Raw genomic sequence first — 72,089 nt, 5'->3', positions numbered from 1 at the left:
CTTACCAAGAACAGAAACATCTGACATAAAAATACTATAGGAGTATTTTAGGTAGAGCCAAATTCAGTATACAGATTCATTCCAAGTGTTGATACCACTTTCTTCTTAAGCGATAACTTACTTGCGTTAGTAACCTTTCTGTGCTTATCACTCGGTAGTATACTTTTATAATCAGGATGAGATATATCTTGTTTTATATATCTCGAGGACTTACCATCCTCTTCTTCGTGATTGTTTCTAGAACAAGATGCTTCCCCGACCAAGACCCATCAGAAGAAACAACGACACTCCACCACCACCACCACCCCCTCAGTTCGACCTCGTCATGTTCCAGGCAGCAGTTACCGCTGCCATAACCGCAGCGATGACACAAGTGAACTCTGGTGGGGCTGGAGGTGGAACCGACCCCCAACGGCAAGACGGAAGTCAAGGACATCAAAAGAAGTGTTTGTACAAGGACTTTATGACCGCAAAACCCAAGTCCTTCAACGGAAACGGAGGCGTTATCGCCCTGAGTCGATGGTTTGAGAAGATCGAATCCACCTTCGAAATTTGCTCCTATTCTGAAGCCAACAAAGTGAAGTTCGCCGCCTGCACCTTCACCGACAGATCTTTGACTTGGTGGAATGGTCGAGTCAAAACCCTGACCCCGCCAGTGGCTAATGCCATGGGTTGGGAAAGGATGAAGGAACTCATGCTTGCGGAATACTGCCCGAGGGGCGAGGTGCAAAAGTTGGAGCACAAACTCTGGAATTTGAAGATGAAGGGTTCCGACATCGCTACCTACACCACTAGATTCTGTGATCTGGCTCTCCTCTATCCGGGAATGGTCACCCCGGAAAGCAAGACAATCGAGAGGTACATCTGGGGACTAACACAACCAACCAAAGGAAATGTCATGGCTGCTAGACCGACTACATTCGAAAGCGCCAAGGATCTGGCGCAGAATCTGATCGATCATGGAGTCGATCTGGATGAGGCAGCAGCGGTCGCCGAGCCAAAAAAGGAGAGTGGCGGGAAGAAGAAATTTTGGAACAAACTCAAGGGCTAGTCTTCTCAGGAGCCCTCCAAGAAACAACAAACAGTGGCAATCCACGCTGCTACTACTCCTGCAGCAGTTCCCGTTACTCCAACGAACCCCAGTCGCTATGCTGGAAAACTACCTCTATGCAACAAGTGCAACTACCATCATCAGGGACAGTGCTGGGAAATGTCGTGCACCAGCTGTGGCAAGAAGGGACACACAGCTCGATTCTGCAAAGGACCAGTCCAACCAACCAATCAGGCTCCTGGAGCGGGTGTTGGTCAAGCCTGTTATGGCTATGGAGATGTTGGGCACTTCAAAAGAGATTGTCCCAAGGCAACAACTGGTGGAAATGCAGGAAGGGTTCTGGCGATAGGCCAGGAGGAAGCAGTCGCTGATCCTACCGTTGTTACAGGTACGTTCCTCCTTGACAACTCTTATGCATGCATTCTTTTCGATTCTGGTGCGGAGAGGAGTTTTGTTAGTCATGCATTCAAACATCTAATCAAATGTAAATCCCAACCTCTAACCGAAACATTTACCGTCGAGATGGCTAACGGAAAGAAGGAGAGCACTAACGATATATTCATAGGCTCTACTCTTACCCTAGACGGTCATTCCTTTCCCATCGACCTTATGCCTGTATCCATTAACAACTTCGATATCATCATCGGCATGGACTGGTTGAGCCCCAATCGTGCTGATATCCTTTGCTACAAGAAGGCTATCCGTCTCAATCTTCCCTCTGGCGAAGACCTCACTATTTTCTATGATAAACTCAGTTCAAGCCTTCGTATCATTTCATGTATCAAGGCCCAGAAGTATCTGCGGAAGGAGTGCCATGCATTCCTAGCTCATGTTGTCGACGAGACGCAAAAAGTTAAAGACCTCAAGAGCATCCCCAAAGTCTGTAACATTCCTGATGTCTTCCTCGAAGATCTTCCAGGAATTCCTCCCGAGCGTCAAGTCGAGTTTCGCATCGAATTAACCTCCGGAGCTACTCCCGTAGCTAAATCTCCTTATTGCTTAGCGCCGGAAGAAATGCAAGAGTTATCCAGCCAACTCAATGAGCTGATCAGCAAAGGATTCATAAGACCGAGTTCCTCACCCTGGGGAGCCCCGATTTTATTCGTAAAGAAGAAAGATGGATCTTTCCGGATGTGCATCAACTACCGTGAGCTGAACAAGCTTACCATCAAGAACCGTTATCCCCTACCCAGAATCGACGACCTCTTTGATCAACTTCAGGGAGCCAGTTACTTTTCGAAGATAGATCTAAGATCAGGGTACCATCAGTTGCGAGTTCACGAGAATGATGTGCCCAAGACAGCATTCCGAACTCGCTACGGACACTACGAGTTTGTAGTAATGCCCTTTGGTCTAACCAACGCACCGACAGTATAAATGGACCTGATGAATCGGGTGTGCCGCCCTTTCCTAGACAAGTTCGTGATCGTGTTCATCGACGACAACTTGTCTATTCGCGGAGCGAGGATGATCATAAACAACACTTGAGGCAGGTACTCGAAACACTAAGGGCGGAGAAACTATATGCAAAATTCTCAAAGTGTGAGTTTTCGATCAGGAAGGTAACTTTCCTTGGTCACGTGGTTAGCAAGGAAGGCATACACGTGGACCCTTCCAAAATCAAAGCGATCGAGAATTGGTCTGCACCAAAGACACCCACAGAAATCCGGCAATTCTTGGGACTCGCAGGCTATTATCGCAGGTTCATCCAGAGCTTCTCCAAAATCGCTAAGCCTTTAACTACCCTGACGCACAAAGGTGTAACCTTTAGTTGGGGAGTCAAGCAAGACACTGCGTTTTAAACATTGAAGCAGGCCCTGTGCAGCGCACCTATCTTGTCCCTGCCCGAAGGGACGGAAGACTTCATTGTCTACTGTGATGCATCCAATCAAGGCTTAGGCTGTGTGCTCATGCAATGAGGAAAGGTTATCGCATATGCCTCGAGGCAGCTGAAAACACACGAGGTCAATTACACAACTCACGATCTAGAGTTGGGAGCAGTGGTCTTTGCATTAAAGATCTGGAGACACTATCTCTACGGAACCAAGTGCACTATCTTCACTGACCGTAAGAGCCTGCAGCACATCTTTTATCAGAAGGAGTTAAACATGAGACAGCGGCGATGGGTTGAGCTACTCAGTGACTACGAGTGCGACATTCGCTACCATCCCGGCAAGGCCAATGTGGTAGCAGATGCCCTCATCTGAAAGGAGTACTCAGGGCGAAAGGTGAAAGCATTAACAATGACCATTCATTCCCATCTATCCGTGCAAATCAGAGAGGCTCATCTAGAAGCCTTAAAACCAGAGAAAGTGGCGGATGAAGCATTGCGGGGAATGGATAAGAACTTAGAGGTCAAGGGAGACGGAGTGTACTATTTCATGAACCGGATCTGGACTCCAAAGATCGGCGGGTACAAAGAGGTTGTCGTGAATGAGGCTCACAAGACGAAATACTCCGTTCATCCAGGTTCAGATAAGATGTACCTGGATCTCAAACAACTCTACTGGTGGCCAAACATGAAAGTGGAAATTGCAACCTTCGAGGGCAAGTGTTTGACTTGCGCCAAAGGTGAAGGTGGAATATCAAAAGCCCTCAGGTTTACTTCAGCAGCCAGAAATACCTGAGTGGAAGTGGGAAAGGATAAAAATGGATTTTATCACTAAGTTACCCAGATCTCCGATTGGGCACGACGTCATTTGGGTAATTGTCGATCGACTGACTAAATCCGCCCACTTACTGCCAATCAAAGAAAATTTCAAGATGGAGAGACTCACGCGAATTTACATTCGAGAGATAGTCCGCCTTCATGGGGTACTTGTATCCATTATCTCCGACCGAGATAGCAGGTTCACCTCGAGATTTTGGCAATCGCTACAGAAGGCACTTGGAACTAAGCTGGATATGAGCACGACTTATCATCCACAGACAGATGGACAGAGTGAGAGAACAATTCAAACATTGGAAGATATGTTGAGAGCCTGTGTTATAGATTTCGGCATGTCATGGGACATCCATTTACCCTTGGTTGAATTTTCCTACAACAACAGCTACCATACCAGCATCAAGGCTGCACCATTTGAAGCCCTAATGGTCGTAAGTGCAGATTCCCTCTGTGCTGGGCTGAAGTGGGTGACACGCAGCTAGCCAAGGGTCAAGTCCCTGACAGCACTCTCACTGGTCCTGAGATCATCCGAGAGACGACTGAAAAGATCGTACAAATCCGAGAACGACTAAAACCTTCAAGAGATAGACAAAAGAGCTACGCTGATAAGAGACAAAAACCCTTGGAATTCTAGGTTGGTGACCGTATTCTTTTGAAGGTCTCACCCTGGAAAGGCATGATACGCTTCGGAAAGCGTGGAAAGCTGAATCCAAGATACATCGGACCATTCGAGATCCTCGCTAGGATCAGTGCCGTAGCATACAAACTCTAGTTACCTCGAGAACTTAGCAACGTACATCCTGTCTTTCACGCCTCGAACCTAAAGAAGTGTCTGTCCAACGAGACACTTGTGATTCCCCTCGATGAGATCGAGCTAGACGAGAACTTACAATTCGTAGAGGAACCGGTCGAAATCATGGACAGAGAGATCAAACGAACGAAACAAAGTCGCATCCCGATAGTGAAGGTTCGCTGGAATGCCAAGCGGGGACCTGAAATCACTTCGGAGCGCGAAGATCAGATGAAACAGAATTATCTGCATATCTTTCCAAATCCATGATTTGTGTTCTACGTTCGAATTTCGGGACGAAATTCCCTCTAACGAGGGGGATGATGTGACAACCCGAAACCTTTTCCGTTATCTTTACCCGATTTACGTTAATAAAATTTGGGTTTTATTAAATTCCGTCAAATTTCTTGGTTTGGGAAAGACGTTACGTTTTAATCAACAATATGTACTTTATACAAGTCGGAATAAACAGGAAATCACGCGAAAAACTCGAAACTTCACTCGAAAACACCAAGTTCACGGCCAGAATGAGTTTACGGCCGTAAATTCGTTTACGACCATAAACCCGTTTACGGTTGGTGCCAGGTGGACCCCACCCACCGATCACAAAACCCCTATAAATATGAGACCCCCACCCTCATTTGAACACTGTTGGCCGAAAACTCTCTTTTTCTCTCTCTAAAACTCTTGACCGTAAACACTCAAAAACACCTTCAACCTTCGGGAAAACATCGAGAAACACCATTTGGAGTCATTTTGGGACGTCTGGAGCACGTTTTTCTTCGAAATCAACACCTTTGTTCTTGACCTTACGGCCCATCTTCAAACGTCGTAAACCCTGTTCTTAAGTTTACGACCGTAAACTCATCAGATCTTCAAAGGCCGTAAACCTCAGTTCACGGCCGTAAACTCTGTTCACGGTCGTAAACTGTCTGTCGGCCGTAAACCCTTGTTCACGGCCATACACGCTCCTTGAGCTGTGAAAAACTCGTTTTCCCGATTCAACCAAGTCCCGGTAACATTCCTTAACTGCGCACAAGAGTTCTTCTAACACTTTATCTAACGAAATCACTAATTTAGATACATATATGTATTTATTGATATTAGGATTCCATTAAGCGCCACGTGCATCGACTCAAGGATTTTCCAGTTCAGTCCTTTGCATCCAACCAACTGTGAGTTCATACCCCTACGCTTTTATGAGTTTTTATGTTTTCAGGGGGAGAATACAAGCAAAAGTACAAGGAAACTTGTGCTCAAAATATATTATTTTGTTTAAGATAATTATATTTCTAGTACGTTTTTAACATGGAAAACAGTTTTTACCAAACGATTAAGAAATCAACTCGTAGAAACAGTTTTCAAAACTAGGGTAACGAACTTGTGAATCATGTCGTAAAATGTATCATTTTATAAAGGATTCCTGCAAACCATAAAAAGGATTTTCCATGTTATTACTTGTAAATTTGTTAGTCTAGTTGGAGACAAGTCCTTGGTAACACTCACCACCGAAACAGAGTGTAGGACTAGCACTTATGACCAAAATCTCTTGTAGGGAGAGCGTGACTGTTGTGTATAGATCTATACGGGAGTGACTATCCCGCACCTCGCTGCTAGCTACAGTGGGACCGGCAGGTCTACGGGTGACAAAGTCATAAAGGATACTGGCCCCGATACGTGCCATATCAAGTTAATGTATGGTTATAAAACTCACAATGTAGATACCAGAGATTTACTTTTGTAATAATGAATCAAGTGAACTAACCTCAAGTAATAACCGATTTGATTACTGGAGGGTATTAACCACACCTTCAGGATTTAGTTCATCACGTTTTCTTTTCATTAGTTTTATTTATGTAATAAGGCTAATACACCTCACTGGGAGTAACCAGGGATTTTAAAAGAAAACTACGTTTATCGATATAAGTATGGTAGATACTTGTACACCTCAGTTTAGAACGGATAACCAACCATCAACTTTTAGGAAAAATATAGGATTTTCCCGGGATAACTCGACTTTTCATAAACGGATTGTTAACAAGTAACCAACGGATATTCATATTCATTCCACGACACCTTGGATTGTACATATATTGTACGAATCTGGAAGTCATGGAAAGAACAGACTTTCGAACACGCTTTTCATAAGAAAATATAGGATTTTCTTGAGAAACACTTTCCAAAAGGATTCAAGAACATTTTTCCACCAAAATTGAATGCTTATGAACTCACCAGCTTTATGCTGATATTTTTTCAAACTGCTTGTATTCTCAGGAAATCAGTAGACAGGTACTTCTTGGATTCAGAGAAGCCGAAGCAATAAGTGTCATGTTCTTTATAATTTACATACTTTTGATGTAATTAAGACAAGTTTCAAACTGATGTAAACATTTTATGTATCCAATGTACTGGTTGTGTTGCTATGTTTCCTATTATTCATTGGTTGTGATGCTAAACATGACGTCCTCCACCCCAGAACGTTTCCGCCATCCAGGTTTTGGGGTGTGACATTGGGTCCTTGATACAGGTTGTGGAATTCACATTTGTTCTGATTTGTAGGGACTAAAAAGAAGTAAGGATGTGGAGCACGAGAAGATAAATGGGGAATAGGAAGGTTTCACCTGTCACCAAGATTGGGGTTTATTCTTTATTGCTGAGTAGTGGGTTAGAATTAGATTTGTATAATTGTTGCTACTCATCTGAAATGACGAAAAATGTTATTACCTTTCATGGCTTGTACAAACAAGGTTTTAGTTTTTCATTTGATAATGAAATTGGTGCTATTAATGCTTATTATAATGGTGTGTTTTATTTTAAAGCATTGCCTTGTAATGGTGTATATGAAACTGTGATGGTTGTAGACAACTTAGGAAATGATGTGTTGCACATTGATTCTTCCAATGAATTAGACAAGGCATGCTTGTGGCATTGTCGTCTTGGACATGTCAGCAAGAAGCACATATGCCAACTCCAAAAGGCTGATGTTTTGGAGTCATTCGACTTAAGGACGGATGACACTTGCGAATCTTGCTTACTTGCAAAGATGACCAAGTCACCCTTCACTGGTACTTGTGAAAGGGGTGAAGGTTTGTTGGATCTCATACACACTGATGTGTGTGGGCCCTTCAGAACCGCTACAAGGAATGCTAACCGCTTCTATGTGACTTTTTTTGATGATTAAAGTAGATATGGCTATGTCTACTTAATCAAACATATGTCAGAAACCTTTGAAAGATTCAAAGAGTTTAAGCAAGAAGTGGAGAATCAGCTGGGCAGGAAGATAAAGATGCTCCGATCCGATCGGGGTGGTGAGTATCTTGGTATTGAGTTCCTAGACTATCTTAAGGAATGTGGGATTGTTTCGCAATTGATTCCACCTAGGACACCACAGCTTAATGGTGTGGCTGAGAGGCGCAATCGAACCTTGTTGGACATGGTTCGTTCCATGATGAGTCGAGCTTCGTTACCTATCTCATTTTGGGGGTATGCCTTAGAGACTTTCGCCCATATCCTTAATCTAGTCTCAACTAAGAAGGTTGACAAAACAACTCACGAGATGTGGACAGGGAAGGTTCCCTCGTTAGCACACATCAAGGTTTGGGGTTGCGAGGCTTTCGTGAGGCGTAAATACTCAGCTATAAAGGAGCCTATGGAGATTTTTTGTGACAGCGAGAGTGTTGTTGCCTTAGCCAAGGAACCAAGGGATCATGGCAGATCCAGGAACATTGACAGAAAATATCACTTCATAAGACATCAAATAGAAGAAGGACTCCTCGTAGCAAATAGGGTATCGTCAGAGGAGAACCCAGCAGATCCCCTCACGAAGGGACTGGGTAGGGTTAAGCACTTACAGCATGCGAGGCGTATCGGGCTGAAGGACGATATTAGTTTTAATGATTAGATAGTTTTGAAACTTGTAATAGCTGAAATGTAGTTGACATTTGATGATTAAATAAAAGTTGTTTTTTTTATTTATAAGTAATGTTACAATCTTGTGTCAATCATTTACTATTGTTCATTTTGCATGTTTTGACTTCCAGAATACTTATATTATTCAAACTGTCCACAGTCGATCACTTTGGAAGTAGGTATTGAGGCAAGACTGTCATGAATTTGGCTTGTAGATTGTCTGAAGTGTATTAGACATAGTAAAGTTTGCTACAACATTCATGAGTGCTCATAAGGTCTGAGTATTGGATTCAACCCACGCTCACTTGTATCACTTCATGGAATTTATCTCGAGTGGCTGTGAGATGATAATATCATATAAGTCTTCAAACCAAGATATATGAGTTGTTGACTATGAGTTGGTTGTACATTGATAGTGCGAAACCGCATTAGTAACTTGATGTTATAAAACGCACTATTGTGTATGATTTAACAAATAGTTAGTACAAGCATATATTGTCGAAGTTTATCTGTTCCTTTTAGTCCTTGGAGGATTAAAACCGATATCTTGGGCCCCTCGATGATTTTTTTGACTTATGTGTCGGGCCCAGTCAGAACTCAATTGATGTGTTCGATTAACATCTATGTTAAACAAATCGGAAATCGGGAAACAAACCGCTGGAAAATAAGTATGACATTGTTCCATGTATTTGTTCGGCTGATATCTTGAGAACAAATGATTATATGATCACTTATCCAAAATGGCACGTCATAGTTCGACAATGGATTTTAAGAGCTATGATTGCTAGTTGGATCCTGAAGTCATACATGCAGCTATAGTTATTAGACTTATCCAAGTGGGAGACTGTTGGATAAGGTTTCTAAGTCCATAACTATAATTGGTATGTACTTGACCCGAGAGTAGCATGGTCCATTTGGGTTGCATGGCACCAGAACAATCTGTAGGATGGACATTTGAGAAGAGGTTATTTATGATTTATTAATATATTATAAGTTCTAATATATTAATATGAAATCATATTATTTAATTAGTATTGATCAAGAATTAATTTGGAATTAATTTAGTGATCAAAAGAGACTAATTAAGTATATGGGGATTGATTGTGTAAATCATTGATTCTTATAATATGGGCCAATAATCCATAATTCTTTAGGTTGGGCTAAACCAATGTGACAACCCCCGGATAATCCATGGAGGTTTAAACCCATGGAGCCTAAGGAATATGGAAGGTCATGCACATTAAGGTTTACATGGTGTAACCCTAGTTTTGCCACACTATATAAGAATACCCCAAGCTCCTAAAATCAGCACCTAAGTAATCTTTGGAAGAGCTATACCCGAATTTGGTGCAAGCCATTCTCTCTCAAGTCCTCCATTGTTGGTGGTGTTGTGTGAATCATTTGAGGCATCACATTTGGGGTGTTAGGCTTTTAAAGGTCCAAGGAATCAAGCTACAAGAAAAGGTATGTCATCCAACTAGTTTTTGTTATACAATTACCCATGTTTGTATGCTAGTTAGGCTAATGATTTGGAAAATAAAATTGCATGTATACTTAGATAAAACATAGATCCAAAGCATTTAAGGTTGTATGTACACCTTAAGGTTGTTAGGATGCTCAAAACCCATCAACAGTAAGAGAGCCTAGATCAAGAGTCCTCAGTCTATCCTACGTGACTATACATAGTCCCTATGGCATCCCTCCACTAACAGATAACCAAAAACTAGTGGGTCAGCATTGGTGCCTTCGACCCATGGTACAATGAGGTGGAACTCACCTTAAATGAAGAATCCAAGAATATCGCGATCTGATCCCCGCTACACTGCTTGCTCCCGCGTATTCCCTAACATCAAAACCATATAAAATCTCAATCACCAATCCAACCCTCAAGTTTGAACTAAATACAAACTTGGTCAAAATTTAATGCGATCAATGAAAGTCAAAGTCCAAGGTCAAACTGGTCAAAATCCATAACCCAACCGACTTAACCCAGCCGACTCAACCCAGTGAACGTACGCGGGGTGTACTCTGGAGTTAGGTTGGGCGTACTCCTCCGTTGACCAAAATCGAGTTGTTGACTACATACGCTGGGCGTACTCCCAGGTATGCGGGGCATAACTTCCAGACGTCATTTATTCCCATAAAGTGCTTAATATAACGACTTAATACGCCGAAATGCATATCCAATGTCAAAATGACCTTGCATGCCCAATAAGTGCTTAATCCATAAAAACCCAACATCTTAATGCCTTAAGACTCTCCATAACATGCATGGGACAAAACCATCCATTGGGACTCCATTTTTATGACTTAAGACCTCTACTAAGGTTTGAAATACAACTTAGACAAAATTGCAAAAATGGTCCCTGTGGTATGTATTTTTTTTGGAGTTTTAGTCCAAACCACGACTTTTTTGGATTGATGGTCCTTTTGAGGTAGTTTCGTTGCATTTTTGGTCCCTCGGTAAAGTGAAATGACTGTAATACCCTTGGGACATTTATTTTACATTTTTCTTTCAATTTTTTAAATCTAATAGTGATTTTAATAATTAAAAAAAAAAGAGGCCCACCTCTCTCTCTCTCTCTCGTATACCCACCTGTGGAGACCATGGATTCCCATTTCTCTATTCTTTAATGTTCAAACATGCTCGATTGATACACACACTCGATTAGGGTTCAATTGCTAGATTCGATACACACACTTGATTGGGGTTTAATACACACATTGGAAATTTGAAAAACACACACTCACATACAGTGAAGAACACGAAAAGGGTGTGAAACCCATTTTATTGGGATGGAGACGACGATTTTAAAGTGGCTCATCCATCGACAAGAACTGAAACAACAGGAGATGTATGTGAAGCAGCTTCATGTGCGCTTTCCCAACATGGACTGTCGAACCCGATTACAAACCCATTAATACCAGATCTATACAGGATTGTGATTGGACGAACAAAAAATTAGATATGATACCTGCATGAGAAAGAGAAAAAGAGTGCAACCCCTTCTTGTCCTGGTTCCTAATTTCTCATCGGCGATTGAAGAAGGGGTTCGATTTTCCTGTTTCTATGATGTGCGAGACATACAAGCATAGAGATGGGATATGCGATCATAATGAAAGAAGAAATAAGAGAAATCGATCTATTGCAAGAGAAGGAGGGGTGTGATTTTGCTGGAGTGAAAATGGTCTCTTCTGTAACAAGTTTCTTGCACAAGTTTGTTTCTTAATCTGAATCAACCATCTGAAAATGGTCTCTTCCCCAATCTTCCCCAAAATGGTCTCTTTTGTAACAAGTTTCTTGCACAAGTTTCTTGATTCTTCATGATTTGGACAGAAAGAAATTGAAGGTAATCATTTGGGGTTGAGTGGTTTTAGTAATCGTGTGGACCGATGTATATGTTTTTAATTGCATGTTATCGGTATGCTTAAAGGTTGAAGGATGAAGAAACTCATGTGTAGAGAGCGAGAGAGGGAGAGAGAGAGAGGTGGGCCTCTTTTTTTTAATTATTAAAATAACTATTAGATTTAAAAAATTGAAAGAAAAATGTAAAATAAATGTCTCAAGGGTATTACAGTCATTTCACTTTACCGAGGGATCAAAAACGCAACGAAACTACCTCAAAAGGACCATCAATCCAAAAAAGTCGTGGTTTGGACTAAAACTCCAAAAAAATGCATACCATAGGGACCATTTTTGCAATTTTGTCTACAACTTAATGAATCAAGAACTTGCCAAGTTCAAGATCTAACATTTTGGGACCAAAAAGCATCATTAAAACACCCATTTCTAGATCTATATGATTAGGGGTAAAGTTGCAAGATTTATACCTTCAAGAGGTTGCAAAATGAGGTAGAAATCCCAGATCCAAAGTGCTTTACTCCTCCAAGATGAGCTTGTGACAACCCGTTATTTTCATTATTGTAAAAGTCGAACTAAAGTCAAACTTCTTATTTTGATCTATCTTCATTAAATTGATTTAAATTCTAGTTTGGTTTAAAACCTTTAATTAGAAGTGTTGCTTGAATTAGAAGTGAATTACATGGAACCGAGAACCTTCATCTGTGACAACCCGAAAATTTTTATCTGGTAAAGCCAATCAATCCAATCAAAGGTCAGCCTTGTTTCTGTTTCCTTTTAGCCTTGTTAAGGGTCATTCTAATGAGTTCTAAGCCTATTACACTTAAGGATTGAGTGTTAGGAAGTATTAGCTCGAGATTAGAAGGTTGCACCCGAACCAGAGAACCAAACACTTGAGGTTCACAGCCGCAAACCTAGTTCACGGCCGCAAACTCTCTTCTGGCTGTGATCTTTCCTTATTATATATATATCTCCCTTATTTCTTAATCGTTCTTCACAATCCCAACTCAAGAACTTCCATTCTCTCTCAAGTATCATCAAGAATTACTTCCATTTCTCGTCCAAGTTGTAAGTGATTCTTCCATTTGTTCCTTGATATCCTTCTTGATCTAGTACAACCCTATGATTTCATCCATGAATTCACCACTTTTGTCTAGATCTTGAAGATCATCTTCTTTCACCAAGAACACCAAGAACACACACTTGTTCTTGGTGGCCGTGAACTCCCAAGGGATCCCATATTGTAAGTGTTTCATCATTTATCTTGTTATACTTAAAAGACTACTAGATCCAAGCTTTGATTTCCTCAAAATTCATCACCATCTTCATAAGCTCGAGGTGTTCACAGCCGTGAACCCTTCATAAGGTCATGAACACTTCGTGAGTTCATACATGGCCATGAACCATTCATCCATTTGGGACGTGAACACTTTCCTTTAGCCGTAAACTCCCTTTAATCAATCACATGTGATTGTAACACTTCATTCCAAGTGTTTCCTTGTCCCTAAGGTTGTTTCCTTGCATGTTAGTTGTTCTAAACACTAATTACATGCACATATATGCCATTATATGTCATTTAGGACTCGTTTGTGTTTCGGGAATTCATTCGTGGAATTTCTAATCCGTACGCGAATCTTCAATTGAATCACCCACATAAGGTGAGTTCATACCCCTATAATCAATCTTTTAATTTTTTAAATGCTTTTAGGGGGGGGGGGGGGGGATACAAGTTGAACACAATGATAATTGAGTAAATGTTTTGTGATAAACATCATTTTAAAGGATTGCTTATGTTTATAAGTGATCAAATCATTTCAAAACGCTTTTAAAGTTATGTTACTTTATAGTTTATAAAACTCCGTTTTTAAGGTACAATCATAACACAGTAGATAAATGAGTCTTTTTCAAATCAGTAACAATTCAAGTAAACATACTAGTAAACGATAATACGTATAGTTTAGGGGTTCAGTTCATACTATAACTAGTACAGGGAGGAACATACTATAACTAGTATAGGGAGGAACATACGATAACTAGTACAGGGAGGAACATACTATAACTAGTACATGGAGGAACATACTATAACTAGTACAGGGAGGAACATACTATAACTATAACAGAAGAACAAATCATGATTTACATACTTATACTATAAATTCCCAATAACCTAGGAACGGAATGTATCATTAACTCATTGTTCTAAACAAAAGATGATAATAAACATGGTATAAGGTTATATATATATATATATATATATATATATATATATATATATATATATATATATATGGGGTACATCTACAATGTACCGGAGTTATATATGGGGTACATCTACAAAGTACCAGATTTATTTATAAAGGGTACATCTACAAAGTATCGGACATTAATAAATAAAACATGTAAATATATATACAAAACTCACACCAGTATCCACTGAGGCGTTAAGAGTGCATGATTTCATTACTCCTAGTAATCGTCCAAACAATAGAACAATGCTACATAACTTACTAGTAACATGAACATTCAGTTAGAAGGGGACCTATAATGCTAACTTTATGATTCCTTGATGGATGAATCAAGGATATATATTAATTAGATGCGACAGACAGTAGGATGGGTGCTTTCCGCTTCATTTCTTGTTCCTTGTTTGGTTGTGGGCTTAGAGCAGATTCACACAATCTATTGTTTATTCGATCTTAGCTAGATATATATTCTGTATACACCAAGTAATCATAGGAGTAACAGGTATGGGTCAGGTCATAGGATACAAATTCAGTAAACCGTTTTCTAGTACAACACATACTTTTCAAACAGAACATTTGGTAGACAAAACTAGAAACTTAACCGTAAAAGGGTTTAATCCATTTTATTAAACCAGAATAACTTAACGGACCTTTAGTGGTTAATTCTATAATACCTTAGTTTATACATCAGGGTTATATATAATTAATATCCGACAGGTAGTTGGATGTGTGTTTTTCGCCTCATTTCCTGTTCCTTGTTTGGTTGAGGGCTTAGGGCAGATTCACACAATTAACTATCTGTTCGATATTAGATTATACATAGCTAGTATAAACTAAGTTATTATAGAAGGAACTATTGTGGTTACCATTTTTACTAAAGAAAATAGGGGTTTTTCTTAAAGAATGTTTTCTTAAAATATAAAGGAACTATTACAGTTAACTCCATAGGTACCAAATGAATACACCGGGGTTATATACAATGAAGATCTAACAAACAATGGGATGTGTGCTTTCCGCCTCATTTACTGTTCCTTGTTTGGTTGTGGGCTTAGGGAAGATTCACACAATCGATTGTCTGTTTGATCTGGATTGTATATAACTTGTATCCATTTAGTACTCATAGATGAAATTGTAGAGTCACTTTTACTTATCTTTCATCAAATCAGAAGATATAGGATCTTCTGGAGGAACAGGCGAACTTTTCTAAAAAAAAGAACTTTCAACTTACTTTACATCACTAAAATACTTATGAACTCACCAGCTTAAATATTGATCTACTCTTTCAAAATAACTTGTATTCTCAGGAGAATAGTAGACATGTACACGCACTGGGATTCAGAAGATGGAGCATAGTAGCTTCATGTCTTGTTTTGTTACTTACTTTTGGAGTCTATCTTATGTGAACCACATACTTTGTAAACACTTTCATTCTAATGAAATGGTTGTTTGTTACTTTGATTACTATGATGCATGTGTTGTGATACTAAACATGACGTCCTCCGCCCCCGAACGTTTCCGCCGTTCCGGTTTGAGGGTGTGACAGATTGGTATCAGAGCATTGTTTATAGTGAACTAAGTATATCAACCTATAAAAGATATACAACTATAAATGAAATGGGGGCGAAGTGCTCTGAATAATAATATATTTTAAAAATATAACAATACTTTATAAAAGTATACATACATGCTTATACATATATACATACTAGAACAAGTATCACAAGAAGAACAGAACATAAGTATTTGGAGGTTAAACATGTTGGGTTTTGAGCATTCTAACACTCCTATGGTGTACATGCAACCCTATAAACCTTGGATCTATGTTTTCTCTATTATACATGCAGATATTAACTATTCCAAGGTTTCATCCTAACTGGCATATTATGAAGCACCTATACTACAAAGTTCTAGTTAGATGACATACCTTTTGATGTAGCTTGATGTCTTCAAGCTTTAAGAGCTTAGCCCCAATAGTGTGGAAGCCTCAAATGGAATCACAAATCACCAAAACACCTTGGAAGAACTTGAGAGAATATGTATGCACACTAAAATCGGCCCACTCTTATTTTCACACACTTGTGCCAATTTTGTGAGCCAAGGACCCCTTTATATATTATGGAGGATTAGGGTTACATCCATGTAAACCCTAATACCCATGACCTTTCATTTACATAGGATCCATGGGTTAAAAGCTCCATGGACCATCCATGAAAGCTTAGCCCAACCTAAATGAACTTGGCCCATTCCATATATATAAGAGTCCATATTTAATTAGTTCTTTTTGATCACTTAATTAATTCTAAATTAATTCTTGATCAATACTAATTAAATAATATGATTCCATATTAATATATTAGAACTTATAATATATTAATATAAATCATAAATATACTATTCTCAAAAGACTATCCATATAAATTGTGCCGGTGAAGTGCAACCCAAATGGACCATGCCGGGTCGGGTCAAGTACATACCAAATATAGTTATGGACTTCGACATTAATCCAACAGTCTCCCACTTGGATAAGTCTAAAACTATTATTGAGTATGACTTCAAAATCTAACTGGCAATCGTAGCTCTTAAAGCCGCTGTCGAACTCTGACCTTGTCAATGACTTGTCCATTAGATAAGGGATCATATATTCCTCCATTCTAGATATCATATGGACTGAGACATGGATTATAATCATTCTCTCTGTCCATTTTTTGTTTCCCGATTTTCGATTTATGATGACTGACTGATTGAACAAATCAAATCAGTCCTGGCTTGGCCAAGCACTCACATGTGTCATCGCTAAATCATCGAGGGGCCCACATATATCGCTTTTATCCCGAAGGTAAAAGGAATGGATAAACTTCGACTCATATGGCTTGTTCTACTACTTGTTGAATCATACACAAAGGCACATTTTATAACATCGAGTTACCAAATGTGTTTTCGTGCAATCAATGTATAACCAACTCATAGTAACAACTCATATCTCTAGGTTTGAAGAATATAAGATATTATCGTCTCATGATCACTCGTGATAAAATCCATGAAGTGATTCAAATGAGCGCGGGTTGAATCCAATACTCAGAACTTATGAGCACTCATGAGTGTTGTAGCACCACTTTGTCCACCAACTTGGACCTCTACAAACCAACCCATGATAGTCTTGATTCATATCTACTTCCAACATATGACCGACTGTGGATGGTTTGAATCACTTAATCATTCAGGAAGAGCGACTTAGTTATTCTGGAAGTCAAAACATGCAAAGTGAAACACAAGAATAAATGAATCAAATATGGTATCAAACCCTATGAATATAAATAAACACTTTTATTTATCACCATACTGATTACTCATTATTCATTGTTTCGGTTTTATCAACTTTATACTTGAATTAAAAACACTAGTTGTCCCATGCTCCAAGCATGTACACTATGTTTTTCTTAAACAATAGCTTTGCCATACACCAAGTATGCACTCTATGTTTGTCTATGATCCTTACTTTGTGAAATAAACCAATTGAACATAATTTCAATGATTCTAATTTCACACTCCCAAATCCTTATCGAAAAATGTGAGAATTTCAAATTCCTATCATTTAAAGTACATTGCCTTGGACATGCTTCTGGCATTAAGTTTTCTAATCTTACACAGATAACTTCCACCTATGGATACAACTCCATATTCTCATTTTGACTATCACTTCTGAATAAGAGATGTCTCTTTTCAGAATATGTCAATATGGTCCTTCCAAAATTAGCACTATACTTCCAACTGTCCCTGAACAACCAATCTTTGGTAAACCTCAGATTGTCCTCGACAATTGCTTAATCATTTTAGTCATATCCAATTCTAGACCTTTTCCCTTCTTAATGCCTCTGGGCATTTGGAAAAATTTAGAAATGACAAATACTATAGCACATGCAATCGATCCTGTACCCAAAGCAAATGGTACACGATTCATGATGTCTCACATAAAGACATGATTCTAGACCAATCTTTTGCTACAATATTTTTATTTGCCATGTTTTCAAAATTTGACTATGAAGAGGGATGCCGTAATCATAATCGAATTTTGAGAACGCAATATATAGAATTTCCTTAAGTTGAACCAATCCAACATGAAATTCATATATATATTCTTGACTAAAGATGATTAAGGGTCTCAATCTAAGCCTTTAGAACTGAAATGAAGTATATCCTCTCCCTTAATTATAGCAAAACAACTTTTTCAATCCCTGCAGCCTCACGAATTGAAACTTTTGTTTTATATAATTAACATTGCTAACTTGCAACACTAACAATAATTATCATGCTCCCACTAACATGATGATTATTAGCATAACACTTATGCTCCCACTAGCTTTGACATATACTCAGAAATCAGCTGGACTTCTAGAAATCAATACTTTATTGAATTTCTTACCAAAGTTCAGATTTCTGATACGAGATGCTTTGATAAAACTTTATCAAAATCATACACCTTTCCTTAGATAGCATGCATGTGTGTTTAAACAATTTCAGAACTATGAAAAGGGATGTCGTAATCATAGTCTCAATTGCTTAGACCTTTTGCCATCTGCTTCAAATCTACTTGGTGGAAGTGTTTCTTTACCATCATTTTCATGAATCGGAGAGAAACCTTATGACCCTTAGATTTTATGGTGTATGTGTTCTTATCCATGTGAATCGTCAAAACCATAGTCACAAGACAAGGATAATGACAAATCCAAACTCATATGGACTGAACTTATGCAATCTTAACTTCTTGCCACCTGGCAGTACAGGGACTGCCATTGCTTCCAAGTTGTTATGCAACCAATTGAGAACTTTCAGAACTCCTATGCAAAGCCAACTTTAACTGGAATGGGCACAGAATATGTCAACACGATAGGTTATAAACCTCAAGTCGTGTGCTAGTGAAGAACCTCAGGTTTTATTCTTGATTAGTTCTTGAAATTCTTTTTAGGATCTTTAAGACTCCCACTATCCTCTTGACATATAAGACTATCTTGCCAAATATTCAAGAGATAGTGCGGATTCTTTATCAAGACAAACACTTCACACAATTGGCCTTAGTTGGTCTTTGTTTTATCCAAAACATCACAACTTACCAATTTCAAATGTACAAGAGTAGGACACTTTTACTCTTACATTTGACAAGTGTTTTAAACCTTTCTTTAAGATATGTCACTCAAGTTACAATCTTGGAGTATGACTCTAAGAATTGTTTTGGAACGAAGTATGACTCATCTTCCTGATCTAACCATTTCAACAATTCATGACTCCTCTTCTTAGTCATAAGAATGCACTAAGATGACCTTTAGAGGACTAATTGTGATATGATTTCTAAATCATTAAGATGATCACAAACATGATACTAAAGTACTCTCCCATCTTTTCAGATTTGAGAAACTTTTATCTTTCTGCTTAATTTGATTCTTCCCATTCGTTCTGCCATACATTGAGACTTTTCCAATGTTTCAGAATTATACTTAAACTTGTAAGTATAACCATATTTACTAAACTTTAGTAAATCAAATAGTGTTAACGAGCTTTGTGGTGGACATGACCAGTGCACAAGAATGTGTACTCGATCCCTTTAGTCCTTCACTTGACTCACACATCCATGTGAACAAGTAATTAGTCTTGATTTTCCAATGCTTGAAAGTTCTCATTCATCATACTATTCAACTTGCATGATTCCAAGTTTCGGTCCAATTGAAACTTGGGTGATGAGGAACTTTCCTGATTTGGTAAATTTAGACACTACCACAAATGAAAGAATCAAATCCATTTTCCAATATTGCTGTCAGTGGAATCATATAAGCAACAATTTTCCACAAATGCCATTGTAAGGATACTTCAAATAAATAAAATTAAACAATTTTCTTTTATTTTAAAACTTTGCGGAAAAACTTATCCTTATAATCCACATGGAAAATTGTTGTTATCTATTCCTTAGCAATATATCATAACTTCTTAAGCAACTGCTCAAAATTCTGATGCGATCGAAATCCACCTTCGCGATCAGAATCAGCATATACTTCCTTTAAGATTTCTCTCTATTCTTTGATTCTTAAAACATCAACATGTGACCCAGTCACATCATGTAATGAGGATCTCATAATAGAACTTAACAGAGTTAGATAATGGGCTCTACCTAATGTAGAGTCAAACTTAATTACTTTAACATCCTTAGGTAAATTTGGCAGCTTTGCAATCAACGCCCCTTCCTTTGGCAAAATAAACATATGGACCCTTTGGTAATGGGACTATCTCAGACTTAGCCTTTTTCTTTACCATTTGGTCAACCGGGTTGACTATGGCCAATCCCTTTCCATTGAGAAGAGAATGCTTTTTCTGGATTTCCAGTGTCACCATTGTCACTGTCCATAAAGTTTTTGGGAAGTTGATCTTCTAATCAAATTTGCTTTACTATCGTTCCAAAACATTGCTGATTTAGCAGCACCAAGCAAATAGATATGATCATTAAGGTTCATGTCATAGTCTGTTTCATAGTAGTCCCAAAGGAACTCACTATGTGACTTAGAAAGTGATTGAACATCCAACTTTCTCAAGACTTTGACACCCAACTCTCCCGGCTTGTCAATATGTGACTTCATCTCTAAGATGTGATCACACATAGACCTTGCTTGCCATTAGGGCTTGAGTGACCTTGAACTTGTGGGTTAGGGAGAATAATTGGAGGAGGTGGAGGAAGAGAAGTATGACTTCCATGAGCCAAACTCGGGAAGTCATATTCATTAGGAAAGCTTGGTTTGGGAAGATCATTGTTGTCTAAACCAGACATCAACAATGGGAGAAATTCACGTAAAGTTGATTTAAGTCCTTAATATAACACCCAATATGATATATTAAGGCTAGGACCCAACAAACTATTTTATAACTTGGAAGAGGGATGCCGTAATCCAAGCTATAAAATATTTGAAGGTAGGTGAATGACGATTCACCAATTTCCACCAAGATAAACGAAATGTATTATTAGGTTTTAATTGGTTTTGAAACTCCTAGATTCTTTTGAGATTCATTGAACTTTTCAAAGGCATGTTTCAATCTCGAGTGTGCCCTTCAGGTTTTGTGACTGGGATGCCGAAGATCGCAAAACAAGGTGTGAAGTAACCATGCAAATATACTTGGTACCCTGAATATTTACCCCTCAATCGATGTGCCGGTTAACCACACGAGCTCCACCGATACTATGATAAATATTAAGTTACCCTTTGCCTACTTTGTTAAATCCAGGTTAGTGTGCCGGTTAACCACACACGCTCCACTAACGGTTTAAGCAAAGTGCAAAGTGTAATTTCATGGATTAGCACCTTATTCACATTTTCCTAAGTAACTAAGATTGGGAATTAATAAAAGGTTTAGTTACTTAGTATTTATCATTAATACTTTTAATGAAGGGAGAATTATAGTCCTTGTCCTACCTGTTCGGCTAACGACCCTCCACCGGTCAAGGAAGCGGTGAGTGAGAGTGGACACCCATTAAACTGTCATTTTATAGGCAGTAACCTTATACCCCCCTTATAGACCGGCTTCGTGAATGAGGCCTACTAATGGTAAGACGACTTGCTCTTATACATATAATATATTAAACTTTTAATATTATAATAGTATAAGGGTGTATTTTAGACATTTAAAATACTTTGTGGTTTAATCTATTAATTAAACTAGACTTTTAATTTAATTAAACTCAAACCATATATTTATGGATTAATAATACTCTTTTAATTAAAAGCATTAATTAACTATTAATAAAGTCCATAAGAGTTAATTTGAACTATTCAACAAAACATCATAATTCCAATTATTAAACTCAAAATTAAAACCATTTAATTAATTGTTTAAGTTATGAACCCAAGAGTTTTAGAATTCAATTCTTTTTTTCATAAAAAACTTTTCTCAAATTCCAAAACTTGAGGGCAAGTTTTGTAATTCTTGAAAACCTTTGGATTCCATAACTTATGGAATTAATGGTGTTTTATGATGAAACTTTCCATGTTCCATAACTTAAGAACAAGTTATGAAATTCTTTAAAACATTAACACCAAATTTTGTAACTCCATAAAAACTTTGAATCAAATTTTTTTTTTAAAAAAAAACTTTCATATCCATAACTTATGGAAGTTTCAAAAACCCTTAAGATCACAACTTTAAAAAAAAAACTTTTGAGCTCCAAAATTTTATGACAAAATATGTAACTCCTTAAAACATTTAAATCAAACTTTTAAAACTAATAAAATAATCATATCATTTTATCTTTTACTAAATTTGACCTAATTCAACTCATATAACAAATGATTCAAATTTTATAAATAATTCGTTTTTCACAAAACAAGTAATTATCTTAAAATTTGACAAACGTCATGTTTTTTTCCTTTTTTTTCCAACTTGAAAATAAAACATTTGCATCAATATAACAGAAAACAACCCATGGCTCTGATACCACTGTTGGGTTTTGAGCATTCTAACACTCCTATGGTGTACATGCAACCCTATAAACCTTGGATCTATGTTTTCTCTATTATACATGCAGATATTAACTATTCCAAGGTTTCATCCTAACTAGCATATTATGAAGCACCTATACTACAAAGTTCTAGTTAGATGACATACCTTTTGATGTAGCTTGATATCTTCAAGCTTTAAGAGCTTAGCCCCAATAATGTGGAAGCCTCAAATGGAATCACAAATCACCAAAACACCTTGGAAGAACTTGAGAGAATATGTATGCACACTAAAATCGGCCCACTCTTATTTTCACACACTTGTGCCAATTTTGTGAGCCAAGGACCCCTTTATATATTATGGAGGATTAGGGTTACATCCATGTAAACCCTAATACCCATGACCTTTCATTTACATAGGATCCATGGGTTAAAAGCTCCATGGACCATCCATGAAAGCTTAGCCCAACCTAAATGAACTTGGCCCATTCCATATATATAAGAGTCCATATTTAATTAGTTCTTTTTGATCACTTAATTAATTCTAAATTAATTTTTGATCAATACTAATTAAATAATATGATTCCATATTAATATATTAGAACTTATAATATATTAATATAAATCATAAATATACTATTCTCAAAAGACTATCCATATAAATTGTGCCGGTGAAGTGCAACCCAAATGGACCATGCCGGGTCGGGTCAAGCACATACCAAATATAGTTATGGACTTAGACATTAATCCAACAAAACACTGCGGTTAAACCTGGACAGTTATGTAATCATATCTGGGATCAATATAGCCTGAACAACTATATTCATTTGAGATGTGACCGACATGTGTTTGGGAGTGATGTGGTTTTGCAACAGTCTTAAACCTTACCTAACTCTATTCAAGGGATTTCTAGATCACAACATAAAGTTAAAATACTATAGGAGTATTTTATGATACTATCATACAACAACAAGTTTAAAACATACCAAGTTAATTACATTAAAATACTATAGGAGTATTTTAGGCACTATAAATAACTTAGGTGATAATTTAAAATACCCTTACGGGTAGGTCTATAATTTTGGAATGTATACTACCAAGGTTTTATATAATAGAGATTTTATAGACTTAGAATTTGTGATCTATGATCTACCTCATGTTCCTTGTTTGGTTGTGGTTTTAGAGTTGGATCACTTATTCGAAGGTCTATTTAATCTTAAATTATATACAACTTGTGTACACTGCACAATTATAGGAGGACCCTGTAAGGATCACCCCATAATGTTTCACTTAATCTCATAGATTCTTTAGACACTTCCATTCTCGCACGACAACCCCAGATAGATGTAACCACTTCCTCATAGAAGTCAGCAGAAGAGTCAAGGAGGAACAAGAACAGGTTCATGTAGAGTTTTTCAAAGGAGGGATCAGCCGAAGAAAAAAAACGTCTTATGCGTCACACTAATAAATAATAACCTTGATTGATTTGGGAGCTAGTGAATACACTGCTCACATTATGTGTTAGGATTACTTTCTTTTCGTGCAACTAGTATCAGTTATTCAATTCACAGATATTCATTCAAGGATAGCCACTTAGGATTCATAAAGTTTATTTTCTATAGACTCCTTTATGAATTGTTTCCAGAACCCTATGAAAGTCAGAACCAAATACACTCAGAACTAGGATAACGTTGTCTTTCAGCTTTCGGCTTATAACCACTGCTATAGACTTACTTCCATCTCATCTTTTTATTCTTTTAGCGAGATGCCTCCACGTCGATTAGCGACACACACTACTCCGATAACTCCAACTCAAACACCACTACCTCCTCCACAATTCTATCCGACAGCTATTCAAGCTGCAGTGGCTACGGCTGTTACGGCAGCCCTAGCTCCATTCAACACGACCGGTAATAGCGGGAGTGGATCGGGTGTTAACTACACCCAAGGTGGTAGTCACGGGCACCCTAGGGAGTGTTCGTATAAGGACTTCATGAACTGCAAACCCAAATCCTTTAATGGAAATGGGGGAGTCATTGCTCTGATGCGATGGTTCGAGAAAACAGATTCGGTCTTCGAAATCTGTCTGTGCCCAGAAGGGAGCAAAGTGAAGTTTGCTGCCTGCACCTTCTCCGACAGAGCCCTAACATGGTGGAATAGCCATGTTAAGTCACTGACTCTATCAGTGGCTAACTCAATAGGTTGGGAAAACCTAATGGAGTTGATGTTGGAAGAATACTGCCCGGGGGGCGAAGTTCAAAAGCTGGAACAAGAACTATGGGAGCATACCATGGTCAGCTCAGACATAGTGGCCTACACTGACAGGTTTAGCGACCTGGCAGCACTATGCCCCGTGATGGTTACCCCGAAGAGTAAGACGATAGAAATGTACATCTGGGGTTTATCTACCTCGATTCAAGGAGATGTACTGTCTTCTAACCCAACTACGTTCGACAGTGCCAAACGCCTGGCTTAGTGACCCATTGATGGTGTGGTAGTCTCTGTTCCAGAGCCATCAAAGGGAGGGGAATATAAACGAAAGGCGGGGAGCAAGAGGAAGAAGCAAACGACACAGGAAACCCCGCAGGAGCAACAAATGGGTACTATATACGCCGCCACAACACCTACTACTCCAGCACCTGCCAGTCGATATGCTGGAACTCTCCCAAAGTGTGGTAAGTGTAATTATCACCACACTGGAGTATGCCGGGAAATGCAGTGCCTGAACTGCCACAGGAAGGGGCACACAGTCTGTTTCTGTAGGGCACCGATTCAACCGATCTACCAAGTCCCCAGAGTTGAAGAAAACCAAGCCTGCTATGGCTGTGGTGAGACATGGCACTACAAGAAGGACTTCCCGATAATGAAGAACTCAGGAGCGGATGGACAAATTCTAATGATCACCGCAGGAGAAACTGCCCCGGAACCACCAGCGACCAGCGGTACGTTTTCGAAATAAAATAATTACTGTAAAATTTAATTTATATTTATATAAGATTAAAACATGGGGAAAATTTAAAAGTAATTATAATAGCTCACTCATCTGAATAAGTCACAACATTCATAAGAGAACTAAAGATCCGTACAGGTGAGCTATGATGGCTTAGTATGTACATAAGGGTTGTGCACAACTAAGATTTTGCAGACTTAGAGTGAGTGATTCCGCCTTAATTCATGTTCCTTGTTTGGTTGTGGATTTGGAGCAGAGTCACTCGGTCGACCGTCTTATTCATCTTAATTATACATAACGTGTATATGTCGGGCGATCATAGAGGCACCAAGGAGGATCATAATAGAGAGTATCGATACTAGTTATCAAAAACACTTTCACTGTGTGTACTCGCTTATCGCGGTACGATACGTGACAGTGGTAACATCAAGGAGTAACAGAAAGCATTAGAAAGTATACACAGAATACATTGTCAAGCACACTAGGGGTACATCATCGTATAACAAACGTTTCTTTCAAATCGGCCAAACTTTTGTTCAGTAAAGAGTCCGTTGCTATCATTCGTCATGAATTGGTGTGGTCCTCACCATACTGAGTTCATATATTTCAAAATTCCATTGCCTTAACCGTTAAATTCACGAAACTCTCGTCATTCGTAACGACAGCCCGACCCAGACCTCAAAATCGTCTACCTCGTGTTCTAAACCCCGAAGTACTCATGTGAGGAGTACCTTGCCCTCCGAAACCTTAACGTCGTATATTCAACAGACCTTCCCGAACTACCACTCATCCACCAGATCAAGTTCAAGCACATAGGCTAAGGACGAATACAACCCACCTATCACTATTAAGTGTATATGCGAGGGTGGTATATAAATACGATTATGCAGATTTAGTATGTGTGTTTCCGCCCTATCTCCTGTTTCTTTTTTGGTTGTGGACCTGAGGCAGAGTCGCACATCCGACCGTCTTACTAATCTTAATTATATACGACTTGTGTACACGAAGTGATGATAGATGGACCAGGTATGAATCCTATCATGAGTATTAGGGCAAAGTTGTCCAGGTCTACGAGTGGGTATTCTGCCATTCAGAAGAGCACAACCCCAGGAGTACTGTTAGGAAAGCTAATTTCATGACGAAATTCCATCTAACGGGGGGGATGATGTGACAACCCGGAAATTTTTATCCGGTAAAGACAATCAATCCAATCAAAGGTCAGCCTTGTTTCTGTTTCCTTTTAGCCTTGTTAAGGGTCATTCTAATGAGTTCTAAGCCTAGTACACTTAAGGATTGAGTCTTAGGAAGTATTAACTCGAGACTAGAAGGCTACACCCGAACCAGAGAACCAAACACTTGAGGTTCACGGCCGCAAACCTAGTTCATGGTCGTGAACTCTCTTCTGGCCATGATGTTTCCCTATTATGTATAGATTTCCCTCATTTCTTCATCATTCTTCACAATCCCAACTTAAGAACTTCCATTCTCTCTCAAGTATCATCAAGAATTACTTCCATTTCTCGTCCAAGTTGTAAGTGATGCTTCCATTTGTTCCTTGATATCCTTCTTGATCTAGTACAACCCTATGATTTCATCCATGAATTCACCACTTTTGTCTAGATCTTGAAGATCATCTTCTTTCACCAAGAACACCAAGAACAGACACTTGTTCTTGGTGTCCGTGAACTCCCAAGGGATCCCAAATCGTAAGTGTTTCATCATTTATCTTGTTATACTTAAAATACTACTAGATCCAAGCTTTGATTTCCTCAAAATTTATCACCATCTTCATGAGCTTGATGTGTTCACGGCCGTGAACCCTTCATAGGGCCGTGAACCCTTCGTGAGTTCATACATGGTCGTGAACCATTCATCCATTTGGGTCGTGAACACTTTCCTTTGGCCGTAAACTCCCTTTAATCAATCACATGTGATTGTAACACTTCATTCCATGTGTTTCCTAGTCCCTAAGGTTGTTTCCTTGCATGTTAGTTGTTCTAAACACTAATTACATGCACATATATGCCATTATATGTCATTTAGGACTCGTTTGTGTTTCGGGAATTCATTCGTGGAATTTCTAATCCGTACGCGAATCTTCAATTGAATCACCCACATAAGGTGAGTTCATACCCCTATAATCAATCTTTTAATTTTTTAAATGCTTTTAGGGGGGGGGGATACAAGTTGAACACAATGATAATTGAGTAAATGTTTTGTGATAAACATCATTTTAAAGGATTGCTTATGTTTATAAGTGATCAAATCATTTCAAAACGCTTTTAAAGTTATGTTACTTTATAGTTTATAAAACTCCGTTTTTAAGGTACAATCATAACACAGTAGATAAATGAGTCTTTTTCAAATCAGTAACAATTCAAGTAAACATACTAGTAAACGATAATACGTATAGTTTAGGGGTTCAGTTCATACTATAACTAGTACAGGGAGGAACATACTATAACTAGTATAGGGAGGAACATACGATAACTAGTACAGGGAGGAACATACTATAACTAGTACATGGAGGAACATACTATAACTAGTACAGGGAGGAACATACTATAACTATAACAGAAGAACAAATCATGATTTACATACTTATACTATAAATTCCCAATAACCTAGGAACGGAATGTATCATTAACTCATTGTTCTAAACAAAAGATGATAATAAACATGGTATAAGGTTATATATATATATATATATATATATATATATATATATATATATATATGGGGTACATCTACAATGTACCGGAGTTATATATGGGGTACATCTACAAAGTACCAGATTTATTTATAAAGGGTACATCTACAAAGTATCGGACATTAATAAATAAAACATGTAAATATATATACAAAACTCACACCAGTATCCACTGAGGCGTTAAGAGTGCATGATTTCATTACTCCTAGTAATCGTCCAAACAATAGAACAATGCTACATAACTTACTAGTAACATGAACATTCAGTTAGAAGGGGACCTATAATGCTAACTTTATGATTCCTTGATGGATGAATCAAGGATATATATTAATTAGATGCGACAGACAGTAGGATGGGTGCTTTCCGCTTCATTTCTTGTTCCTTGTTTGGTTGTGGGCTTAGAGCAGATTCACACAATCTATTGTTTATTCGATCTTAGCTAGATATATATTCTGTATACACCAAGTAATCATAGGAGTAACAGGTATGGGTCAGGTCATAGGATACAAATTCAGTAAACAGTTTTCTAGTACAAAACATACTTTTCAAACAGAATATTTGGTAGACAAAACTAGAAACTTAACCGTAAAAGGGTTTAACCCATTTTATTAAACCAGTATAACTTAAAGGACCTTTAGTGGTTAATTTTATAATACCTTATTTTATACATCAGGGTTATATATAATTAATATCCGATAGGTAGTTGGATGTGTGCTTTCCGCCTCATTTCCTGTTCCTTGTTTGGTTGTGGGCTTATGGCAGATTCACAAAATTAACTATCTATTCGATATTAGATTATATATAACTAGTATAAACTAAGTGATTATAGAAGGAACTAATGTGGTTACCATTTTTACTAAAGAAAATAAGGGTTTTTCTTAAAGAATGTTTTCATCAAATATAAAGGAACTATTACAGTTAACTCCGTAAGTACCAAATGAATACACCGGAGTTATATACAATGAAGATCTAACAAACAATGGGATGTGTGCTTTCTGCCTCATTTCCTGTTCCTTGTTTGGTTGTGGGCTTAGGGCAGATTCACACAATCGATTGTCTGTTTGATCTGGATTTCATATAACTTGTATCCATTTAGTACTCATAGAATAAATTGTAGAGTCATTTTCACTTATCTTTCATCAAATTAGAAGATATAGGATCTTTTGGAGGAACAGGCGAACTTTTCTAAAAAAAGAAATTTCAACTTACTTTACATCACTAAAATACTTATGAACTCACCAGGTTAAATGTTGATCTACTCTCTCAAAATAACTTGTATTCTCAGGAGAACAGTAGACAGGTACGCGCACTAGGATTCAGAGGATGGAGCATAGTAGCTTCGTGTCTTGTTTTCTTATTTACTTTTGGAGTCTATCTTATGTGAACCACATACTTTGTAAACACTTTCATTCTAATGAAATGTTTATTTGTTACTTTGATTACTATGATGCATGTGTTGTGATACTAAACATGACGTCCTCCGCCCCCGAACGTTTCCGCCGTTCCGCTTTGGGGGCGTGACATCATCCGAGCCGCAAACTCTCACATAGCTTGTGTAGCACCTGGTTCTTGGTATGTATTTTTATTTAAGTATTTTTGTATTTTTGGCCTTGGACTCGGCGAGTTGAAGGACCAACTCGCCGAGTAGAAGCGGGATGAGGCGCGGAATTTAAGTGATGGACTCGCCGAGTCGGGTCCCGGACTCGACGAGTAGACTCTGACTGGACAAAAACCCTAATCTGAGGGTTTGCACCCTATTTAAACAATGTTATAACGGCCACAACCTCCCTTATGCTCCCAGAACACCTTTCATTGAAACCCTAGCCGTTATTGAAGCAATATAAGCCTTGTTGGTGGATTTTGGTGCTTGTGGTCTTAAGAAGGAAGGAGAAAGGCTTGAGGAAACAAGTAAAGACCAAGGGAACCCGAGTTTGTGCACCTTCTACAGTTCATTGAAGGTAAAAAGCTGTAACCTTGCTCTTTCATTTGTTAGATCCCTTTTGGGGAGATTTAGGGCTTTTATAAGCCACTTTTGATGGCCAACCATGATTGCAAACATGGTTGGGGGTTAGAGCTTCTGAATCACGTCATTAAAGGAGTCACAAGGCAGTTGGGGATTGCTTTTGCACCCATGAAAGGCCCCATGCATCTTAAGAGCTTGTTTTATGTCTTTTTGAGCTCAAAGTCCCATGCAAGCACGTAAAGTTTGTAACTTTACATGATAGATCGATTATAGAAGCTTGGATCTATCTTTTGATCAAAGGTTGTACATCAGAAATCAAGGATTTAGAGTGTGGACATGACTGACTCAGCGAGTCCGTTCTTGGACTCGACGATTCTGAGGCTTTGAGCCCCATATCTGTTGAGAGTCAAAGGAACCCAGTTGAGTGTTAGAAGGGTTGTAACCGGACAGGAAGAGTTACCCAATGTATTGGATGTGATTTTAGACCTGGAGTTCATGGGACTTGACGAGTGCTAGAACAGACTCGGCGAGTCCAAGGCAATCTTCTTAAGGATGAAGATGAACTCGACGAGTTGTTCATCAACTCGGCGAGTCGAGGACAAAACTTGTTCATCAGATGAAGGTGAACTCGACGAGTTGTTCATCAACTCGGCGAGTCGGATGAGTTTCATGCGATGTTCATATGAGGGAGGAACTCGTCGATTTGACGGCCCAACTCGACGAGTCGGGTCATGGATAAGGACGAGTAAAGGGTGAGGGACTCGGCGAGTTGACGGCCCAACTCGGCGAGTCGGGTCAACTTGAAGTTGACTTTGACTAGACTTGGACTGACCCTGTTTAGGGTTGTACTGGCTGTGTGTTGACTTGAAGGTCATCGTGTAGGGATCGAGGAGTCGAAGGGAGTCGACTTGTGCGCCGAGGATAATTCAAACACTGCACGACATTAAGGTGAGTTACCTTCCAGTAGGGGTGGGTCTAAGGCCACAATGCCGGCCCACCAAAGAGGAGTATTTGTAAGATGATTGTCTTTGTGATAATTATCTGGGTTTGGTTATGTGCTTTGGTCATGAGTATTATCTGCATGATATGTTACGTTTATAGTAGGGATTAGGATCCCTAACAGCGGCCCTTAGGGCCGTGGGGTAAGTCAGTACCCGGATATGCCTGACTGTATGATTGTACCTTGCTGTTGTATGCTAGTGGTAGGGGGTGGAATAGTCCCCAGTTACCGGTTGAAAGATACCGATGACAATTACCGGTTGAAAGATACCGATGATGGTTACCGGTTGAAAGATACCGATGATGGTTACCGGTTGAAAGATACCGATGACGATTACCGGGTTGAAAGATACCGATGTTGGTTACCGGTTGAAAGATACCGATGATGATTACCGGTTGAGAGATACCGATGATATTGTATGGTATGTGGTATGATGGGGGAACTCACTAAGCTTTGTGCTTACGGTTTCGGTTTTGGTTTCAGGTACCACTTCGTCTAAGGGGAAGGAGCCGGCGGCGTAGCATCGCATCACACACACATATGATTTCCGCATGGAGTTTTCTGGGATTGTACTCTGATATGTTATTATTCTATGGCTTGGGTTTTCAGACATGATACATTGTTTTATGAGATGATGTGTTTTCACAGTATTTTCTTATGAATGTTTTTATGTGTTGGTTAATTAAAAAGAAATTTTTTGGACCTGAAAATTAGGATGTTACAGCTTGAGACTTCGGACCGTAAACGGTTCGCAACCGCAAATGGTTTGCAGCCGCAAACGAGGTTCACAGTCAAGAACCCACTCCTCGGACCGTAAACTCGGGTCTTATCCATTCGGTGTGGAAACCAACGAATGTGTCCCATCAGTTTTGACCCTATATGAGGGCTGAACCGTGAACTCCTCCTCACTTCTTCAATTCCAACCGAAAACACACACTTCACACTCAAGAACACCAACCGAAAACCCTCATCTTTTCTTTCAACTATCATCCTTCCTCCTTTGAATCTTCTTAGGATCTTGCTTGGATCTTCAAGTGTTCTTCATTATCAAGATCATTGGGTCGTAAACCCTTGAATCTCCTTCATTTCTTCAAGAACACTCAACCGTGAACCCAAGAACGCCAAGATCTTCTTGGGCCGTAAACTCCAAGGCTGGCCGTGAACTCCTAGCAGCCTTCCATTTTGCTTCTAACACTCTTATTTGTAAGTTAAACTTACAAATTAGTCTAATTCCTTATCATTCTTAAGTTTATATACACTAATTGTATACATATATATTACATAAAATGTTAACTAGGACTCTGTTTTTGTCTCGGGATCTAACTTGTGGAAAAACATCCTATATCGAACCTTTAATCGAATCACTCACATAAGGTGAGTTCATCCCCTACAATTTACCTTTTTTAATGTTTTTTTTAATGTTTTTAGGGGGCATGGAATATAAGTAAAACACAATAGAATTGTGTTAACTCTTACATGTGAGAACAAACAAACAAAGAAATTCTTATGCTTATAAATATTGTTAAAAATCATTTTCAAACTCTTTTAAACTATTTTAGATTTCTATTTATGTAAAAATCAGATTCATTTGTATATTGATGTATAATCATGTTTTAACAGACTTAGGACTATTGTTAATACCTTAACTCCTGTTCCTTGTTTGTTTGTGGGCTTAGGGTAGGATCACCGGTCCGACTGTCGGTTAAATCATAATTATACATACTAAATATATACATGAATATTAAATCTCATTTTCAAGAACATACTTAATTCATTTACATATGCTGGGCAAATGAGCCTTTTCTCCAAATCACAGTTTAAACAAATATACTAGTAAACTATAATAGGTATAGTTTAGAGAATCAATTCATACTATTTTCTAGATCAGAGAAAGAATTACAAGAACTAATACATACACATTAATACAATTACAAACAAGTTTACAAACACGTTAGGACACAACAGTTTTCATAAACAAAACGGAAACAAACTTATAATTTATAATGAGTATAGTTAAGGGACAAACGAAACTATTTTTAGAAGGTTATATGTTATAAACAAAAAGGATTCTCAGTTTTACTCGTAATACGTTGAAACAGTTTGTGAGTCATTTTTATGTACTTATCTAAGTACGGGTAAAAGTCCTGAGCTTCATACCAGAGTCTATTGTAGGGAGAGCGATGACAATTATGTATAGATCTATGTTTGGATTGACAATCCCACATCCCGACTTTTAGCTACAGTCAGGTCGGCAGGCCTGGGATAACAAATGTTGTTCACAGTTTTGACGCCTAAAAAAAGTCGTTATCAGGCAGACAGGGTTAGTATGGTTATAAGAACTCACAGGGAGAAAATCCCGACCTATTTACGAGTAACATATATTCAAACAACTTCATTTAATTAGTTATCTTACAATCGGTTTACAAAACAAACTTACTTCAGTGGTGTTATTTTTAAACAATACTACTGCAAGTAATTACTTTCCATTATATGCATACAAAAAGGTTCATGAACAAACATACTGTTTTACTAGAAAGGATAGTCTAAGATTATGGAAAACATACATTATACAATTTCAGAGTACAAACATACATTATACTAGTACATAGAACAAAACATACAAACATTTGGGTCTTAGGGTTGAAGGCTACTTTTCATTTATTATAGAAAATATGGGATTTTCTGGAGAACATAAACTAACACTTTCATAGATCAAGTACAAACATTAAATACTAAATACTTATGAACTCACCAACTTAAATGTTGATACTCTCTTTCAAAATAACTTGTATTCTCAGGAAATCAGTAGACAGGTACGCTAGTACAGGTTTCGAGAAGACGGAGCATGTTCAAGACTTTTCTTTTATTTTTGCTATACTTTAGTGTCATACAACTATACAATGAACACACATGTATTAACTATATTATTAATGCAATGGAAGTTGTTGCTCTTTTTACTATTTTACATTTGTTGTGATACTGAGCATGACGTCACCCGCCCCCGGACGTTTCCTCCGTTCTGGTTTGGGGGTGTGACAGATTGGTATCAGAGCATTGTTTATAGTGAACTAAGTATATCAACCCACAAAAGATATATACCTATAAATACAAAGGGACTAAAAATACTCTGACCAAGAGTTATACTTAAAAAAAAGTATTCTTATATAAGTATACATACATGTATATACACATACTAGAACAAGTATCACAAGAAGAACAAAACATAAGTATTTAAATGTTAGACACTACGGTCAAACCTAGACAGTTGTGTAATCATATCTGGGATAAATATAGCCTGATCAACTATATTTATTTGAGATATGACCAACATGTGTTTGGGAGTGATAGTAGTGTTGCAGCAAGTCTAAAACTTACCAACTCCGTATACAAAAGATTACTAGAACAAAAAATACTATAGGAGTATTTTAGGAACTAAAAATAACTAATGTGAAAACTAAAAGACCTTTACTGGTAAGGCTATAATTACCGAGTGTATACATTTATTTGAAGGTCTATTTGATATTGGTTATATATAATCTGTATACACTACGTGATCATAGAAGGACCCGATTAGGATCATCATAAAAAGCTCAATAGAAATACTTTTATTAATTTCATAGACTCCTTAGACACCCCTATTCTCGCACAACCGACACACCTAGAAATCGCAATCATCCAATAGAGGAGTCCATGCAGAACTAAAATAGGGTTCATAAGGAGGACTCCAAGAAAGGATCGAACAAAGAGAAAGGCACTAGAGAGATCATTAACAAACCTTATCCCATCAAAAACAAACTAGAGACCACCTTATATGTCATACTAAGAAAACCTAGTGAGTTAGTGATTACACTGCTCACCCTATGTGTTAGGTTTATCACTTCTTTCGTAATAACAAATACTAGTACACTAAGTCACAGAATTTCATAAGTTTAATTTACATAGATTCGTATTATGATTTGTTCTCAAAACCCTATAAAAGTTAGAACCTAGTACGCACAAGACCGCAATAACATAATCCAAGCGACCCACAAGTTTTAGCCACTACCAAAGACTTACCACCGTTCCATTCTCTTAAACCTTATGGTAGAAAGATATTTTCTCATAGACTCATAGCGGGTGCGATCATACCTGTGACAACCCGAAATTTCTATCTTGTACAACACTTAAACTCAATCAAAGTCAGACTTGTGTCTGCTATCTTCTAGCACAATTTAGGGTCTGTTTGAGCATTCTAAACCTAGTACATCCAAAGAATGAGTGATAGGAAGTGTCGGTTGAAGTTCAAAACCATCAAGCAAGCCATAAACCCCTTTCACGAGGAGTTTACGGCCAAGACACATGAGTTTACGGTCGTAAACTCATGGTGGCCGTAAACTCTTGGCTATATATGTGATACTTGGCCATTTTTCAACACTTTTACCATTTCCAAGCCAAGAAATCAGGTTTTGCTCTCAACTATCATCAAGGATCTTCATTTTCTTCCAAAAATGTAAGTGATTTATCCCTTGATTAGTTACTACATCTACTTATCTAGCATAACCCCATTGATTTCATCCATGGATTTCATCTTTGAGTCTAGATCTTCAAAGATTCTCAAGAACATCAAGAACACTTAGGTGTTTTGGGCCGAAAACACCCTCCTTTGCCTTCAAATCGTAAGTATCTACCCCCTATACTTGTTATCTAGTTAAGACTCATAATGCTAGCGTTGAAATCAAGCTTTTCCCAAGAACATGAGGTGTTTACGGCCAAGAGCATCTCCCTTGGCCGTAAACCCTAGTTTGTAGTGCATTTGGACCTTAAACACTTCCTAAGGCATGGACAAGAACCTAGAACCCTTCCTTAATGCTTGAAACCCTTCAAAACACCCATATGCACAAAGTAGCATGACTTTACGGCCGTAAACTCTTGAGGCCGTAAACTCATTGGCTGAAATCACATAGGGCCGTGAACAGATGGCCGTAAACACCATGGTGTGGCCTTAAACTCCTTAGATGCAATCCTTTGTGATTATAACACTTCTACATAAGTGTTTCCTAGTTCCTAAGTTGTTTCCCTTACATGATTAGTTATATAAACACTAATTATATACATATATGTGTCATTATATGCTTATTAGGATCCGTGTGTGTGCTCAAGTCTTCACTTGACACCTAGCATCCTCTACCACTCTTTCATCCAAACTACTCACTACAGGTGAGTTCATACCCATTAACTTATCTTTTAAATGATTTTAAATGCTTTTATGGGGGGGGGGGGGAATACAAGTTGAACTATTATAGTTATTATATCAATCACATGTGATTAATAACTATCCAACATATGGATTTTGTTACATTTCAAACTGTGTTATCAAACAAACTGCTTCAAATAGTTTTACAAACTCTTTTATATTCAAAACTCTTTATTAAACTCTTTTAAACTTATATTTTTGTCAAATGCATATCTATATAGATATAGTTATATAAGTAGGAATGAAAGGACTTAGGACTGATAGCTCGCTTTACTTCCTGTTCCTTGTTTGGTTGTGGACTTAGGGTATCGGTTGTTTGTCCGAAGGTCGTTTGAATCTTAGTTATATATTATGTGTATATATATATATATATATAGATATAAAAGTCCTTCATCCAGTTCAATACCTTTGAGTAGCAAAGGTATAAAAACATGTTCATTCATACAAACAACATTGCTAGTAAACTATAATAGGTATAGTTTAGGAAGTTACTAATACTATTACTAGAACAAAGAAACATACAAAGAGTCAGTTCATACATGAGTCAATACTCACTATAAAGACAAACAGATAGAGAATACTATAACGAGAAACAATACTCACTATAAAGAGAAACAGATAGAGAATACTATAACGAGAAACAATACTCACTATAAAGAGAAACAGATAGAGAATACTATAACGAGAAACAATACTCACTATAAAGAGAAACAGATAGAGAATACTATAACGAGAAACAATACTCACTATAAAGAGAAACAGATAGAGCATACTATAACGAGAATCAATACATACTACACACTATACACTAGAGAACATACTACATACTAGACAGAGAGAATACTACACTAGTACTTACTATAAAAATACAAGAATACTATAACATTAATGTGAGATACTACTTCATGGCTCGGCATATACTGCTGTGTCATGTTTTGTACCCAGAGTCTCTTGGTGGGATAGCGTGAATTTGTGTATAGATCTATACGGGACTGACCCTCCTACACCTTGCTGCTAGCTACAGTGGGACCTGCAGGTCTGCGGGTGACGAATGTCATATCATTTCGACGTCTCGAACGTCGTGTTTTACTGGTCAATCGAGTATGGTTACAATCATATCGCATTTTACCTTAATTAACTAACAAGTTTAAAGGTAGTTAGTACATTAGTAGTTGGCTAGATAAAACTACAGTACATCTTTATTTTTCCCAATTCATTCACATTGTGATCTTCTCACATAAATAGTAATGAGAAACTATATTTTGGTAATGATAGTCATACTTTGGGAAAACTCATACTTTTACAAAAGAACAAACATAGAGAACAGTTAGGTCTTGGTAGAAGACTGCTTTAGTAGAAAATATAGGATTTTCTAGGAAGGTTTCAAACATTTACATCAAATACTTACAAACTTTTCATCAAACATTTACAATTACATTCTTCAAACTTATATAAACAATGACACTAAAATACTTATGAACTCACCAGCTTTAATGCTGATCTACGCTTTCAAAATAACTTGTATTCTCAGGTCGCCAATAGACAGGTACCGATGGCCAGGTTTTGAGAATATGGAGCACATTCAAGACTCATCTTTTATTTTAATTTTACATTTTGGTGTCTTATAAACTTCAGAACACACTTGTATTAAAATTATTACTATTAATGCAATGGATGATGTTGTTTCTTGTTTACTATTATGCATTGTTGTGATACTGTACATGACGTCCTCCGCCCCCGAACGTTTCCGCCGTTCCGGTTTTGGGGTGTGACAGATTGGTATCAGAGCATTGTTTATAGTGAATTGAGTATATCAACCCATAAAAGATATACAACTATAAACACAGCGGGATTAAAATACTCTGACCAAGAGTTTATACTTTTAAATAATAAAATATTTAACCTAAGTATACATATCTGCATTCATACTAAAATCAGTGTCACTAGGACAGAACAAAAGTATTACGATTGTTGGACAACGCGAGTACTCTTGGGGACATATAATCAGATCTGGGAGTGATATAGTGTGATCAACTATATCTTTCTGAGAAGTGATTAGCATGTGTCCAGGATTGTTTGTGATGTTGCAACAAGTCTAAAAACTTACCAACACTACTACAACGAAAACATTAGAACAAAACCTAAACTTAAAATACTATAACAGTATTTTGTGTTACTATAAATTACTTATGTGCAAACTAAAAAGGTCTTTATTAGTATGTCAATAGTTGCAGAGTGGATACGCTAAGGTTACATGTGACTAGGGTGTTATAGACTTAGAATTTGTGACCTTTGCTTTACTTCCTGTTCCTTGTTTGGTTGTGGACTTAGAGTTAGGGTCACTTATTTGAAGGTCTATCCTGTCTTGGTTACATATGACTGGTATGCACTATGCAAATGTTGGAGTAACTAGTAAGGATCATCTTATAATTATCTTAATTAGTACGTATATTAATTATTTCTTTTACCTCTTTTCTCACTTAGATAACATGGCTAGATTCCATCTCCCCAGAGACTCGTACTTTCCAAACCAATGCAACAGAGGATGGCTCGATGCAGAGCCAGAAGAGAATCATCCAATCCCTTTGGATGATGACTTCGCAGAGAACTTCCCGGAGAATTCTGACTCCGAGCCCGAAGTCAACAATCAACCCCTGGTAGCTCCAAACCCACGTCCGGCTTTTCAAGGCCTGACGCCTCTGTGGGTGGAAAGTTTGGAGACATGGAGTCAAGAACAGGACCAACCCATCCCATACAACGGAGACCGAAACTTCTACAATGTGAGCGAAGGAGGCTCAGCGGACAGAGTCCCGCCTATTCTGGTCCGCAGGATTGCTCGTAAAGAAATTCAGGGTAGGACAGCCCTCAACCAAATTGCGGAACTTGATGCCAATGCTAGAATCAATAATATCTGTGTTATTCGTCTGGAGGATGCTCGCGATAGAACTGCGAGAGACCATGAGTCTCTTTTGCAAGAGCTAGCTCTGACTCGAGCTGAAGTCATAGAACATCGTGTGCGCCAGCGAGAGTACGAGCGACGCCTTCTTGACTTGGAGCGTCAGCTGGCTGACTTAAGGGTTCACCCAAGGGGTTCCCATCGCCAGTAGGGAATGCTCTGCTGAAATTTCGTTTTTATCTAAGGATTTGCCTTCTTATCTATGCTCTAACTAGCATTTTCCCTGTAAATTCCTGTTTATCTTAAGACCTTGAACTTTCGGTAGATAGGTCTTTATTCTGTCAAAATTTTCTTATCTTGGTATGATGTAAGACCTTCTCCTAGGTCATTTTTCCCGAACTTATTACATCTGTAATACCAGTATTATTGGTAGATATTTAATCTCGTGAAAATTATTATCCAAATGTAACTTCCACCACAACGGACCCTGCCGTGAAATGCAGTGCTCTAACTGCAACAGGAAGGGGCACACTGCTCATTTCTGCAAGGCTCCGGCAAAGCCAATTACCCAAGTCCCCGGCGCTGGTGTGTGCCAGGCTTGTTACGGTTGTGGCGAGGTGGGCCACTACAAGAGGAACTGCCCGAAGGCAGGGAATTCCGGTGGCGTGGGAAGAGTTTTGGCTATAGGCCACGAGGAAGCTGTTGCCGACCCTACAGTGGTCATTGGTACGTTTCTCCTCGATAACTCATATGCATGCATTCTGTTTGATAGTGGAGCGGAGAGGAGTTTCGTGAACCAGAAATTTGCTCACTTACTTAAGAATAAATCGCATGTGCTTAAAGAACCGTTTACAGTAGAAATGGCTAACGGAAAGACAGAGAGTCCTAGCTACATATACATAGGTTGTTCACTAACACTAGATATCCATTCATTTCCAATCGACCTCATGTCGGTCTCAATTAAAAGTTTCGACGTCATAATCGGTATGGATTGGTTAAGTTCTCATCGTGCCGACATCATGTGTTACGAAAAGGTTGTTCGCCTTAATCTGCCGTCTAGCGAAACCCTGGTAATCTACGGCGACAAACCCGGCACCAACCTTCGCCTCATCTCGAGCATTCAAGCCCAAAAATTCTTGCGAAAGGAATGTCGCGCATTCCTTGCTCATGTTGTCGATGTGAGCCAAGAAACGAAAGACATTAAGAACATTCCAGTAGTACGCGATTTTCCCGACATCTTTCCAGAAGAACTCCCAGGATTACCTCCGCAACGTCAAGTCGAGTTCAGAATCGACTTAATTCCAGGGGCTACCCCTGTAGCCAAATCGCCCTATCGTCTAGCACTAGCTGAGATGCAGGAGCTATCCGGTCAACTTAACGAATTGCTCAGAAAGGGCTTCATTAGGCCAAGCTTCTCACCCTGGGGAGCACCGGTCTTGTTCGTTAAGAAGAAAGACGGATCGTTATGTATGTGCATCGACTACAGAGAACTTAACAAACTAACCGTCAAGAATTGTTACCCTCTGCCTCGCATTGACGATTTGTTTGACCAACTTCAAGGGGCGAACTTCTTTTCAAAAATAGACCTGAGATCCGGGTATCACCAATTACGAGTGTTAGGAGAGTATGTTCCGAAGACAGCCTTCCGAACTCGTTATGGACACTACGAGTTTGTAGTGATGTCGTTCGGATTGACCAATGCGCCCACAGTATTCATGGATTTAGTGAATCGGGTGTGCCGTCCTTACTTGGATCAGTTCTTCATTGTCTTCATCGATGACATACTTATCTACTATCGTAGTAAGGAGGAGCATAGTCAACATCTGTGTCAGGTCTTGGAAACACTGCGATCAGAGAAGCTCTATGCGAAGTTCTCGAAATGTGAATTTTGGATCCGAAGAGTCGAATTCTTAGGGCACGTGGTTAGCGAAGAGGGAATACATGTGGACCCCTCCAAAATCAAAGCCATTGAGAACTGGTGAGCACCGAAGACGCCTACATAGATTATTTAATTTCTAGGCCTTACTGGCTACATAGATTATTTAATTTCTAGGCCACACTGGCCATTTTTCAACACTTTTACCATTTCCAAGCCAAGAAATCAGGTTTTGCTCTCAACTATCATCAAGGATCTTCATTTTCTTCCAAAAATGTAAGTGATTTATCCCTTGATTAGTTACTACATCTTCTTATCTAGCATAACCCCATTGATTTCATCCATGGACTTCATATTTGAGTCTAGATCTTCAAAGATTCTCAAGAACATCAAGAACACTTAGGTGTTTTGGGCCGAAAACACCCTCCTTTGCCTTCAAATCGTAAGTATCTACCCCCTATACTTGTTATCTAGTTAAGACTCATAATGCTAGCCTTGAAATCAAGCTTTTCCCAAGAACATGAGGTGTTTACGGCCAAGAGCATATCCCTTGGCCGTAAACCCTAGTTTGTAGTGCATTTGGACCTTAAACACTTCCTAAGGCATAGACAAGAACCTAGAACCCTTCCTCAATGCTTGAAAGCCCTTCAAAACACCCATATGCACAAAGTAGCATGAGTTTACGACCCTAAACTCTTGAGGCTGTAAACTCATTGGCCGAAATCACATAGGGCCGTGAACACATGGCCGTAAACACCATGGTGTGGCCTTAAACTCCTTAGATGCAAACCTTTGTGATTATAACACTTCTATATAAGTGTTTCCTAGTTCCTAAGTTGTTTCCCTTACATGAGTAGTTGTATAAACACTAATTATATACATATATGTGTCATTATATGCTTATTAGGATCCGTGTGTGTGCTCAAGTCTTCACTTGACACCTAGCATCCTCTACCACTCTTTCATCCAAACTACTCACTACAGGTGAGTTCATACCCCTTAACTTATCTTTTAAATGATTTTAAATGCTTTTATGGGGGGAATACAAGTTGAACTATTATAGTTATTATATCAATCACATGTGATTAATAACTATCCAACATATGGATTTTGTTACATTTCAAACTATGTTATCAAACAAACTGCTTCAAATAGTTTTACAAACTCTTTTATATTCAAAACTCTTTATTAAACTCTTTTAAACTTATATTTTTGTCAAATGCATATCTATATAGATATAGTTATATAAGTAGGATTGAAAGGACTTAGGACTGATAGCTCGCCTTACTTCCTGTTCCTTGTTTGGTTGTGGACTTAGGGTATCGGTTGTTTGTCCGAAGGTCGTTTGAATCTTAGTTATATATTATGTGTATGTATATAGATATAAAAGTCCTTCGTCCAGTTCAATACCTTTGAGTAACAAAGGTATAAAAACATGTTCATTCATACAAACAACATTGCTAGTAAACTATAATAGGTATAGTTTAGGAAGTTACTAATACTATTACTAGAACAAAGAAACATACAAAGAGTTAGTTCATACATGAGTCAATACTCACTATAAAGAGAAACAGATAGAGAATACTATAATGAGAAACAGTACTCACTATAAAGAGAAACAAATAGAGAATACTATAACGAGAAACAATACTCACTATAAAGAGAAACAGATAGAGAATACTATAACGAGAAACAATACTCACTATAAAGAGAAACAGATAGAGAATACTATAACGAGAAACAATCAATACTCACTATATAGAGAAACAGATAGAGCATACTATAACGAGAATCAATACATACTACACACTATACACTAGAGAACATACTACATACTAGACAGAGATAATACTACACTAGTACTTACTATACAAATACAAGAATACTATAACATTAATGTGAGATACTACTTCATGGCTCGGCATATACTGCTGTGTCACGTTTTGTACCCAGAGTCTCCTGGAGGAAGAGCGTGAATTTGTGTATAGATCTATACGGGACTGACCCTCCTACACCTTGCTACTAGCTACAGTGGGACCTGCAGGTCTGCAGGTGACGAATGTCATATCATTTCGACGTCTCAAACGTCGTGTTTTACTGGTCAATCGAGTATGGTTACAATCATATCACATTTTACCTTATATAACCAACAAGTTTAAAGGTAGTTAGTACATTAGTAGTTACCTAGATAAAACTACAATACATCTTTATTTTTCCCAATTCATTGACATTGTGATATTCTCACATAAACGGTAATGAGAAACTATATTTTGGTAATGATAGTCATACTTTGGGAAAACTCATACTTTTACAAAAGAACAAACATAGAGAACAGTTGGGTCTTCATAGAAGACTACTTTAGTAGAAAATATAGGATTTTCTAGGAAGGTTTCAAACATTTACATCAAATACTTACAAAATTTTCATCAAACATTTACAATTACATTCTTCAAACTTATACAAACAATGACACTAAAATACTTATGAACTCACCAGCTTTAATGCTGATCTACGCTTTCAAAATAACTTGTATTCTCAGGTCGCCAATAGACAGGTACCGATGGCCAGGTTTTGAGAAGATGGAGCACATTCAAGACTCATCTTTTATTTTGATTTTACATTTTGGTGTCTTATAAACTTCATAACACACTTGTATTAAAATTATTACTATTAATGCAATGGATGATGTTGTTGCTTGTTTACTATTATGCATTGTTGTGATACTGTACATGACGTCCTCCGCCCCCGAACGTTTCCGCCGTTCCGGTTTTGGGGTGTGACAATACCAGCACTAATGCACCAGATCCCATCAGAACTCCGCAGTTAAGTGTGCTTGGGCGAGAGTAGTACAAGGATGAGTGAACTTAACCTTCATACAAAAACTATTTCTATTTTCTGTTCACCATCATGACTACATCATAGGGATGTAGGTCGAAACATTGAGGATTGTACAACAAAACAAGAAATTTATATGTATATATAAATAGATAGAGTACAACTAACAATGATCATAGTTATTAACAAACTTATTTCATATTATGTAACAGAATCGTGTCTTCACATGGAAATAACCGACCAACCGACGAAACCCCGATCCTCCATATAGACTCCGCTACATTCCAAGCTGTCGTAACAGCTACTGTGACCGCTGTCATGGCGCAATTCAATGCTAACAACCCAAACGAAAATAGAAACAGTGTCGACACTTTAGACCGTAGTAACAACCAAGGAAACCAACGAGTGCCTACCTACGAGAATACCCCAACCCACAAACATAAGAGCAAGAAACGACAGTTCATGGATAAAAAGAAGTGCAAATCATCTCAAAGATTTTCCAAGAGACAGCAACATGTAGCAGCCGTTGTGGCCACTACATCTGTCGCCCCTGCAACCACAACATCTGCCACTCCAGCCCCAATGCCAATGCGACAATATGCTGTGATTCTCCCAAAGTGCAAAAAGTGTAGCTTACATCACCTGGGAGTCTGCCAAGAGTTGCATTGCAAGAAGTGAAACAAGAAGGGACACACCGCTCGAGTCTGTAGGACTTCGATCCAACACATCACTTCAACCACCGATGCTTGTGCAAGTCAAATATGCCATGCATGCGGTGAAATAGGGCATTTCAATAGAAACTGCCCAATAGAGAAGAATGGCGAAGGGGCAAGACGAGTTTATCAATAAGACATGGCGAAGGAGCGAGGAACCTTTCTGAGATTTTTGGTACGTTTCCAAACAACAATAACTAAACATCGAATTTTCACGAAAAATAATTGAAATTTTAAAAATCATATATTAACACATCATTCATATAAAGACTAAGAACCCTTGTAGGTGAGTTATGATGGTTTAGTGTATACACAAGGGTCATTTATAATTAAGATCTATAGGCTTAGAAAGAGTGATTCCGCCTTATTTCATGTTCCTTGTTTAGTTGTGGATTTAGGGCAGATTCACTCACTCAACTGTCTTTCCAATCTTAATTATACATGACTTGTATACACCCATCGATTATAGCGGGACCTGGTAGGGATTACATTAAGAAAGTTCATTATTTTCAATTATCAGAACACTCGTATTGCTAGTACTCGTAAAATGCGATTCAAAAATGTTCGCAGTAGCAATAACAATGATAAAACAGAAAGCACCGATAACATATACATAGAACAGTTCATAGTTCTAATGATCATTCCTTCCAAATTGACCTAACATCTGTTTTTAATAAGAAGTTATGACGTCATCATTTGACATGGAATTGTCTTGGCCCTCGCCATACCAATTTTCGGTGCCACGTAAAAATCCTTCGCCTTAAACGGCCGTCTAACGAAATCCTTTCAATCTATAATGACAAACTCAACACAAAACTCAATATCGTCGCTCGCTTCAAAACTCAGAAGTACCCATGTGAGGGGTACCGCGTCTTTCTAAACACACTCCGTAGACAAGAAACTCAAAGCGAAACACCGAGAATGTTCTGGGAATCTGTAATCTTCCCCGAAGCATCCCCAGTAGATTCGGTAGGAATACCACTAGTACAGCAAGTCAAGTTCAAGAATAAAGATTAAGGACTTATACCACTAGTCTATCATTACTAAGTGTATACGCGATAGTGGTATATAATTAAGATTTTACGGACTTAGAATGTGTGATTCCGCCCTATCTCCTGTTCCTTGTCTGGTTGTGGACTTGGGGCAGAGCCACCCATCCAAACGTCTTTTCAATCTTAATTATATATGACTTGTATACACAAGGTGATGATGGATAAGCCAAGTATGAGTCTTACCATGAAATTCAAAGCAAAAGTTGTCCAAGTCTATGAGTGAGAATGCCATGATTCAGACAAACGTAGGCAAGTAAACTAAAACCACACATTCTCCCATCTTAAGTACATCTTACCATCCACAAACAAATGGACAGAGTGAGAGAACGATTCAAAATTTGAAAGGCATGCTAAGAGCTTGAGTGATTGACTTTGGTAAAGCATGGGATACCCATTTACCACTAGTCGAGTTCTCGTATAATAACAGTTATCATACTAGCATTAGGATTGCTCCATTCGAAGCCCTCCTATGGTCACAAGTGTAGATCCCCTCTGTGCTGGGATGAGGTGGGTGACATGCAACTAGCTAAAGGACAAGTTCCTGACAGCACCCTCACTGTTCCGGAGATCATCAGGGAGACGACTGAAAAGATTGTTCAAATTCGTGAATGATTGAAAGCCTCTAGAGACAGACAGAAAAGCTACGCTGACAAAAGACGCAAAACCCTTGGAATTTCAGGTTGGTGACCTTGTTTTATTGAGGGTCTCACCCTGGAAGGGCATGATACGCTTCGGAAAGCGAGACAAACTAAATCCAAGGTACATTGGGTCTTTTGAGATTCTCGCTAGAATCGGCCTAGTAGCTTACAAACTCCGACTACCTCAAGAACTTAGTAACGTACACCCTACCTTCCACATATCCAACCTAAAAAAGTGCCTATCCGATGAGACTCTTGTTATCCCGCTCGATGAAATCGAGATCAATGAGAGCCTCAACTTCGTGGAAGAACCAGTAGAGATCATGGATAGGGAAGTCAATCAAACCAAACAAAGCCGTATCCCGATAGTGAAGGTTCGCTGGAATGCAAAGCGGGGACCTGAATTCACTTGGGAGCGGGAGGATCAAATGAAACATAAGTATCTGCATCTTTTCCCTTAGCCAACATGTATCTTTTAGACTTAATTTCGGGACGAAATTCCCTTTAACGGGGGGATGATGTGACAACCCGTTATTTTCATTATTGTAAAATTTGAACTAAAGTCAAACTTCTTATTTTGATCTATCTTATTTAAAGTAGATTTAAATTCTAGTTTGGTTTAAAACCTTTAATTAGAAAGGTTGCTTGAATTAGAAGTCAATTACATGGAACCGAGAACCTTCATCCGAGCCGCAAACCCTCGCATATCTTGAGACTTCGGACCGCAAACGGTTCACAATCGCAAACGGTTTGCAGCCGCAAACGAGGTTCACGGCTGAGAACCCACTCCTTGGAGCGTAAACTCCGGTCTTATCCATTCGGTGTGGAAACCAACGAGGGTGTCCCATACGTTTTGACCCTATATGGGGGCTGAACCGTGAACTCCTCCTCACTTCTTCACTTCCAGCCGAAAACACACCCTTCACACTCAAGAACACCAACCGAAAACCCTCATTCTCTCTCTCAACTATCATCCTTCCTCCTTTGAATCTTATTAGGATCCTACTTGGATCTTCAAGTGTTCTTCATTCATCAAGATCATTGGGTCGTAAACCCTTGAATCTCCTTCATTTCTTCAAGAACACTCAACCGTGAACCCAAGAACACCAAGATCTTCTTGGGCCGTAAACTCCAAGGCTAGCCGTGAACTCCTAGAAGCCTTCCATTTTGCTTCTAAAACTCTTATTTGTAAGTTAAACTTAAAAATTAGTCAAATTCCTTATCATTCTTATGTTTATATACACTAATTGTATACATATATATTACATAAAATGTTAACTAGGACTCGGTTTTTGTCTCGGGATCTAACTTGTGGAAGAAAAATCTTATATCGAACCTTCAATCGAATTACTCACATAAGGTGAGTCATACCCCTACAATTTACCTTTTTCAATGTTTTTAGGGGGGTGGGGGAATACAAGTAAAACACAATAGAATTGTGTTAACTCTTACATGTGAGAACAAACAAACAAAGAAATTCTTATGCTTATAAATATTGTTAAAAATCATTTTCAAACTCTTTTAAACTATTTTAGATTTCTGTTTATGTCGAAATCATATTCATTTGTATATTTATGTATAATCATGTTTTAACGGACTTAGGATAATTGCTAATACCTTAACTCCTGTTCCTTGTTTGGTTGTAGACTTAGGGTAGGATCACCGGTCCGACTGTCGGTTAAATCATAATTATACATACTAAATATATACATGAATATTAAATCTCATTTTCAAGAACATACTTAATTCATTTACATATGCTGCGGAAATGAGCCTTTTCTCCAAATCATTTACAGTTTAAACAAATATACTAGTAAACTATAATAGGTATAGTTTAGAGAATCAATTCATACTATTTTCTAGATTAGAGAAACAATTACAAGAACTAATACATACACATTAATACAATTACAAACAAGTATACAAACACGTTAGGACACAACAGTTTTAAAAAAAAACGGAAACAGACTTATAATTTATAATGAGTATAGTTAAGGGACAAACGAAACTATTTTTAGAAGGTTATATGTTATAAACAAAAAGGATTCTCAGTTATTACTCGTAATACGTTGAAACAGTTTGTGAGTCATTTTTATGTACTTATCTAAGTACGGGTAAAAATCCTGAGCTTATAACCAAAGTCTCTTGTAGGGAGAGAGATGACAATTGTGTATAGATCTATGTTGGGACTGACAAGCCCACATCCCGACTGTTAGCTACAATCAGGTCGGCAGGCCTGGGATGACAAATGTTGTTAACAGTTTTGACGCCTGAAAAACGTCGTTATCAGGCAGTCAGGGTTAGTATGGTTATAAGAACTCACAGGGAGAAAATCCCGACCTATTTACGAGTAACATATATTCAAATAACTTCATTTAATTAGTTATCTTACAATCGGTTTACAAAACAAACTTACTTCAGTGGTGTTATTTTTAAACAATACTACTGCAAGTAATTACTTTCCATTATATGCATACAAAAAGGTTCATACATGAACAAGCATACGGTTTTACTAGAAAGGATAGTATAAGATTATGGAAAACATACATTATACAATTTCAGAGTACAAACATACATTATACTAGTACAGAGAACAAAACATACAAACATTTGGGTCTTAGGGTTGAAGGCTACTTTTCATTTATTATAGAAAATATGGGATTTCTGGGGAACATAAACTAACACTTTCATAGATCAAGTACAAACATTAAATACTAAATACTTGTGAACTCACCAACTTAAATGTTGATACTCTCTTTCAAAATAACTTGTATTCTCAGGAAATCAGTAGACAGGTACGCTAGTACAGGTTTCGAGAAGACGGAGCATGTTCAAGACTCGTCTTTTATTTTTGCTATACTTTTAGTGTCATACAACTATACAATGAACACACATGTATTAACTATATTATTAATGCAATGGATGTTGTTGCTCGTTTTACTATTTTACATTTGTTGTGATACTGAGCATGACGTCATCCACCCCCGGACATTTCCTCCGTTCTGGTTTGGGGGTGTGACAGAGCTCCACTTCCTTCCTTCTTCTTCAAGGCACAAAACACACACTTTCTTAAGCTTGGAATGGACTCACAAGGTGAGTTAGGATTGCAAAACGTTCTAAGAGGATGGAGGCTGATGAAATGAGGGGAAAGGAGGCTATAATGAGGTTTAAATGTGAGCTACACTCCCGAAGATTAGGGTTTCCATAACTAGCAAGTACGCCCAACGTATGAGATGTACGCCCAGCGTACTAGGGTGCACCCTAGTACACTCAGCGTACATACATACGCATGGCGTACTCCCCCAAGGCCAATTTTTATGAAAATGCCACTAGGTCCCTTATTGCACTCTTTCTTGAACTTAGGGACCAAAATGCAACATAATTAAATTATAGGGTTAAATTAGAAGTATCTCATCATCGGGATGTTACATTTTTCCTCACTGTAGGTCGAAGGAACCAATGTCGGCCCACTAGGTCATGTATCATGGTATATAGGATGTTGTTATGTTGTAGTGATTGGTTAGATTTGTATCATGAATATAGGATGTTGTTAAGCGGTAGTAATCTGTAGATCTGTCTGTTTGATTGTTGACTGGTTATATGCTTATTTGTTGCATACGTCGACATAGTGCAGTTTGGGTTGAGGCTTTACTGTTATCTGTGTCACCAACAGACAAGGGCATTCCAATCCAATGATTAATTAGGCCGAGGCAATCTAGTCCGATGACTGTGGACCCAAGGGTATTCCAGTCTGATAACTGATTAGACCTGTTGCATATTGGCATTCCAGTCTGATGACTGATTGGATCGGGGGTAATCCAGTATGATGGTTGTGGACCCGAGGGTATTCCAGTCCGATGACTGATTGGACCCAACATGCATGATTTTATATATTATGTTGCGTTGTGGGATTTTGGGGGAGCTCACTAAGCTTTATGCTTACAGTTTGACTTCATGGTTTCAGGTACATCAGATGATCGGGGCAAGGCCAAGGCGTGATTGTGCACATCATCCTTGGATATTTTGTTAATTTGAGGATTTTTGGATACTTTGATTTATAATTATAACTTTTGGAAACTATGTTTTGTATGACTTATGGTTTATAAAAATGTTTTGAAAAATGAACAATTTTATCATGATTTTTAGGATTTTACAGAATGATCTGTGTAATACATTCTGGTATGAAATGTACCCATCGGCATAGAGTATCAAAGTTCTATCAGTGTATGACTAATATAGTGAATCATTAACTTCTCTAATAGAAGAAATTTTGGGAAAGAATGGGTAGATGTGTGTAATATATCACAGACAATGACATACCCATCGGCACATATTTTTCGAATTCTCATCAGCGTCTGGCTTCATACGCTGAATCATAAAATTCTAAAGAAGAATATATGGTGAGAGTGGATTGGTGCGTGTGATAAGTTCTGGTGTTTTAGCTTAACCATCGGCATAGATTTTTTAAGCTCTCATCATCTATGGTACATTATGTTGAATCATAAAGCTTTAAAGAAGAATGTAAGTAAAAGAAAGGGTTGGTGTGTGTGATAGTCTACAGTATATACACTAACCATCGACACAGAGTTTCAAACTTTCATCAGTGTGTGGTATATCACAGTGAATCGTAAACTTTTATAAATAAAAAATTTAAGGAGAGAATGGAGTGTTTCAGCGACGATGAGGTGGAATCAGTGTGAATCTCAGACGGTGTCAGCTCATCAACAAGAAGTGTTAGTCAAACAAGGAAATATTCTAAAAGCTGAGTGAATCTCTTCCGTATCATAGAGCTGAGTTGCATTCTAGAACTTTTAAGTTCACCATCAATTCATTTAAAACGGCACAAGACTAAATAATGAATAACATAAGAGTAAAAACAAAAGAGTTAGTCAAACAAGGAAATATTCTAAAAGCGATATTTGTGCAGCTTTTTCAGAAACAAGATAAATACTCGATTCATCAAATTTTTTGAATTGAAAGGCCATAAATAAACTTCCTTTTTTCGAGAAATCTGTCCCTCAACACTGTCTATAAAAGAATAAGCAAACAATATTAGAAATATCAAACTAAAAACGCAATTCATAGTAACCAAAGAGAGAAAATGCCTTTAATCGTTGAAATATTGCAGATTGATTCCAAGCTTCATGTTCACCAAGAACAAGAGAAGAACAGGAACCACGAGTTAAAAGGACCCAATATTTGTAACCTTCGAGTTATGAGAGTCACCAAGACAAGACTCAAAGGTTTCATACATTGTGATCTATGACAGAAGAGATAAGAACCGTTGTCTTGTTGAAGAGGTCTTTGGATTTCAGAGAGGAGTCGGTGTAGCAGTGACAACGTTTATGGAAATTAGACGTGCTACGTTACATAGCTTCACTTCATCCCATTTCAATAGAGATAGTTTGTCCAAGAAGGAAGAGATATGTTCCCAGAAGAACGCATTTTCACACAGTTCTCTTCTATCTGGCCTCATTGATAGGATACTTCATGCAATCAGCATGAGCATCAGCGTTTGGGAGAGAACTGTTGGTGTTGAAGAAAATATGTAGAACCAGTATCAACTAGCTCAACTCAGAAAATGTTGCACCAAAGGAATGACACACTGATCGTTTGTAGAGGAATAAATTAGTTAAGACCAATGTTGAGATGAAGACAAAAGATCCTGAGATATAGAAGGTGGGAGAGAAGAACACACATAGGCAATGTTAGTAGCAAAATGTACAATGTAGACTTCTTTGGTAAAAAAAATGAAGCGAAAGTAAACTGAAATTTTAGCAACTTATGTTCAGAAATTTTACGGTAGCGAAGCATAATGTTAAAGTCATAAAGTAACATTGTCTAACACAAGTAAGATCAAATCATATAAATGTTGTTGTCCCTAAGTGCAGTGAGCACAATTTTGTTCTTTGAGTCAATAACCTTCTCTTCGTTGCAATCAAATAGAACTTTGTAACCAGCGTCACAAAGTTCACTGAAGGAGATAAGATTAATTTTAAGACCTTTGACATAGAACACATTCTTCAGCTTGAACGTCCTGCACTCAAATGTTCCAACGCCCATGACAGCTTCCACTGTTGTCACCAAAAACTACAATTGGACTATCTTTCTCCACAAAATTTGTTAAGAGGGACTTAACATCGGTCATGTGTCTAGAGCACCTACTGTCAATAAACCAAGTATGTTCTAGATTCTGACTTGATTGTTGGACAGCTTGAGAGATATCAGCATCGCACATGTTAAGATCACCATCAGGGGTATCATTGATAAGAGCCATAAGACCTGAAACATCCCAAAAATACAGACCAAAAAATTTCATTTTTAAATCATTAAATAAACCATAAATATCATCATCATTTAAAAAGCATAAATAGTGTATCTCAAAATATCATAACAGCTGTCAAACTATATCATAATATCAGAGTATAAACAGCCGAGGCGGAACAAATGGTGTGTGCACTGCAATCATCCCGAGCCATTACCCTTGTTACCGTAGGTACCTGAAACCAAAACTGAAAACTGTAAGCACGAAGTTTAGTGAGTCTCCCCAAACTACCACATACCATACACATAATCATGCTACTGAGAGATACGGGCTCCACCCACACTCAAGGAGATACGGGCCCCGCCCACACTCTGCTAACTAGGAGATACGAGCCTCGCCCACACTCCGGTAACTATGAGATACGGGCCCCGCCCACAATCTGCTAACTAGGAGATACGGGCCCTGCCTACACACCACTGACAATGAGATACGGGCCCCACCCACACTCCGCTGACTAGGAGATACGGGCCCCGCCCACACTCCGCTGACTAGGAGATACGGGCCCCGCCTACACTCAACCAATAATGAGATACGGGCTCTACCCACACTCGAATAATAATGAGATACGGGCCCCGCCCACAGTCACATACATAAACAAACACATACAAGTATCACACAGACAACAAAATACACAACCTACCATTACACCAATAACGATACTCAAGTAATGATGAGATACGGGCCCCGCCCACACTCAGCTAATGCTGAGATACGGGCCCCACCCATACTCAAATAATAATAAGATACGAGCCCCGCCAACACTCGAATAATAATGACATACGGTCCCCGCCCACACTCACATACATAAACAAACACATACAAGTATCACACAGACAACAAGTATAGCAATCCAACAATCTGACCGATATGTATACTATGGTAATAATGAGATACAGGCCCCGCCCACACTCTGTATTCCTATCAAGAACATATAAACTACATGGGGCGGCATTGGTGCCTTAGACCCGTTCCTACTGGAAGAGGATTCACCTCGCACTGCTGAAGTCCCGCGGACAAAACCCTAGCTGCTGGATGACAGATTTCCGAATCTGTCAACATCAAAATAACAGCCAATTAATAATTGGGTCCCAACACATATCCATAAATCCATGCTTGGGGTAAAATACTACTTTACCCCTATCTTAGTTTGATTCAAGCCCAAGGCCCAATCCAAAGGCCCAAAAGTCTAATAATGAACCAAAGCCCAACATATGGCCTAATTTTCCAAATTGGGCCCAAACCCCTACATTGTCTTACCTTAAGGCCCAACCATTTATTCTGGTCCAAACACTTGGCAATCCAATGGTCCAGTATCTCATAATCATCAAGGCCCAGTTATGGCCCATCTATGGCCCAATTTTTCCCAATTGGGCCTAATCCTGTCCAATGGGCCTTATCCTAAGGCCCCATCCAAATATTCTAGTCTGTATACTTGTTCTTGGATGGCCCATCAATAGTCCAAACATCTAGGCCGAAAAAGCCCAACTCAAACCCAACACAATTAGGGTTTTCACATGAAATGACGATTAGGGTTAAGTGTTTCTTACTTAACCCATTAAGGACTTAATCCATTAATTCCATCACTATACTAGATAAGTCATACAGTGTGATCACTTGTAATTCATACTTCAATTCCAATGGCCCATAATGCGGGTCCCGATTGGTCCAAACCAACAATCCCAAAATTAGGGTTTTCTAAACCCTAATTAGGGTTTCTAGCCCAATCACGAACCAGCCCAGTCCAAGGTTAAGTTTTTAGGTCCATTAGGGTTCCACTAGGTCGGGCACTACCCACTGCCACCTTAGGCAGTGGTGGTCGGCGGCGGCTCACGGCGGCAACCACCACCTCGCCGTGGTGGTGGGGGTGTTCCATGGTTGTAAACGGAGGAACACACTCACACTCACACCCACCCATGCGGCGACAGGTGGCTGTAAACGGTGGTGGGGGCAGGCCTTCCTTGGTTTTCCGGCTAGATATTACGCAAACAGCCCCAAGAATCACCATAACAGCGTATAATACTCAAACACATAATGTCCGGCCGCCTTCTATACGGCTGGCGTCGCTGGAAATGGCAACCACAGCAGCCCAAAAGCCACTGGCGGCAGCAATAACGTGTACGACGTCAAACAGCGAGAGGGACGATGGGGAGGAGAAGAAGTTAATCTTACAGAGAGAGTTTTCAGTTGTTCACGACGCCACGCAAGGACGATCGCCGCCCCCCCAAGCCTCGGTCTTCGGCGGTCTTCTCAGCTGCCCACGACAGTTACCGCTTCACCCTTGACTTCGTCGGCGACAGGAGCGACAACGGTGGTGTTCGACAGCCATGCGATGAGGAGGTGGCGATGGGTGGAGTGCGAGGGCACAAGGGTGGCGGCTGGACTTCACGCATGGCGGCTGAAACATAATGCTAGGGTTAGGGTTGTTTCAAGAAAACGTGGGGAAGGGATACGGGTTAATCCCGTGTCTCATTTCTAACTTGTGCCAAATTTTCCAAGTTTGGTCCTTCCTCCTCAAAACATTTTCAACTTAAGTACAATATTTACCAAACAACCCCTATCCTTAGTAATTCATTACAATACAAACCCCACAAGTTACCCTTTAACCCGCAACATTTAAAAATCCTTTCAATTTAAGTCCCAATAATTACCAACCACCCCCCTTCCTTCAGAAATATTTACAAAGTGGCCCGAAAATTACACTTTAACCCCCGAATAATCCAAATTATAACATTTGGCTCCCAAAACCAACACCCCACTAAATATTAATTAATATTGGGCTACTATTCATTCGTCAATTTTGTCTATTTATTTATTTATCAAACGGGATGTTACAACTCTCCCCCACTTAAATTAGATTTCATCCTCAAAATCATTCCTTACCATTCCTTACACGCCAGACAACTTGAATGACATGGCCACAAACCCGAGCATAACCTAGCCTTTCTAAGGCAACCTAAACCATCCCTCGCAGGGTTCTAAAACCCGAAGATAAACGAATTCCTTGCATTATGGTCCCATTACTTAATCTGAAATCTGTAGTCTCGAGATGGTCTGACTCCCTGACAGACCGCCCATACTGAATCATTACTGTTGAACCCAGTCCACTTATATCTCAACTGACTACTGAACTTCTGATAACTCGAGGTTCCCACTAGAAAATATAATCACAGACCCAATTATCCTTGCAGATGACTATACTTGGCCAAGGCTCAGATAATCTCGCTGAGAGTGACTTAGCATAACCCAAACAATCTGTTACCCATCCATACCTGAAATTCTAAAACACTAATGTTAATACTTCCCAAACACTGAAACTGCCCAAAACAGCATGTTGCCACATGGTTGCTTTCCAAAATCTACCGAGATCACCCTGGTCTCAACTCGTTCACCAGTCATCTGAAATACCGGGTTCCGTCCCGATTGCGGAGCCATAAGACTCCCACGCGGTCACTCCACCCGACTTCCGAACGAAATCATTGACTGTCAATAACTGCCACTAGATATCTTGCCACTGTGGCTCTAACGACCTTCTGATCTGACTGATTGGGTCCATACGTCGAGTCCTGACATTACCAAATCCAAGGCTAAAAGTGATTGCTACATGACCAAGGTTAGTCTTTTATCACAAACGACCTTAAACGGTCCATTGCTTCCTTGATCCCCTGACTGTAGTGATGTTCCTACAGTCTTATCACTGGCTCAAACAGGTCTAATTCATCTGGGGAAATCCATAAACCAATCCATGGATTTCCATATCCTCACTGCTGCACCCGAACCAGTGGGTACTATTGTTCCTTCTGTGATCTAACAACACTCCCATGTTATCTACCAACCTAGTGGATGCTACAGCTACACCCGTAGTCTCACAACACTCTAGCACTATCTGCCAACCTTGTGAATGCTACGGCTACACCCGCAGACTTACAACACTCTAGCACTATTTGGCTGCTAGTGAATGCTACGGCTACACCCGCAGACTTACAACACTCTAACACTATCTGGTTGCTAGTGAATGCTACGGCTACACCCGCAGAGTTACAACACTCTAACACTATTTGGCTGCTAGTGAATGCTACGGATACACCCGCAAACTTACAACACTTTCTCATACTATCTGGCTGCTAGTAAATGCTACGGCGACACCCACAGACTTACAACACTTGCTCACACTATCTAGTTGCTAGTGAATGCTACGGCTACGCCGCAGCCTTACAACACTTTCCATACTATCTCATTTGTTGATTACTAATTCAAACACACCCAACATCGAGCATACACACGACCTATCATCCCAAACTGAACTCATATCCTGACTGGAATCCCCAACCTGATTCCCTAAGGCTTGTAATCAAACATTCTGGGAACATGATCTCATTATTGGTAAGTTTTTAGAACTTCCAACTCACACTATCCTCGATCCATATAACCATTTGGGTTGTCTTCCTTTCTGACAAGGATGCGAAACTTATTCCAGTTTCAAAACTGATCCTGTTTCTGAATCCCTGGATGATTCTCCCCCACTTAGATTCGACTAAGTCTTCACAATATATGAAAATTGGAAAATTTTCCATTCCTTCTCACTTTCCAATGATCGATCTGATGACACCAGCTCTCACCAACTAGTGCTCCATCACTAACCAATCCATAACAGTTACTAAGACCATCGAATCATGTCGATGCTAGATAACTATCCTACGGAACCCTGACTGTAGACCTTCCAAAGAACACCCCTGATCTAATCTCGACCATAAACCAAGATGGCACTGTACACTCCCAATCCCGTAATTAGGGAAATGACCTTTTGCTATCCGCTAATAATTCTCGGTATGCAATTGGCATATGAATTCTCTTGAAAATATAGCTCAAACACAGATAGAGGATGTAACATCCTGTTTATTAAATAAATAGATAGATAAAATTGATGAACGAATAGTCGCCCTAAATCCATATTATTTAGTGGGGTATTGGTTTTGGGAAGCCAAGTGTTATAAATCAGATTATCCGGGGGTTAAAAAGTAATTTTGGGATTTATTTTGAAAAGATTTTAGAGACTAAGGGGCTATTTGGTAAGTATTAGATTTAATTTGTAAAAGATTTCAGGAGGCTGGGTTAAAAAGGTAAAATTCGGACTTAATTAGTAAAGGTTTTCAGGGGCAGGGTTTAAATGGTAAATATTGATAAAGTTTGAAAGAAAATGTTATGGTGAGGGACAATTGTTGTCATTATGGAAATATGTTTGTGTGTCGGGTATATAAGCCCTATGAAACCCTAGCTAACCCTAAAAATAGACACAACCGCACCACCCTTATGCCTCCCATCTTCCAGCCGTCATCCTCTCAACCCCATCTTCGGCGGCCACCCTTATTTCCCCTATTTGCTGCCGCAAACCTCTTCCATATGACCTCCGGCGCTGCTACTCGCTACTGTCGAATTCGCAACCCACCGTTGAATCCCTTGTTGCCGGCAACAATGAGGGCCACCGGGAAACAAAGTTACGTGGGTTGTTGCCACCGTTTGCTCGCTAGACTGCCTTTCCTTCGCGGTGAAGTCGAGTAACCGCTAGTCCCCCACCATCTTCTTCTTCTTCTGTCGCTGCAAGGTCACCATTCCGGGTGGTTATTGTGGTTGATGTTCTCCTCTAATGGCCATGTGCCACCGTTCGTGTTGCTTCCGCCGTCTCATGTTGTCATCGTGTGCCACCAGGTGGGTGGCTACATTTGTTTTGGTGTGTAAATTTGAGTGTTTCTGTGCTAATCGTCTTCTTTTGGAGCGCTTCTGTTGGCCGGAAAACCCGAGGAAACCACCACGACTGCCAACCGTGGTGGCTGACACCGCTAGTTCTTTTCTACCACCCTTAACCACCGTGTATGGGTAGTTGTGAGTGAGATTCAGTGTTTGTATGCATGTGTTTCACTTGTGAGAGCTGTAGGATCGTTGGTGGTTGCCGCCATGAACCTCCACTGGCCATGAACCACTCACGGTAGTGGCTGCCGCCGTGAACCACCACCGGTCACCACAAGGGTGGTTGTGTGTGTATGTTATTTTATGAGTGTGTGTGTGTTATTTGGATATTATTGTAAATTGTATTGTAATCGGTTTAAGAAAAATCAAGGAATACTCAAAACCGCCACTCACGGTGGTGGCTGCCGCCACCGGGCGTCGTGTCGGGTGGCGGTGTGCCTCGTTTGTATTGTGACTCGTTTGAGATGTTTGGACAAAGGGACTAAAACCCTAATGGGCTTAATGAACCTTAATTGATCAAAAGACCTAGGTATTGGGCCTATTGGACTAAGATGGGGTTGGAAACCCTAATTAGGGTTTAGAAAACCCTAATATTGTATTTATAGGCTTTGGACTTATCGGGACCTACATTTGGGCCATTGGAATTGGTTTGGGCCTTTGAATGAGACCATGTAAAGGGCTTTAGGGTAAGGCCCATGTGAAGGTTTGGGCCAAATTTGGAAAATTTGGCCATAGATGGGCCATAATTGGGCCTTTATTATTATGAGATATTGGGCCATTAGAAATGCCAAAATGTTTGGACTGGACTAAATGGTTGGGCCTTTGAATGAGACCATGTAAAGGTTGGGCCCAATTTGGAAAATTAGGCTATATGTTGAGCTTTGGCCCATTACTTGTCTATTGGGCCTTTGGAGTGTGAGTTGGACTTTGGCCTTGGAACCTAATCATTAATTGGGTATTGTTTGGTGTTGACAGTTTGGGAATCTGTCATCCACCAGCTAGAGTTTTATTTGCGGGACTTCAGCAGTGCCAGGTAAGTCTCCTCACCATACCAATGGGTCTAAGGCACCAAGGCCGGCCCATTTTATGATATGTGATATGCTAGCTGATTATGTGTTATGTTAGTATGACATTGCATGGAAGACCTCGGGGGGTTCCCGAGGCAGTAGACTAAGACCATGTGGGGGTTCCCATGGCAATTAGTTATATGTGTTATATGGTATGCTAGCTATTATGTGATATGTGGTATGCTAGATATTTCTGTGTTTCTTGTATGGAAGACATCGGGGGGTTCCCGGGGCAGTTGGATATAAGACCATGTGGGGGTTCCTATGGCTTTCCTAGTTAAGACCATGCGGGGGTTCCCATGGCAGTGGGCTAAGACCAAGTGGGGGTTTCAATGGCACCCGGAGTAAGACCTTGGAGGGTTTCCATGGCTTCCCTATATGTTTATATGCATGGCTTGTGTAGTTGATATGATTTATTTGAGTATGTGAATAAGACCTTGGAGGGTTTCCATGGCATCTTCATATGTGTATATGCATGTTTATGCGATTGTTATGGTTTATGTAGTTGTTATAGCTGATATGGATTATGTGGCTATGGGGATTGTGTGGGGTATGCTCTGGGGAAATCACTAAGCTTCGTGCTTACGGTTTACAGTTTTGGTTTCAGGTATCATTGATTTGGAAAGGAAGGGCTCGGATTGATCACAGTGCACACACCTATGATTTCCGCAATGAATGATTTTGGGATGAACTTTGATAAATGTTTTACTTAATAATGATTTGAAATGTTTGAAATAAATGGTATCAATGTTTTAGCTATATTAAAAATGAAATTTTTACTCTTGTCTTTTGGGTCGTTACAGAGGATAAACCCAGAATTACACTTACTCAAACCCTTGGAACAAAAGACTCCATCGTGCAGTTTCTCGCACGTGCTGCACTGAATCTGGCCCTGCAGGCCTCTCAAAAGCTGATCCGAAATCTTGGGTCTCCTCCCGAGACCCTTCAATATAAGCAACTGATCTAGTTCCCTCTTCCCAATGTGCTCCAAGTCAATATCCTGTTCTCGTGCTCTAGAAGTCATATTATTCAGGGTCTCACACCCCGAGATACTCACGATCCCGCTGCTATCATTTTGTAGTATGTCATGATACCTTACCTTCTTCATTTCCTCATCTGCTTCATACTGTGGTACAAGCTAAGCTCTCTCCCGAGACTTGGCAGTGATCTCTGCCACAGTCTCAGTAGTCTGGCGGAGATCTAATAACTCTTGCGCCAACTGCTGCGCCTCAATCATCTGGGCAAATTCTGCCCGGAATCTGGTCGAAAAGTCATCCCATGACATAGCATCGACCGCATCATCACCCAACTCACTACCAACCTCTTCCCATCAATCACGTGCCCTGTCCTTCAGGAGGCAGGAAGCAAGTCGGTTATTGTCCCCTTTCGAGACTACGGTTGGTACGAAAATATTAGTGACATCTACTAATCATCTGCTGCTAGCAATAGGGTCCCTATCCCCATGATAATCTGGAGATTCAAAAGCTATGAACTCCCGAATCATCAACGTACGCGTCCCTATCATGGATGCTATCTCAGTGCAGAATGCACTCAGCCTCTCATCACAAATCTCTAAAATGCCCTCCTTGATCATACTGAAGATCACAGGAGTCTGGTCAATGATATTGCGCGTAATCTCAAATGGAATGAACTCCCTCATCTGATCATCGAGCTGCCTGACTCCAGAGTCCGAGCCTGATCCCTCGCCGGCACCAGAACTACCATCTGGCCTACCACGTAGCGTCACCATACTCGGAAATATACCATCTCAATCATCAGAATACTCATCATAACTCGAGAGATCTCACACACTACAAGTTTCGTGGGTTCATCTTAGCCTTCCTTGATTCGAGTACGGATCCTATGCTTTTAGTAGTACGGGCCCATACTACCTTCCACATCTATCCGTATTTTCCTGAAGAACTGCCTTGACTCCACCAAGTCCCTTACAACTACTACTACTGCTCCCAGCACTACTCTCATCCTAGGCTTGCCCTAGGGTAATCACCATCACACTCTCCGCCATCAGCTGCATAAGAAGTCCCTGGTATCTCCCCCTAACTAGGTCGCAAATACCATTACATATCACTAAGACTAGATAATTCTTCGAATGAGGGTTCTACCCTACAACTGTTAGACTCAAATGAGAGCTACGAAATAAGGCAAAACCTAACCTTCTGAAATTATTTAGTCCTCATAATATGCAATTTAACATATTCGTTTACTAGTTAGTAAAAGATAACTAGAACTCCTAAAAACACAAAGCAAGCAGCATTCGAGCATCGAGTAAACATAATCAAGCATATCTCATTCAGGTCACCACTGACTAATATGTACTCGCATGCGATTGATAAAGCTGAGATACATATAACAGGCACATAAGGCATCCTTCCTAGATCCTTAGTCCTAATCTAGCATGCAGTTCTCGTAAACATATCATAACATAAACTTGTATGGGTAATTTGGGAGTACTTACTTGAGCTCAGCTGATTGCATGCACCACACCCTTTTCTCTTTACAAAATCCTTTTCTTCTTTTCAAAGTTCTTTTTATAAAATGTTTTTCTTTTTGAAAATATTCATATCAAGTCGTTAGTTTGAGTTCAAACACACCCGAGAGTGTGCCCGAATCCCTCAAACCAAGGCTCTGATACCAACTTGAAACATCCCAAAAATACAGACCAAAAATTTCATTTTTAAATCCTTAAATAAACCATAAATATCATCATCATTTAAAAAGCATAAATAGTGTATCTCAAAATATCATAAGAGCTGTCAAACTATATCATAATATCAGAGTATAAACATCCCAGACTGAACAAATGGTGTGTGCACTACAATCATCCCGAGCCCTTCCCCTTGCTACCAGAGGTACCTAAAACCACAACTGAAAAACTGTAAGCACGAAGCTTAGTGAGTCTCCCCAAACTACCACATACCATACATATAATCATGCTACTGAGAGATACGGTCCCCACCCACACACCACTGACTAGGAGATACGGGGCCCGCCCATACTCCGCTGACTAGGAGATACGGGCCCGCCCACACTCCGCTGACTAGGAGATACGGGCCTCGCCCACACTCGAATAATAATGAGATACGGGCCCCGCCCACACTCACATACATAAACAAACACATACAAGTATCACACAGACAACAAATACACAACCTACCATTATACCAATAATGATACTCAAGTAATGATGAGATACGGGCCCCACCCACACTCAGCTAATGATGAGATACGGGCCCCGCCCACACTCGAATAGTAATGAGATACGGGCCCCGCCCACACTCAAATAATAATGAGATACGAGCCACACCCACACTCACATACATAAACAAACACATACAAGTATCACACAGACAACAAGTATAGCAATCCAACAATCTGACAGATATCTATACTCTGGTAATAATGAGATATGGGCCCTGCCCACACTCCGTGTTCCTATCAGGAACATATAAACTACACGGGCCGGCATTGGTGCCTTAGACCCGTTCCTACTGGAAGAGGACTCACCTCGCACTGTTGAAGTCCCACAGACAAAACCCTAGCTGTTGGATGACAAATTCCCGAATCTGTCAACATCAAAATAACACCCAATTAATAATTGGTTGCCAACACATATCCATAAGTCCATGCTTGGGGTAAAAGACTACTTTACCCCTATCTTAGCTTGATTCAAGCCTAAGGCCTAATCCAAAGGCCCAAAAGTCTAATAATGAACCAAAGCCCAACATATGGCCTAATTTTCCAAATTGGGCCCAAACCCCTACATGGTCTTACCTTAAGGCCCAACCATTTATTCTGGTCCAAACACTTGGCAACCCAATGGTCCAATATCTTATAATCATCAAGGCCCAGTTATGGTCTAATTTTTCCCAGTTGGGCCCAATCCTGTCTGATGGGCCTTATCCTAAGGCCCCATCCAAATGAGAAAGAGAGAGAGAGAGAGAGAGAGAGAGAGAGAGATAGAGAGGTTTTTTCGTTTTTTTAATTTTTAAGAAGTTATTTTTATCGAAAAATGATTTTAAATATACCAAAATTCATGATTTTTTATTCTCTACAAATAGACATACATATTGATATAGTTTTAAGATTAAATAAAAATTTTATTTTTTTTATATTTTTAGGTATCGTTATTTATAAGTGAATAAAAATGCATCAGAGTTTTAGTATATCACATTTATTATTCACTTATGAATAAAAAATATGATTAATTTTTTTTACAGATTAAGTATCATTCATATATAAATATAACATATAATAAACTCTTTACAACATATATTAACTCTCGTCACATGTTATATTCACATATGAATAAAACGTGTATTGACTTTCTTCACAGGTTATATTTATATACGAAGAACACATTTATCATAATTTTGTTACAGTTCATTTGTTATTCCTATATGAATAAGTAGTTCAAATTTTCAAAACACTTCATTTTTTTTAACATACTACTTATTTATATATGAATAACAAATGAACTGTAACAAAAATCTTAGAAAATGTTTTATTAATATATGAATATAACATATGACGACAATTAATACACGTTTTATTCATATATAAATATAACATGTGACGAAAGATGATGTAAAAAATATATATTTTAGGTAAGAAACTTTATAACGTGTTACATTCATATATAAACGATACTTAAACTGTAAAAAAGTTAAGCATGCGTTATATTCATAAGTGAAAAAAAAATTCGCTTTTGTTTATTTTAAGGTAATGATTAGCATACTTTAAGGAAACATGTTTGGTTGGAAAAACACATGTGTATCCGTTACTCATTTCCGCTGGTACGCCTAAGTGTTTTGCGGCAAAATAAATGTGAGGTTGAGAATAATTCCCTCATTTTCAATCTTTTTTTTTTCTCAATTGAACCCTCCTCTATATATATATATATATATATATATATATATATATATATATATATATATATATATATATATATATATATATATATATATATATATATATATATATATATATATATATATATATATATACTAAAAAGACTAAAAGTGAAACTTCCACGAGTGGTTTAAGTTTTACAAGTCTTAGATTTGATAAAATTATTAAAAGTGGTATTTCTAAGAACGATCATCATATTAAAAATATTGATGATAAACTTTTGCGATTCTTAATTTGAATTTTTATGTTCATTTACATTTGTCTATTTGTGTTCATTTATGTTTTTATGTCAATTTATGCTCGTTCGTTTAACACCTTTACGAACATAAACGAACGAATAAGAATAATGTGACCTGTTAAACAAACGAACATGAAAAAGCTTTTGTTCATGTTTGTTCGGTTCATTTATTGCCATAGGTTTTCCACCATACTTTGTAAATTTATAAGCAACTTATCAAAATCTTTTTTTATCTTTGGTTTGTCATTGAAGCTTTTAGCACACACTAGGGGTGAACTCGGTTTTGGAATTGGGCTGAACTGAACTTATAGATAGGAAGGAACTGAAAACCGAACCGAACTACATTTTCTGTTCGCAACCGGTTCTAATTCCGGTTCAGTTCCGAAGAGATTCTTAAACAAAAAGGATTTTAATATTAGAAAGCATTCTAAAGTTACAAATTAAACCCATTTGAATGCATAAAATTACAAAATTAACCCTTTAAAAGCAGGAAACTACATAATAAACCTTATAAATGCAGAAAAATAATAGGAATAACTCTTCGAAATCAAAAAATGACATGAATAACCCTACAATGCAAAAACATTGCATCGAGGTTGAAAATGCTTCAATTAAAATGTAGAAAACTGCATTGAGTATACAAAAAGCCAATTAAATGCATGAACACTTCATTGGGTTTACAAAGGGGTCACTTTAATGTCAGAAAAGTTGCATAGTGTCTACCAAAATATTACATTGGTTTTACAAAAGTGACATTGACCGATATACAGAAATGGCTATTAAATCCAAGTATCCAACTACACATCCTTCTTGCATCATTTTGGATGGTCCTAATAATTGCTTGGTATCTTATTCCAAAAAGCATCAGATTCCTCCTCATTAATCACTAGAACATCTTGAAGATCACCATCTGCAACATATTGAATCTCAGGTATACTATGTTGTGTTTGATTGTCAGGCACTCCTTCATCATAAAAAATTACTTGACTTTCTGGCCCAAATTGTTCAATTTCACCTTGTTCATGTTCATTTTCAACCCTACCAACCCCAACCTGTTCAACAACAACATGTTCAGTAACAACCTTCATTTTTCAAGCCCATTAGGCCCATCATTTTGAGCTCTTTCAGCAACAACTTGTTCATTTTCTACAAAAAAAAAACTAAAGAATTAATGTCAACTGCCTCATAATGTCAAAAAAAAATATAATGATAACATATTCTACTTACAAACATAAGGATCCACAAAATCATCATCTTCATCTATTATAAATCTCATATTTCTTCCTTTCCATTTCCTGATCTTCCTCTATTTCCTCCTCTAGTCCCTCTTCCGCCTCTTGTACCTCTTCTTGCAACTATATTGCAATCATTAAAATCTTCATTTCTAGGCCTTCCAAATGGCAAATAAAATCACTACATAATGACAATAAATGGAAGATTTAAACATATGTGCACTATAAAATACAAGAAAAACAATCCATAATGACAACATATAGACGATTTAAACACTAAAAATGACATGGAAGTTACAATAATATGGCTGTTAAACAATAATCTTGTATTACTCAAAATGTTAACAAGAAGAAAAAAACGATACTGTAAGGTCACACCTTATGATCTGATGAGTCAAACACTTTATATGTTAAAATTTTGAAGTGTTTTGAAAATTTGAACTACTTATTCATATAGGAATAACAAATTAACTGTAACAAAATTATGATAAATGTGTTCTCCGTATATAAATTAACCTGTGAGGAAAGTCAATATACGTTTTATTCATATGTGAATATAACATGTGACGAGAGTTAATGTAAAATGTGAAGAGTTTATTACATATTATATTTATATATGAATAATACTTAATCTGTAAAAAAAATTAATCATATATTTTATTCATAAATGAATAATTAATGTGATATACTAAAAATCTGATTCATTTTTATTCACTTATAAATAACGATAACTGAAAATATAAAAAAAAAATTATTTTATCTTAAAACTATATCAATATGGATGTCTATTTGTAGAGAATAAAAAATCATGAATTTTGAAATATTTAAAATCATTTTTCGATAAAAATAATTTCTTAAAAATTAAAAAAACGAAAAAAAAACTATGTTTTTGTATATATTAAGGTAATGATTAACATAGTTTAATGAAACATGTTTTGTTGGAAAATACATGTGTATTCCTTTCTCATTTCCGCTGTACGACGGATGTTTTTGCGGCAAAAATAAATGAGTGGTTGAGAATGATTCTCTCATTCTCAATTTTTTTTATTTTATCTATCGAAATTAGTCAACTTACCTCTATATATATATATATATATATATATATATATATATATATATATATATATATATATGTTTTGCTGAAGTTTAAGAGATACAAGGTTAAATGCAATATGAACTTACCTTTTATGCAGTAAAATCTTATCTGGTCAAAACAAATCAAAATGTCAAAGGAAAAGATAAGATTATGCTCATTTTCTTCCAACTGAATCGGTGACGTTAATATATGAAATTCAAATTTGAAATCCCAATTTTGAGGCTCATATATCGGCTCCATTCCCCTATACTTCCCTTATCTCGATGCTCTGTACTCAATTCGGAGTACCTGGTTTAATTCTATGTTTTGAAACCCAGAGTAAGTTTTTATTGAACTCTCATGCTCTCTTTTCTTTGTCTCTATCTGCTGCAGGAAAACGTTACGCAAGTCACCACCTATATCACATCCTGCACCAACATCGCTCCCCTGTTCGGTAGTACCAGGTATGGTCCCTAAAGCAATTTACGTTTTCTATCCCTATGTTGATATATTTAAGTTTCATTTCGATTTTGGGTTCGTGCACGTTTCGATTTTCTATATTGGTTGTGGATTTCATTTAGTCCTTCATGTTTTCTCTGATTGAAGATTGGAAATAAACAAAGTGAAGCCACCCTTCCTCTGCAGAAATCGGCCACCGCCAGAGATTTCTAGGGTTCTGGTGAGATCCGACTATGATGCAGAACCAACACGACCACCATTCTCTCAAATCTTTCTCCTTCGAAACCTTAAATGTTATAACCACCATCACCGCCACTCTATATCTCATTACAATCGAAACAAAAAGAAACTCTAATTTTAGGTATTAAGTAAAAAAAATTCTTAATTTACTTTTTTCTAATTGAATCGCTGATGGATTAGACAATTCTTTTCATATACGCTATGTGGTTTTGTCAATGCAGCGAAAGGCTTTTGAATTTTTTTTTTGTTAAGGGTTGAGATAAAAAACATTACACGAGAAGAACCACTATTGTTGCTTTAACATATTTCATGTCTAACTTTGTTTCATTTTCTCCAACAAGCATTATTGAATGACAATAGGCATCTGATATGTTACTATTGTATTTTGTTTAGCCTAAAATGCTAAAATAATGTCATTTATTGGTTATAATTTTAGGTCAATTGATCCAATTTCTCCAACTAGAAGCTTGAGTCGGGTCTTTAAATTGGTGAACCATCTTATAGACTATTTATTCATCTATTGACTGCATTTAGGTTTTGCAAGGGAAAGTACATTTTGCTTTTTCAAGTAATTAAGTTTCACTACCACTTACTTTATAAAAGGGTTTCACTGGTATTCACCGGTGTTGTCTATAATTTTTTAACTTCGCATTTATAATTAACTTTCAACTTATGATCATATTTTGGCAAAAGGGTATTAAGTTGGATGATGCTTGAGATTCTGGTTGACTCAACAACCTAAATGAAAACAACATCAAAGACCACCTGGGTCAGGTATAAAGGCTCTTGGTTCCGTCATAAATGTTAATCAATAACGATATATGTTTTTTCTTTCTTGATTGCATTCAACATAAATTGATATCTTATTCTGGACATGAATGTTTATGCTCCTGGAAGAATAAGGCATAGTTTTATATGTACTGAATGCACCTTTGTTTATTTTCATTGATCTAGCATAAATATGATATGAATATTCATGTTTGGCAGGTGGTTCATATAATGAAGTTTGGGTTTGACTTTGTAAGGATTGCAAATCCCACCATGAGTTTTAACTTTTGTTTCTTCTACTTATCTTATTTGTTCATGTTTTCATTAATGATGTTGCCATGTATTTGTGGATTTACCTACTAAATTTATTTTTTTATTTCCTATTAAGGTTTGGACCATTAATGATGATCTTAATTTGATTGGGAAAGCTAATACTGGCTGGTGAATTCCATGATTCTTTCCCCGTAGAAGCATTGAAAGATAATAAGTGTACCTCCCTCCCTTGCTAGCAATTTCATTTTATTTTTTTTTCTAATTTTATGGTTTATATCAGCCTTTTGGTAAAAGATACAACAATTTTCCTTTTTTTTCCTGCTTTCTTTGGTTTATTTCAGTCTTTTGCTAAAAGATACAGAGGTCGTGTGGTTAAAGAATAGAGAGCAAGGGTTACTGTTGAATTGGTCTATGTGGTTATTTTTCCTTTTGAGTCCCTTAAAAGTGTGGGTGGGTTTATCTGTGGTCTTTTTGGTAATATGTTATCTACCGCAGGGTGAGTTTGGTGTGTGTGTGTGTATGTGTGTTTATTTACTGGGTAGACATGCTTTAAGAGTTGGTTGTAGTTGACATCTCTTAGTTTACAGGAAATATCTATGTTTTATTGGCTAATTTTGTGGAAGGTTGACATGTATCAAGTTATTGGCTTGAAAAACTAGGTTTGGATGGGCTAATTTCATAATTAACTTGGTCAGGAAGAAGTACTATCTCTTACATATAGGTGTATCCGTGTATGGGAGAAGGCTGAAGTGCTGCTGGACTGTTATACACCTCAACTTAAAAACATTTCCGATTTTACCCTTGGGTTTGGAGCAGCATCAAGTGTTGCACACTTTTCCTTTTCACAAGTTGGCATTTTGGGACTATAGTTAGAGTTAGATCATGCTTTATTTCTTAAACTTTAATGATGTAGTGTAGGAGTTGTTAGCATTGTACTTGCCAAGAAATCTCAACACACAACAGTTAAGAGTTTGTTAACAAATGTAGTTATATTTTTGTTTTAACACCAAACACATATATATTAGGGTCCGTTTCTCTTTTTCTACTCTTTATGTTTCTCATTATTTTCATTTTGTTAATTTTTTTTTGTATTACAAGTCTTTAGCCTAATTTTGTTGTATATTTTCTTTTTCCTGTTCTTGTAAACATTCGATAATGGAGATTCATATTGATTCATATTTACCAAAATTTACCCTTATCATTGGAATGAGAATTAGTCTTTGTGATGATTTATTCCATTAGCGTATTTATTCCATTCCCCTAAATGTTCCATTCGATTCATTTATTTGTCTCACATTGAAGGGCATCTTAGATATTTATCAAAATACTCAAACACTTTACTTAAACTGTGATACCTAACATTTTAGGGGATTTACCACTAATTAATATGATTTTTAATGTTATCAGATGGTTTATAGCATGACAGACCAATGAGTTCTAATAATGTTAAAAAATATCCAACTGAAATTGACTCATAAGGAGTCTCCCCAATATTATTATTATTATTATTATTATTATTATTATTATTAATAAGTTTCAACGATTTAATTGTAAACACTTTTGTTTTTCTTTTTGTATTTTAAAACCATATTTGTGGTCACCAAACATGATCTTGGGATCAACTTTTACAAAATTGTGAAAGGTTTAGCCGAGTTTAAATGGTCTAAGTAGCGTTCACTCAAAAAATGGGAAGGCAGGTTGTCATTTGAAGCTACTTCAATAAGTATCTGGAGCTTTATGATAATCTGTGTAATGGTCTTTGCTATTTTTATGTTAAAAATGTGAGGTCGAGAGTTTTTACCATCTTTTCAAAACTAGAATATCCATATAAGTATGAGGTTATGCTTTTTTGAGGTAAGCTTTACATTACTACTTCTCATTTGCTTTATTACTCACATAATATCTGATCTTTTTTATAGTTTGAACGATCCTATGATGCTGAAGATGCCATCAAGTGTCGTGATGGCTATGACAGTGCTCATGGTTAAGCTTCATAAGATTGCTACATAATAGTAAAAAGTAATATGAAGTATTGATTCTTTTATGCATCATCACTCATCAAGTCTTCCTACTTCTTGCCTATATTGTCCCTCTTTGTTATAACCAATGAGTGAGAGCTATAGATGGTGAAGGAATAAATCAAATCCACTTACCAACTAGCTGCTTCCCAATGAAAAACTAGTTGCTTCCTAACAACGAAGATGATGCATATGCTTCTAGAAACTAAAGAGATAATGAAATAAAAACCTTTAAGTTTGCAACTTTTTGTCGGTTTTATCATTTTGCATATTTTAGGTTCATTAAAACTGGATGTTTGCAACTTTTTTTTTTCACTTTTACCCTATGGTTTATTAAAACACTTACGTGTGGCAAAAAAATTCGATTTTACCATTTTTCTGGTTCATAAAAGCCCTAAAGTTTGATTTTCTGGTTCATTAAAATCCTTAAGATTGACAGAAATTTCAGTTTTAATGGATAAATTTGCAAAATGGGTAAAACTGGAAAAAAAAAGTTTCATATTTGAGGCATTAATGGACCTATAATACGACTTTAAGTAAAACTAATGACAACTTGCAAACTTAAGGATTTTTATAGCATTTGCCCAAAACTAAATTCCGAAAAGATAATTTACACTCGTCGTTTGGCGCGGGTAAATGGCTAGTATATATATATATATATATATATATCCGAATATAAATGAACGCATATTCTTCCGTTTAACTAAACAAACAAAAGTTGCACCCAAAAAAACAAAACAAAAATTATTATCTATCATTTATTAAATAAATAAATAAATTATCGATTTATAGCTCTAGAAAAACCTACCGTTAAAAAAGTTGTCACAATATGCGAAGAGGCGAAAGGGCTTTTCAATTGTTTTTAAGAAATGAAAAAAGAAAATATAAACGAAAACTTGTAATGTGGATAAATATGATTTTATTCAAATAATAATAATAAAGGCAACCTTTGCTTCTGTTTGGATTAGGAAAGATTAACATAACTGACAACTATGATTTTATTTAAAAGAGGGTAACCTTTGGCTTAAACTACCTGGACTGTTTTTGGTCGGTATCTTTTCTCGGGCATGCGTCTCATTTTTAATTGGTGGATTTATTTAATATTTGGTAATAAATATCAATATCTTATTTTTGATAAAACAAAAAACAAAATATATTAAAATTTAAAATTTAATTTCTTCTATAAATGAAAATTGATATTATATTGTTTTTCGTTTAACTATAAAAATAAAAATAAAATACTAAAATAATATGTTTTATTTTAGACAAACCTGCAAAAATGGTTCTTTTTCTGAGATTTGGTCCAAACTTCGATTTTAAATACTTTGTTTTATATTTATTAATTGAAAAACAAGAGAGGCCCACTTCTC

Source organism: Lactuca virosa, chromosome 3 (assembly GCF_052849685.1).
Source record: "Lactuca virosa cultivar CGN04683 chromosome 3, Lactuca_virosa_CGN04683_v6, whole genome shotgun sequence".
Taxonomy (NCBI): Eukaryota; Viridiplantae; Streptophyta; class Magnoliopsida; order Asterales; family Asteraceae; genus Lactuca; species Lactuca virosa.
The sequence above is the reverse complement of the archived record's forward strand: the minus strand, read 5'-3'. Positions refer to the sequence as shown.